Source organism: Crinia signifera, chromosome 2 (assembly GCF_055691185.1).
Source record: "Crinia signifera chromosome 2, ASM5569118v1, whole genome shotgun sequence".
NCBI lineage: Eukaryota > Metazoa > Chordata > Amphibia > Anura > Myobatrachidae > Crinia > Crinia signifera.
The window spans coordinates 139713249-139785337 of NC_139218.1; the positions used below are offsets into that span (position 1 = coordinate 139713249).

Sequence of the window (72089 nt, forward strand, 5' to 3'; positions counted from 1 at the left end):
TCTCTATCACACTGATGCCCTCCCTCACTCCACGTCCTGCGCTCTATCACACGGACGTCCTTGCTCACACGCAGCCTGTGCCCTATCACACTGACGCTCTCCCTCACCCAGTGTCCTGCACTCTATCACACTGATGCCCTCCTTCACCACACAGCCTGCGCTCTATTACACCGATGCCCCCCTCACCCACAGCCTGCGCTCTATCACACTAACACTTCTTCACCCCCTGTCCTGTGTTCTATCACACTGACATGATCCCTCACCCTACGCTACTCTTAAAGCCTAACCCTGATCCTTGTACCCTGCAGCCTTTAACTCTTACCGCACCCCTGTCCCCGGTAGTCTATCCCTAACAAACCCCACATATATACACACACTCTTACCTTAGAAATACCCACAGAGTGCAGTCTCACTGGCTAGGTGACCCTGCAGCAGCCTTCTCCCTCTTGCACTCAGGCTCAGCAGCCTCCGGAGTCCCCTGTAGCTCCCCCCTCCCCCTCGAGTCCCCTGTATCTCTGCCCCCAAGAGTCCCATGCATCTGAACGAGGCTTGGTATCTGAGCTAGTGCGGGTCTGAGCACTTAAATAGGGGGGTCTAACCTTGGGGCCCCTCAGAACATCGGCACCCGGGATGGCTGTCCCCTTGTCCTCCCTGTTGCCGGTCCTGATTAAAGTTGTTTTACACTATTGAGTTTGCACCATTTCTTATGACTGTACATGCTGGTGGAAGCTGGAGATCTTAAGTGAAGAATTAGTGGTTCTTGAAAACAAAAATACATTACTGTCTTCCCCTATGTGAATACTGTGTACTCCTTTTAGTACTATTTATAGTACAGGTTCATTTGTTATTAAAGTATGCAGATGTAATGATTTTCATTTGTCAGTATTACACTATTGTGTTTTCCCTTTTCCTTTCAGGAAAAAAACGTTCACATGGTTTCTGTGAACGAGAACTTCGATTTTGAGGACTTTTACTAATAAGCCCTTACTTAAGCACCCGAGGACCCATTGGTGTGGTTTGTGCCCCAGTTTGGTAGTTTCAGCTCATTAATGTATTACTACTGCTTGTCTTGACATCTATAAGGACTCCTGGAGTCCTATTGAGGGGATAATGCTATATAAATCCAATTACATAGATCAGTGGTTCCCAACCCTGGTCCTCAAGTACCCCCAACAGTGCACGTTTTCAAGGTCACCCGGCAGGTGCACACAGGGCCGGCGCCACCACTAGGCAGGTCTAGGCATTTATCTAGGGCGCTGGCCACTGGAGGGCGGCAGTTCGATCCTCGCACCCCGTGCAAAGGGGGTACCTGCTGCGCAGTCTGGGGAGCAGGCAGGGGGGTCCATGCCAGCTTCTGACAGGAGCCATCAGTGGTGTCTTTGTCGCGCGGATACCCGCTGCACTGCGTATAAAGCTGGCGGCGGGGTCCCTGCAGTGAATAAGAAATAACTAGCACTATCCGCCGGGCTATGCGGCAGCGCGGGACGCGCTGCTGGGTTTGAAAAAGATTCAGCCAATCAGCGTGCGGCCAGTGTTTTCAAAACAGAAGCGCTAGTTATTTCTTATTTACTGCATTTATACACAGCGCTACAGGTACCTGCGCGGCAAGGACACCACTGAAGGCTCCTGTCAGATGCCAGCATAGACCCCCCCTGCCCGCTCCCCAGATGGTGCAAAAGGTACCCCCCACCCGCTGGCACCGGGGCGCCCCCACCCCCTGGCACCGGGGCGCCCCCACCCCGACTCGCCTGGGGCGCTCCGGTACCTTGCACCGGCCCTGGGTGCACAGATTATTCAGGGTTGGGAACCACGGACATAGATTGACACAAGCAAAAGGACAACATGGAAATGGTTGACAGATGAAAGGTCGACATGACATCAAGTTTCATTTGTTGACTATATGCATGTCAACCTACTGACTGTGCACTCTGTCAGCCTTTTATCCAGATATCATTACGTATGCCAAATCACTATGATGCTGATATATTTTTATTTTGTATTAAGAAATTATTAATTATTATTATTTGTTTTAATTCACAGCCAAAGGTAAGAAATTGATTGCAGTTTTAATCCTGTAACTGCCTGCTTATATTCTGTTCTGTGACTGTATTGTCACTTCATTATGTACACAGTGCAGACAGTGCTTGTAACAGAGAGAGAATGAAGAAGCCCATAGGGATCATTGACAAGAAAGCAGTGGGGGAAGTGGGCGCATTTCCACAGCCAGGTGTACACAGAAGTGCCTGTGTGTTCCATGTCCTGCTCTCACGCTCTATTTATCATATTCAACAGAGCATAAGATACTTTTAGTTACAATGTGACACCTTGACATACATAGTGAACAAGTACCCATGAAAGTGAGACAAGCTTATATAGTTCAATATATTTTTTATAATGCATTCAGTATAAATCTTTAATAATTCATTTACAGAGAGCTATAATTATATAATCTCATACCTATCTTTATTTATATATTCAGAAAAAAAAATCTGATTATTATAATATTATTAATACATATAATGTTTATACAAGAAATAGACCACCCATCTATGTATAAAGGAGTAGCATTTGCCTATATATGATGTCTGATTGTCAGGGAAATGGAGATTGGGTGAAAGCCAAAGTGATCCGGTCTAAAGAACACCGAACCGGACTAGCTCCCTGCAGCGACCTTTGCAACTGTCAAGCTCCCTGTGCCCGTCTCTGTGTATGTGACAGCTGTCACCAAGCAAACAGTGCATGGAGATGTGCACGGATAGATTCACATCAGCCGAGGTCGCTGCAGGTAGCTGCTCCGGCCTGGCTTTCTGTAGTCTGGACCGCTCTGGCTTTCACCTAAACCCTGGGAAATGTACTAATTGAATGACATATAACATTGCATTGAGGTGGCCATACATCTACAGATCGATTGTCAGATTGGGCTGGTTGGAACACAAACCTGGTAATACCTGAATGACCGTTTTTGGCAGTTTTCCAGCATTTCAAAGCAAATGGTCAATGTTCATTTGCTCTCATCCATTACCAGGTTTTTGTTCCAACCAGCCCAATCTGACAATCGATCTGTAGATGTATGGCAGGCTTTAGTCTGACTCAACTAAAAGCGGATATCTTATTGGAAGTCATTGATCTTTGCACCACTGTAGTAAATAGAACACAAATGAGACTATGATTTAACCCAGGACTCCAAGAGAATTGCGTTTTTACTCTCCAGTGAGGCAAATTGTTTTACTGTAGTCTATTATGAGCATTTCATACATTCCTTAGAATTGGCTGCTACACTGCAAGAATAGTGTACGAAAGCTACAGCTCTTGGGAATCAAAAGGCACTGTATCAATATGTATTACAAAACTCCTCAAAATATAAAGAGAAGGGAAAAGTGATTCTCAGAACACTTAGTAATACTGAAACACACTGCAGGCGTCTTCCCGCATCTGTCAAACTGTGTAACAGAATTATCACTTCACTCAATACATATTTTTAGGGCTTGGATGAAAACTGACTCAGTCTCAAATGATTTAGCTGAATACTAATTGCAGACTGCAGTACTACGGAAACATAAAGCAAAGAAATATGGGATTTTGTTTTTCAACAAGACAATCTATTTCTTGTTTTGATCATTTTCTACATGAAAAAAAAATCAGCATCCTGTAATTGCATGAGTCACACTGGTATTTTTAGGCATGACTTGTCAATGAGCACCTGCTGATCCCATTGGTAGTTAGCTGGTCTACACTTTATGCCCTGTTTATTTGTGGGTCATCACATGAATGGATTAGGGTGACGGAATACAGCATTCACTCATGTGGCATAACTCTAGAATGGAATCATTTTCTGTGTGCTGACGTTTGTAGCATTGAATTAAAGCTATATTGGACATGTAGACATATTCTATTGTATTGGGTTCAAGACTTATGAAAGCGCTTTGGGCAAATTAGTCACCTTCACCCTTCTGTGGCACAGCACCCCCGATTCTTCTATGGTGCTGAGCAGCATCTTCTGTTTAGGAGAGTGTGGTGCTTGGTGGTGGCATTTTATCCAGCCACCACTCTCATAGAGCATTATAGACATGAAGGAGCAGCAACAGGTAGTTTCATAGTTAAGGAGAGGACAGTTGTTGCCAATTTATGTTAGAAGCCAGAATTTAAGTGAAGAAAGGCCACGAAGAGGAGCAGGCTAAGACAGGGTAAGTGGGGGTTGGAAGATCTTAGAGGTGGGGAAGCTGCTGGAGGGACACAGGGCATGGAACTGTTGAGGGACATGGGCAGTGAGGCAGTGAACTGCTGGAGTGACAGAGACAGATGTGTATAAGCAGCACAACTGTGTACATTATGTGTATAAGGGGCATTAATGTGTTCTTTAATATGAATCAAGGGCACTACATGTGGTGTAACGTGTATACGATTCTATACACATTTTAATGCCGTTGTAATTTTCATTTTTGATACTATTGTGTGACCACACCCCTTCCTTGTGAGAGCATTACACCTTCTTGCACTAATTCCCTGGCACTGGTCTAGGCTCTACCTAATGAGGATGTGTGTGTGTGTGTGTGTGTGTGTGTGTGGGGGCAATGTGATTCTTATCTGCTGTCAAATTTGATGTATTTGGCAATAAAAGAGTGACAATATGGAATTCGCTACTGCCATTTTCCAGTTAAAGAGCCATATATTACCCTTTATTTACATAAGACTTTACATATAGGTTATGTGTAACAATGTTCCATTGCTGTTCAACAGCAGAAATGTTAAACTTCCCTGAATTTGTGAGGAATAAAGTGTATGAGTCATATGGAAGGAACCCTAGTGTTTTAGCACCACCAAGCTATTGTAGTAGTGCTTACTGTACCTTAAAAATAGATGCAGATTGGTTTACTCTTGGAACACATATTAAATGAAAAAGATCCACCCTTTAATACACAGTTATTATTTCGTGCATATCATATCTATGAGAGTACATAGTGTGTTGTGACATTAGCAGCATTAGCTTAGCCTTCACATTAATATTGCTATGTTAACTGTAGTATCACTACAGAGAGCAGGTTCCTTGTAGACAATGCCACATGTACCCAGTATAACTGTGTGCGGCTCCGCCGTGCTAGTGTCCCGATTAGCGAGACACAGATGTTAAGAGGTGTGCCCAGGGATGGCAACAGAAATCTTGGGGCCCAATACACCAATATCGCTGGGGCCCCCTTAACCTTCTCTGACTCCCCCCATAAAAGAAAAACACCTGTTTTCCTTATGTCAAACCCCAACCCCCCCCCCCCCGCCCCGCCCCTTCATTGTCCATCCAACTTCAGTGCTCCCCAATACCTTCAAAGTCCCACTTCAGCACCCTTTCAATAAAAAAAACACCTTGCACCTTGACTGTAGCCTCTTCAGCCCCAGCAATACCCCCTACCCACAGCAAAATTACCTTTTCTACCTGTGGTGTGCTGTCACAATTGTGTTCATTGCTGTCTGCTCTGGCAGCTCTGCTGCAGCCCGAGGAGCTCTCATGGAGGTGGAGCTTCCGGGTTGCTCCCGATGGTGGCGGGTGGGAGCAGCCGCAGCATCTGCCGTTCTGTTCAGCTCCTGTCTTCCCATCCTGCCGCTTTTCTGTTTGCCTCCTGTACCGGCCCGCGCCACCGCGGGGACTCGGGAGGGGAGAAGAGAGGAGGCCTCCAACTGCAGTGGTGGAAGCTGCCTGGGGACGGCCTGTTGGGACACGCAGCTCCCCCGGCCGCCACTCACGCACACTCACTGACATGAGCAGGTGCTGCTGCGGCACTTATGTCAGTGTGTGTAAGCGGCCGCTGGGGGAGCTGCGTGTCCCAACAGGCTGTCCCCAGGCAGCTTCTGCCACTGCAGTTGGAGGCCTCCTCTCTTCTCCCCTCCCGAGTCCCAGTGGCGCCACGGCCGCAAAAATTATTGTTAGGGGGGGTTGTTTATGTGCCAGCCGCCCACAGCAAATGAAAGCCGGGCGGCTGACTGCGGGACAAGTGGCTGATTCTGGGGCCCCTCTGAATGCCGGGGCCCGGGTCAGCTGTCCCCTTTGACCCCCCCTGTCGCCGGGCCTGGGTGTGCCCTGTTTCCTCAAGTAATATGTTTCTTTTTGATATAAATATGTTTTCCCACCTAAATCTAGCTTACAGTGATTAGGTCCTGTGATACCAGTTTTAATGAATCATTCCAATAATGGATTCTTATTTGACCTCAGTAATCACATCTCATTGACACAAATATGCTTGGCTTTTTGTCTGCATGAGAATCGTTGAGCTCAGCCTTTAACATGACACTGGATATGTGTAATACCCATCTGCACAGTACTGTATAAGAGTTCTCCCAGCAAGTGATACCACCTTGCTTTCATCAGAGTTGGCTTGGTCAAAAAATGGGACAGTGCTTGAAAAAGGTGGAGCTGGAAATCCAGATGTGAGCATCTGCCCTGCACAGTATTGTTGGCATAAACCGGTGCATGGGAAGGGACGGGCCTTGAGAGTGTCCTGGCTACATAGAAGCAGCATCCCCTGCACCTCTTGTAACTACACCCATGACTATGTGCCCAATTCAGACCTGCTCGCTGGGATTTGGAGCTCAGCGAGCAGGCTAATGACTCCCGCTGAACGCATGACCCCCTGGCCCACCGTGCAGGGCTGCCAACGTATGTGTACGGGTATACATTGTGTACAGGTACACATCCCGCACAGAGAAGAAACCATTAGATGGTTATTTGCCATCAAATGATTTCTCCTTCTGTTTCTACTGCTCGCAGTTGCCGGGTACTCCCAACCTTTCACCCATCGTTTTTGTGGGCACACCCAGGAAATGCTGGGGGTCCACCCCGGCTTGCCCCCCTTAGCAAGGGTACTGCATATGAACATTACCAAAAATACACATGCGCATTAGGTGGACAGGGGCGAATTAGCTCCTGTGCATGCAGGTCTTACATCTCATTCAATATCCTTTCAACCACCCTATGCTCTACAATATGAATAATGAACAGGTCATAATGAATATTTGAACATTGCAGTGAATACCTCCATTGGTGGCTTGTATACTTGTTTAGAATAAAACTGCAAATATACATGTGAAATGGAATGGCATTTTTATTATGATCATGGAACCACAATGCGCCACATCACGGAACAGTGAAGAAAACACGGTACTTATATGTTAGTTGGGCGCCCACTAAGCGATTTGCTTAGTTTTCCGCATCCCCTCGCCACGCTTAGGGCACGGTGGCTCATTGCGCTCGCCACACTATATAAAATCAACTTCATGCCAACATGGATAGTGGGGGTATGAGCGTAGTAACTATAGTGGGCGCCCAACTAACATATAAGTACCGAAAACACACACACACAGTGTCGCAGAGGGGGCTACTATTTAACCGGTCTTGGGATGGAAATGCCTAGGTCGGTCATCTTCCCCACTGCCTTGCGCTGGTTGTGTGTGTATAGTAGTGCAGCAGAGAACCACATTGGGCAGTGAGAAAGAAGTGACTGCTGCTGCAGCAGTTACTCTCACTGCCTCATGTGCCACTGGGCTGCACTGCTATACAAGGGCAGTCAACAGCAGTGGGCAGAGATATACTGTAGTCATCCTCCTCTCCCCTGGAACCCCCGTGTTATCAGTGTGCCGTGGAGTTATCCGTCTTTTTCTTAAAAGGGAGCATGGCTACACTTCTCCAGATTTGGCCACACCCACATTCAGTACCTGGGCCTATCACAGCTCTTCATGGCCTTGCACATACACATAAAGTAAACATATAAAGTAAATGCACATATGAAAACAAAGGGTAGAGAAGTCCCCTGCTCACAATAGAGCTTACAGTCTAGTGGCAGAATGACCCAGTTGGGACAAGTGGAGTCAGTGTTTGCTCAGAGTGGAGATTGTAGTAGAACTAGAGCAGTGGTTACTAAACCTGGTCCCCAAGTACCCCCAACAGTGCATGTTTTCCAGGTCACCCAGAAGATGCAGAGATTATTCAGGCACATTTTAAAAGATACACAGATGGAGCTAATTATTTCACTTGTGATTCTGTGTAGAGACCTGGAAAACGTGCACTGTAGGGGGTACTTGAGGACCAGGGTTGGGAACCACTGAACTAGAGAATGTACAGTATTAGTAGAGATAGTATAAGTAGTGGAGGGTATACCTGTAGATGACACTCTTCCAGTGTTGGTGGGAGTGCTAGTAATGAGGAGTATACTAGTAGATGTGGCTGTACCATACTGGAGCATCTACGATTAGATGAAGGTATACCAGCAATGGAGAGTATACCAGTAGCTGAAGTTATACCACTACTACAGTTTTGGATATATTAGCAGTTGAGGATATACCAGTAATGGGGTGTATAACAGTAGTGTGGGGTATACCAGTATTAGGAGTATATACCAGTAGATGATGGTATACAAGCAAGTAGTGGGGGGTATACAAATAGATGAGGGTATAGCAGTAGTTGGGGGTATAGCAATAAATGAGGGCATGCCAATAGTGGAGAGGATACCAATTGGTTGAGGGAATACCAGTAGGTGAGGCTATACCAGTTGCGGAGAGTATACAGTAGATGAAGGCAGACAAGTAGAGGAATGTATACCAGTAGTGGGGGTATACTAGTAGAAAAGGGTACACCAGTAGATAAGGGTATACCAGTTGATGATGTTATACCAGTAGTAGGTAGGGGAATCCCATAAGATGAGGGTATACTAGTGGTGGATATGCCAGTAGTTGAGGGTATACCAGTAGGGGAGGGTATATCAACAGATGAAGCAGAGGCACTTTAAGAGAGGAGGGGGCATGTGCAGATTCACATCAGGCCCCCTCCTCTCACAAGACTTATTGGTATTGTGCCAGTCTACTGTGCAGGTCGCCGGGAACATGATGACCCCGCCACATTCCCAGGGGCCACCTCTATTGCGCATGCACAAATCACCAGCAAATTCCCGCGAATGCCATTCATTTTTGTGCTGTGCAGCCAGCACCAGGGACCGATGGAGAGGTGAATACAGTTAAATGGGTACAGGGTGTGTAGTATGTTGGCCCCTTAATGGCCTGTGTGCACCGAACACCTTATATCCATTTTAGATACACAAATGGGATGAAGGTATAGCACAGGCATTCCCAACCACGGTCCTCAATTCACATCAACAGTCCAGGTTTTAGTGATATCCAGGCTTCAGCACAGATGGTTTCATCAGAATCACTCAGATACTAATTAAGTCATAATAGGGTATTCCAGTAGTGGAGGGTATTCCAGTAATGAGAGTATACCTGTAGATGAGGGTATGCCAGTAGGTGGGAGTATACCTGTAGTGGATGGTATTCTAGTAGTGGTGTATGTGTGTGGGGGAGGTATACGGTATAACAGTAGACGAGGGTATAATGTAGTGGAGGGTATGCCAGTAGTTGAGAGTATGCCAGTAGTTGAGAGTATACCTGTACATGAGGGAATGCCTGTAGTGGATGGTATACCAGAAATGGAGGGTATAACAGTAGTTGAGGGTTTACAAGTAGTGGAGGATAGAACAGTAGAAGAGTGTATGCCAGTAGCAGAGGTTATACCAGTAAATGATAGTATACCCGTAGGTGAGGGTTGCCAGTAGTGGAGGCTTGTACCAGTAATGGGGAGTATACCTGCAGATAAGGGTATACTAGTAGTGGTATATATATATATATATATATATATATGTGTGTGTGTGTGTGTTATACGGTATAACAGTAGGTGAGTATACCAGTAGTAGGGGCATACCTTTAGATGACTGTATGCCAGTAGCAGAGGGTAGACCAGTAGATGAAGGAGAAAAACAGGTTATAGCATTGGAGGTGGAGGTAGGTGAGTGGTTCATCTACAAAGTATTGTGTGTCTATCTAAAACAAGACATAATGGGTGACATTTACTAAAGGAAATTTGTAAAAAATAGGTGTATTTGTATCCAGAAATACACCTATTTTTGACATTTACTATCCCGAAAATACGGCAATTCGTATTCGTATTGATAGCACATCAATACGACTACGAATTGCCGTATTTTCGTGATAGTAAATGTCAAAAATCAGTGTATTTCTGGATACAAATACACCTATTTTTTTACAAATTTCCTTTAGTAAATTTCCCCCTATATTTCTAAATCTCATATTAGCATCTATGGGCCTGATTCAGACACAGTTGCACTTTTGCGACATTTCGCAAAAGGACAACTGGTAGCGGTAGTCTGCTGGGTGGGCCGTCCAGCACAGGGCAAGGCCACCCTGCCCACCAGGTCCCTCTCTGCGATGTGCCTCCAAAAATCTACAGGTACTGTACATCACTAAAGCACTTGCACATGACTGGTCGCCCCCAACTGCGAAGCCAGACCTGTAATATTTAGGGTCAGAGCAGCTGTGTTTGACGTTACAGCCACCGCAGCCCTCCCCCGGTGTGGCCCAGACACACCTGGTGTTCTGGGCCTCTCCCAGAAAATATTCAGGCCCACCCCCAATGGGTCTGTCCCCACGCCCATCGAGTCATCACCCCCCCCCCCCCCCCAGGTCAGAACTTAAACTGCTAATGCACGGCAATGACAGTTTAAGTGTTCACGCTGGCGATCTGTGATTTTTGGAGATCTGCAACCAAGTCTTATTCAGACTATGTACAAAGGCAAATGTACAGTACATGAAACAATACATAGAGAACCCTAAATTGTGTATTGTTCATGTGTATATTTATTGTAAGGTGCCATGCATTTTATTATATTTAATATGTTAGTATGTAGTCAGCTATTTAAAACATTTAACACATGCACCCCTTAGCTATAATAGAATATAATATAGATGAGCTCTGATGTCTAAACTACAGTTTTGTTGAAAAACATGCATGTAATAGCATATTGCAAGTTAATATAAATAATTATTTCAACGTTCTCCTATAAAAAAGAAAAAAAAAAGCAAGACAATCCCAGTTCCTGTGTGGTACAGTACTGTAACTGAATGAGTAGGTTCTTTTTTTTTTTAAGAGTAAAAAATATAATTGAATACCTCTAACTGGCTTAACTAAGCAGCAGTCATTCGTTGCTTAGTGAGCCCTGAAACACCGCCCACCGCTAGGCTGAACGTCCGCCCCCCGCTGCTGAATCCCCTTGGTAACATGGGGATGTATGCAAACGCATCTCCTTGCCTGTGGCCAAAAGTGGAGAGAAATCCACCAAAGAGAGGTCTGCACTAAGCAACTGTGTGTCATATGTATTGTGGTGTGAATCCGGTGGCCGTGCGGGATGCCGGCTGATCTTGGAGGTTTGTTAAAGGGACAGACAGTTACACGGCAGAACCATGCCTTGTCAATGACTGCCTCTTTAAAAAAAACAAAAAACCTCTCAGTTCTGCAAGCATATCGCATGGCCTCCAGACTCTCAACGCATTATTGGGGTTATTCAGACCTGATAGCTGGGCTGCTAATGAGCAGAGCCCTGCGATCAGCTAATCACCGCCCTGTGCATGCCTGCAAATTGTTGTGCAAGCTTGTGAAAATATTGCAGCACTGTGATTCCTTCCATTCCACATCCACATCCATATGCAAGCAGCTCACGAATAATGATTTTTCCAGTGTGCGCCCTGGACTTATTTGGCAGGTGCAATAGAAACAGGCTGATCGGGGCCGGATCTGACGCCACACGACTCTCTCTCTCCCCTCCCCCCCCCCCCAAGCACCTGGACATATCTGTGTCTTCCCTGACACTCACAGGAAATGGGCCTGTAACCACCCTCAATTGTTGGCTTCATGTCAATCAACTTGCATATGGCCAGTGAGGAAAAAGTAGCAGGATTTTATCACAGGATGGCCTTGTGCACTAGGATCTGTATGAATGCACAGTCCTTCGATTATCGCCTCGGCCTGTGAATTCACACCCATGCGATCAGGTCTGAATAAACCCCCACATCTGGCTCTGTGTGCCTGTTACTTCTGGCTAGCTTTGTCTCCTCTCAAGACCCTAACACTCCAATGTTTCTCTATGCACCCATAGAAAGCAATGTCTATCTAAATGCCCAAATTAATGGGAGGAACAGATCTATCAATTTAAAAATAAAGGACAGACAACATATAGAAAACTATTCATTACATGTGTTTTAACGGTATTGCAGTTTACTTTGGCATTTTAAGACCTTTACATGTATGTTAATGGCTTGAGCTCCGTACTTATAACCTATTAAATTCTGATAGGCCTCTGAGGAAAAAAATATGGATTAGATATTTATGGTGGAAGGTTTGGATGTATCCTTTACATATGAGCAAAGATCCATCTGCACACGTTTCATCACTTGCATTTTGAGCAATTACCAAATGAACACACACCACATACAGTACAGCAAACTTACTTTGCTTTACAAGTGAGGATGATGCTGCTGCTGCCGCCTTCCAAGTTTAACATGGTGATGGTGTCAAAGTCTGTCTCTCTTATTGTTGTTGGATATACAAATTCAACTTGTGAAGGCACCTGGCAAAGATGTACCGTATATACTCGAGTATAAGTCGACCCGAATATAAGCCGAGGCACCTAATTTTACAACAAAAAACTGGGAAAACTTATTCAAGTAGGACCCTCACTCGAGTATAAGCCGAGGGGGGCTTTTTCAGCATAAAAAATGTTCTGAAAAAGTAGGCTTATACTCGAGTATATATGGTATTTCATTCTTAACCATTTGAGTGGCAAGTAAATTTGGTGTGAAATTTGCAAAGCAAACATTTTTTTTCATCATAATGACCTGTAATGTTTGCCTTACTGTATATAGGAAATATATATATTTTTTTTTACACAACATTTTTAATATAACAAAAGTGAGCGACGCTGGCATTTTAGCCAATATTTTGCATCTCTCACAGAGATGTTGCCATTTTTAGCAGATATTTTGCACATCTCTCACAGAGATGCTGGCACTCAAAGGGTTAAGGTGACATTCATTTGTTTTAAAGGGTGCTTTAAGAAATAGGTGACTGACATAGCTATTCAATTGTGGCTCTGATCGAGTGCAATTGCTGGGTGCAAAAATAAATATGGACACTCGCTGTTAAGCGCTCCTAAATAACATTAATTGAATTGCTCTGTTTAGTGCACCAAAAAAAAAAAAGACTGAATCTCCCCTGTTATCTGTGTGTGATAGAGATTATATATATATATATATATATATATATATATATATATATATGCCTTCTCAGGGCACATGCTGAGTTATGAGTATGCCGGTTCCTATTATAAGTTGAGAAAACTTGTAGTGCAATCATACCTTAATGCAATTGCAGAAAGGGGCAGACTTGTATGGGGGTGCAGTTATGTCTGTCATTTACTGTATTGATTGTGAGCTGAAGGATATTGTTCAGTGTGTATGCACCATATGCTGCTGGTACAATGCTGACTGCACCTTCAGATACATCCATCCCAGCTCTGGAGCTTACCGCCACTATTTTTACGAGCAGCTTTTTTGAGGTGAAAGTTTTGGTGACTGCATCAGGAATCTTATACTGTACACTAAAATATTATTCGTTTTATACAGACTTATTCATAGGTATAATAAATATGGCTAATAAACATTACTTTTCATAAAGCTAATATACATCATACCCAAATAACTGGGAAGTAGTTCTATGGAGCCATTTTTGTAGAGCCTAGCAATGTATGTACTATTAGTATGGGTTGAGGGACAATGGTATATAATAATAATAATAAAAAACATGCTGCCAGTTCTAGTAATGCAGATTATCATGAGCCTGACCATGCTGTACAGTATATCATTTTATAATGATTGTTGCTGTATAAGCTGCTTTAGTATAGGTATTTGTGTATGCCCATACAAGGATTTCCTTTCCCCATAAGAACATTGATTAGGAAAATTCTTATCAAGCTTCTTAATGTTATAACACATTCAAACTAATTAGCTTTGTTTGACAGTGTGTCTTATACGTGTGTATATCAAGGCCACTTAATGTGAAGAATTTGTGCTTTATAACTGAACTCACCCAGCGCCCTGTTCCTTTCTGACTCTATAATGAGCAGCGCCCTAGAATCAGACTTGCGCTATGTAACTGCTACAGGTTTCTCAGTCTTTCCTCATTAGCAATAAACAAGCCACATCTTCGTAACATTCCTGAAGTAACAAGCTAATTATCCATTAGCGTAGTAAATATGAGTGGGCCAGCTTTGCTGAAGCTGAGAAACTCTAATAATTTGCCATAAAGCTTCTGTGCTACTATAAATATCTTTGTCATTTAAGCAGTCTTACTAGGATGGTTATTTCACTTTACAAAATCAGCCACAGTGTCCGCAAAGGGCCTTGGTGACATCTCACCTTGGGCCAGATTCTTTAAGCTTCAAAAGTGATAAAATAAAGAGTGATCAACAGTCAGCCAATCAGCTCCTACCTGCCATGTCACAGGCTGTGTTTGAAAAATGTCACAGGAGCTGATTGGCTGGCTGTTTATCACTCTCTATTTTATCACTTTTGAAGCTTAGAGAAGGTGGCCCATTATCTGGTATCTAAAGAACAAACTGTATAAACTGTATTGTTCAGAAATAAAATGTGTAAGATTACATGAGGATTCCTCATGCTGGCTTTATCCTTCAGGTGGGACCTTATGGCAAATCAGGAGGATCCATATGGGGACAGTACAAGGTAGTGGTCACTTCATCTAGAATTTCCATCCCTAGGTTCAACACATTCAATCATCCGCCTTTTAGACTATGAGTTACCAATATGGCATCTCACAATGGCATAGGATACCCTCTGAATTCCCTTACACAGGAAACAGCACACTGGATGCCAGTAATGCATTGCTCTGCAACACATTGCAAGCTGTCCCAGCTGTGACATTGTAAGGGAAGTTCTTCTAGGCAATCTCCTACATGCCCTCTGGCATAAAGGCCACCCAGGTATTGTCATGGCTCTGTCCCTGAGAGGGAGGCATACTTTATGTCCCTCATACGGACGTCTCTTGTTCGACTTGCGGCTCATCTTTCTTTGGTTTCATTTTGCAGAACCCATGCAGACCGCAGAAACACGCAAAGGTAAACTGAGGCATGGAATGTTGGCACTGAGGTTGATGTCCGGGGTATACCTACAGTAGAAGAACAAAGTTAGACATTGTTTTACTCATAGTTCACGGTGTATGTTACTGTTACTGAGCTGCAATATCTGCTTATAAATGGAATTATCTATTGAAAGTATACTCTCGCCAAAATATCCCCACCCTCCCACCATAGAGATAGTTAGACCAGGAATCCCCCCACCCTCTGGGATCTGGGTTTTAACTTAAGGGATCTCCCTGCATCCCACCTAAAGATCTGTTCACCTGTTGGAGCTAATTTATACTCTTTACTTGAATGCAGAATAGCAATGATAATATGATATGGATGCATTTTAAAAGCTCATTAAAAAGAAACAAAATATTTCAAATTGGAAACAAAATTATACATTAGAAATAGTAGTTTGTTTAATGACATTACTACAAATTATGTGGGAGAGTTATTAAAGATAGGAGAAAGATAACTTATAGAGAGATAAAGGCCCTTATTCTGGTTGGTGCGGATATATCCGCGTGCGTTCGGGACGCCGATGTTTAGTGTCTGCGCATGTGCAGAGGCGTCTCTGCGCATGTGCGAGCGGGGCGTACGGCCAAATCCAGCATGATATGTGAACACTCCGAACAGGGGGTGGAGAGGGGCGTGAAGGGCTATTTGTGCTCATTACCATATGCATACGCCCCGCGTTTCATGGGCGTTCCCATGCAAACGCTGGGCGTACGTATGGTAATGCGGCCATGACGCACGTGTAGGGGGCGGACATATGACATCGCCGGATGTCAGCTGCCCACCCAGATCCCTGCTTTTGCACGGAAAAATGTCCGTGTGGTCTGAGGTTGCGGGAGCTGGTGGAGCACTCGGTCCTGCATTCGATGGTCTGCGACCATCGAATGATGGGGGAGGTTCCCTTAGATGAAGGAGGCGTATTCCGTGTAAAATACACGTGCGGTCCGTTCGGCCAGCTTCTTACCGCGTACGGACGGAGTTGGCGATCCGTATGGAAGGCGGGGTTTCGCACGCACGGTCCTGGCTGCATAATCGGATCCGGCCGCACCGGCCAGAATAAGGCCCAAAGTAACCACCAGTCAGGTCCTAACTGCCATGTTACAGACATTGGGGCAGATGTATAAAGCCTTAACAAAAGATAAATGCAAGGATGATAAAGAGAGATAAACGTCCAGCCAATCACCTGCTAACTGCCATGTTACAAAAAGTCAGGAAGGAGCAGATTGGCTGGACGTTTATCTCTCTTTATCACCTTTGCATTTATCTCTTGTTAAGGCTCCATTATTAAAAAATTAGAGCAGTTGATTGGTTGGCACTTTATCTTTCTCCAGGCTTTGATAAATCACTCCTAGGGATCTAAAAATCATGCGCTTTCCATTCATTTTTGTTGCGACTGTATATAGCTTTATGGTATTATACATAATCCTCATGAATCTACTTAGCTTGGTTTCTAAATGCAACTGTACATCATTAAATACATAATACAGGTTATTAATTGAAAGAATGGTTTTGGCTTTCTTCAATAAGCAGTGTTCAATGCAAAGTTGTCTCTGTATTCTGGAAGTCTTGTTAGCATGCTTGATAATATCAGGGAAATCCAAGCAAAGATTACACATTTCTGATCACATATCATATACACGTCTCATTAATTCTGGTAGATATAAACCTTGATGCAACTTATTATTTCATGTCATCCCAAGCATCCTGACGCTAAGGGCTTAAGGCCTAAACTTATCAAAGCTTGGAGAGAGCCAAAGTACCAACCAGAAACTAATTGTCCCTTTATAGACTGAGTTTGAGTTGATTAGTTGGCACTTTATCGCTCTCCAAGCTGTGAGAACCAAAGTTTTTGTCCTTCCTGATTGGAAATGGGCAACTGAAGCACAGATTGCAGCATAGTGTGTGTGTGTGTGTGTGTGTGTGTGTGTGTGTATAGAGGTTTTATAAAATAATAATTTAATGGTGGAAAGATTGATTTTTCCATAAACTGTAAATTCAAAAGGTCTAAAAAAAAGGTGTATACAGTAATAGAAATGTCTGTGCTCTTGTTAGGTCCAAGGGAGAGTATGGAGCTGTCAATTTACAGGGGAATGAGAACCAATCCAAAATTGTAATGAGAGCACTGTGGACTACCACATGGTGTTATGACATCACATGGACCTGCCCACACTTTGAAAGTCGTTTTCATATTCTTTGATAGGAAGAAAAAGGTTTGTAAAGTAAAATGGGCCGTCTGTTTACTTCAAAATGTGATAATGGTATTAGTTTCAGTGCGCCATTCGGCAAGAATGGGACGTGTGTGCGTATGATGTTTGTGCGCCCCATTGCCGGCAATGGGATGGAAAGCTATGGTGAGCCGACGGGATGAACAACGGTGGCTCCATCTGTAAAGCCTGATTCAGATTTGTTTGCAATGCTGATGTTCACTCATTTATTAGTAGACTGTGCACAAGACGCAATCAGCTGAAAAAATATAGCGCTATGGATTGTTGGAGGAAGAGGACCCAAAAACAGGTATCTTGCTTATAGACCCATGAGGAGTAAAGCTGCCTCTGGATCTACTGTATATACAGTACTTGTGTGACTATGTTAGTATGGACCGGGCTGCATGCATGGGCGTAGTTACAGTTTAGTGGGTGCACAGGGTGACATTGCTATGGGAACCAGAGGCTTTGCATGCCCTCCTCTGGGGTTATGGACCCGAGCACCCAGGTTGCCTTACCTAGAATTACCTGCTATTAGGTTTGGCGGTACTTGTTTCCTAGCACGGCGCCCACGATTTTAATCTTATGCCATTGTTTTGATCGCATCTCATGCGACCAGATCGCATGCGATGCGATCAAAGCGATGATTTAATTGTACATGCACCCTGACGGGTGATTAGTATATTATATGCACCCCCATTGTTAACGCCACTATTAATGCCAACCCAAAGCGTGGCAAGTGCAGCGAGGCCGCGAGGGGCGGCGGTACGCGTCCTCCGACCTTTTCATCGGTATACACGCGGAATACATGTGAAGTTGTCCGCGTGCGCTTGCCACGCTTCGGGCTTGGTGGCTCGCTGCGCTTGCCACACTATATAAAATCAACACCACGCCGACGTGGATAGTGGGGTATGAACAGGTCGGGAGGATGTGTACCGCCTCCGCTCGCCATGCTTCGGCCTGACTTGGATAGTGGGGGTGTGCAAGGATGGAATAGCATGCAAATCGGCAGGAAATCGCAGAAAATCGTCCGCTAAATCGCATCGCGGATCGAATCGGCCGCTAAATCGTATGCGATTTAGATGAAATCGGGTGCCGTGATAATACACAAGTACCGAAGCGAGTAATATGAAGAGAGAGGATGGGCAGACTATGAAGAGGAAGATACTGTATATGAATCTGAAAACATACTGTACATCTTAATACAAAGAGAATAGATAAATACAAAAGCGGTTGTAAGAAATAAAAAAATAATATAAACTGGGAATAGAACATGTACATGAACTGATATTACTTCCTAATACTGCGACTGCTAATGCATTTAATAACATTATTTTTCACCACTTGCACAGGGAGAGCTCTCAACTGTGGTCTGGGGCTATTTATATCTATAATGAGCTCAAATTCTTGTTTCTGAATTTTTCTTCACTAACAGTTAAATAAGCATTCAATAAGGTCAGGGTGTTAAGCACCTAGAGATATCGCAGCTCTTTATTGGTACATGTAATATTACTTTACCATCAATAAATGGAAATGGTAAATTATCTAATAAGATTTACGAGTATTGTGGTCTAATAAATTATAATGGTATATAAAATACATATAAATATAGTCATAAAGGATGCATATGTTAGATGTAATAAAAAATTTTAAATGTAATGAACGTCTACTTAAAATTTATATATATATATATATATATATATATATATACAGTATGTGCCTATGTACATCCTTGCTGGCGGGTCGCCAGAACGTACGCGCTGGCGACCCGCCAGCAGCCTCGCCAGCGAGGAGACTGAGACGCACGTGCGTCTCACGCGCACGCGCGTCTCAGTCTCCGTCGCTAGCGCGACGGAAACCCTGTCCGTCTCCGCCTCAGGGAGACGGACAGGGTTAGGGGGGGTTAGGGGGGGGTGCGGGCAGGCGGCGGGGACCCCGGGTTACCGCCGGCAAGCCGGCGGGGACCCGGGGAAACGTATGGAAGCGCCGTCGGAAGGGGACGCGCGCGCCTCTCGTGCGCGCGCGTCCCCTTCTCACGATCGCCATGGCGCTGGCGGGGGATGGCGGCTGGCGACGCCAGCGCCATCCCCTGCAAAGATGGGAAAAGACCCATCTGTATATATATATATATATATATATATATATATATATACACATACACACACACACACATATACATACAGTATGTGCCTATGTACATCCTTGCTGGCGGGTCGCCAGAACGTACGCGCTGGCGACCCGCCAGCAGCCTCGCCAGCGAGGAGACTGAGACGCACGTGCGTCTCACGCGCACGCGCGTCTCAGTCTCCGTCGCTAGCGCGACGGAAACCCTGTCCGTCTCCGCCTCAGGGAGACGGACAGGGTTAGGGGGGGTTAGGGGGGGGTGCGGGCAGGCGGCGGGGACCCCGGGTTACCAATGGATGGAAAATACCTTACACCTAAATATCTAGGCAGTTTATGCCTTCACTCAAAAGGTCTCAGAGATATTTATCTTATACAAGAAGCCTGTGATTTTCACACATACAAATTTAGAGATTGCACTGAGCAACAGGTCTGTTGTACAAAGCTACTCATATATATGGAGATTTTACACACACAGATATTTGTATAGCTTAGTGTACTATTTCTATTGCTGCTGTTCCAGCTCTTGTAGATCTTCTATTATTATAATATCAAAAGGTATCTACAGTGCCCAATTACAGAGTACATAAATAAGAAATAAGAAAACAGGAAACAGTGACTTAAGGTGCATACACTGGGCTGTTTATGCACAGTGTTTATGCTGAGCGATGATGCGAAAACTCTGGCTGATAAATCGCTCAGTGCATAGCATACACATATGCTCAGACGCTGCCCGGCTGTTCCCGAATCTCGACCCTGGCGTGCGGCCTGCGTAGCATGACAGAGGTCAAGCTGCGCAGGCCACACCGTCACCGCCCACTCTGATGCAGCCTCTGCTCCTGTGCCCGACCCCTTCCACTCTCCTCCACCCACCTGCCTCTTCTCCTCCGCCTGAGGCACCGTGCAACTTCAAACCCACACCCGGCCGCTAATGTAAGTAAATGTGCGGGTTGACCGGTGTGGGGATGTGTGGGGATATGCCAATACCGGGATTGAGCATTTTTCAATCCCAGATCCCGGCATCCCTAGGTGCAAGTCCATGCTGCATCAGTTTAGCTATGGAGAAGGTGTGCACCTTGTCAGGTGCGGCTTTGAAGTTAGCTGACAGACTGTCTGGACCCAAGACTGTGGCAGTACCTGTGGGGACCATTACAAATTAAACAGGCACCCCCTGGCCAGTCCTCACCGTCTCTCTGCAATTTCTCAAACAAAAAGCTTTCTAATAAAATGCACATATACTTGATACATTCCCTTCAGCATAAAAGGACCCTATATAAAGGACATATAGTATACAGGGTGTCCTTGTTTATTTAACTAGGATCTGGAACTTTAAATGGAGAAAAAAAAATGCTTACTCTGGGTGGGTACCACAACAACAGGCACTCTTCTCCTTGTCACCTCCCTTTCCGGGGCAGCAGCCAGAAGGAGCAGAGAAGAGGAGCAATAGCAGTAAAGATGTAATCTCCTCATTCTGTGGTGCGGGTGGAGTTTAGTGCATGAGTGCTGACTGATGACTAGACAGTGGGAACAAAGGGGAGGTGCACTATGCAAAGGCTGCTGTCTGCAAAACAGCCAGACGGTGATCATTAAGACACATTACTTGCCCCTCCCCTCACTCCATGGTCCATTAATCTCTGCCCCCACAGAGCTCCCAGTCCAGCGCAGCAGCCAATCCATAGAGAGAGAGGAATGAGGATAGGTCCAGACAATGCGTGCAGTAGAGTGACTGACAGTCACTCACAGCCGGGAGGCAGACTGGATCCTTACCGGCTTTCAGGTATATGCACTCACAGTGCAGCCACTGCCCCAGTGCTGCATAAAAGCCCCCACTGTCAGCGCCCATGCAGAACCCACTGCTGCTCACTCCTCCAAGCGGCAGCGGGGGCTGCCTTACACAAGTTACGCCAACAGATGGCGGTAGGCAGGGATGATGCGGGAGGATGTAGTGCATTTTGTGAGCAAGATGATCCAGGCTGCAGAATTGAGGAAACATTTAAGTGAAGAAAGGCATTTGTCTGAGATGCCAGATAGGAGGAGATTACTGTAGTCCAGCCCAGAGAAGACCAGTGATAGCATCCAGGGTGTGAAAGGGTCTGATCCTGAAAATATTTTTAGATTAAAATGGTAGTTTTTGAGAGGTGCTGAATGTGTGGTTTGAAGGAGATGGTGAAGTCAAGGATTACTCGAATACAGCCTACTTGTGGGCTAGAGTAAATAGTAGCGCCATCATTAGATTATGAGACTGTTTGAGGTAAGGTTGTGTGGGAGAGTGGGAAGATGGTCAGCTCAGTATTAGAAATGATAAGTTTAAGAAAGAGCTGGGGCATCCGAGAAGAGAAGGCTGAGAAACAGTTGGAGATACAGTACAATTGAGGGAAGCGGGGGAGAGGTCAGGGAGCAAAGGCAGATTTGAGAATTATAAGCATAGAGATGATATTGGAAGTCAAAAGAGCTAATGAGTTCAACTAAAGAGGATGTATAGAGAGATAGAAAAGGACAGAACCAAGAACAGAACCTTGAGGAACTCATTAAAGTAGACAGAGAATGAACCATTAGAGAGGGAGGAGGACAGTTAGTATCCCCTGGCAGTATACAGAGATCGGAGTAGTGAAGCATTTGCAGAATAGGGTTGTCTAAAGTTTCAAAAGGAGATGAGAGGTCAAGAAGAATAAGCATTTGGCAGCATGGATGTCACTGCAGACTTTTGTGAGGGCCATGGAGAAGACAGAAGACAGACTGGAATGGGTCAAGCAGTGATTTGGAGAAAAGAAAGTCAGTAGACAAAATGTTAAAGGAGTGTGGAGGCAAAAGGGAAGACATATATGGGTTAGATGTTGGAGAGTGTGTTTGGATCAAGGGTAGTTTTAAGAATGGGGGAGTTGAGTGCATGGTAGAAGGCAGATTGAGGAGGTGGACTAGATGTGAACAGGTAGAGGGTGAGAGGTAGCGGAGTAGGCAAGAGCGGATAGGATCAAATGGGGAGTGTGTGTGTGTGTTTGGGTTATGTCTATGACTTCCTCACCAGATACATGGAAGAAAGATGTCAGAGTTGGTAAGAGGGTTGAGGAGGGAAAAGAGATTGTTGATTGCTTGTGGTCTGGTGGGATGATGTGTCCTGACATATGGAGTCAATTTTGGATGTGAGTTAAGTGGCAAAGTCAAGAGCAGTGAATGAGGAGGATAGATGAGGTGGGCAGAGGATTTAGATGACCGTGGCAAAGAGCTGCTGGGTTGGAAGAGCAAAAGTTTGAAATTGAGGAAGTCTGCCTGTTATTTCCTCCACTGTTACTCGGCAGTATGTGAGCATTTTTACACATATTTGGTGTGCCAGGGTTGAGGAGTTAATCTGCATGGGTGAAAGTGGTTGATGAAGCTACATCTTTATAGATGCCAACTGTATTGTCTTTGTAGAACATGTTACATCAGGGTATAATGCATTGGGGAGAAATTGAGAAAGTAAATCTGGGAATCATTATTTTACACCTTGTTGCATGTACATTTAGTGGGATACTCTATGCTGTTCAGGGAGGTTGTGGATACATTAATGATAAAAGCTGGTGACACTGAATGGCGAGTGTCCCCTGTGCAGTACATGGCTTTCAGCCCTACGTGAGGTTGAAATGCAATCACATAGGAATAAAAAGCCATATACCACAGCAGGGAGATCTCTGAGTGTGAACAATAAATCATAAAGATACAATTTAAATATGTATTCAGCTGAATTTTCTTTCACCTCCTCCTAATACAGTATATAAATATCAGCACATATATCCCATGACTGTAATACAGTACATAAATACCAAGGACTTTATCCTAAAAAACGGTCATTAAATTCTTTTTATCATTTTATCCTAATACACATCACAAACTTACCACCTTATACCTCACACAAACAGCACATTCCTACCTTCCTACATTCCTGCCTCAAAATAAAATAAGTGCTTGTGCTCCACCCCCTCAAATGTCTACAAATGCAGCTGCAGGTCAGGAGTACCCAGGAAGAATAGTGGGGTAATATGGGAGGAGCTGGAACAGGGGAATATCCAGCGTTTTATGGGCATCCCCATAAATGCTGTCGGGGGCGTTCCCCTGGGACTGCAGGTGTGGTGTTATCTGCTTGTTGTAGGAGACTGATGTCACATGACGTCAGCGCCTGCCCTGTACTCGGCAATCAGGGGAAAAAGAAGTCAGTTTTGACTGAATTATTACCGAATGGGAGAAAAATCATTTGATGGTCAGCGGCCATCGAAGATTTTCACTCCCCTTCGGCTGTATGCAAGAGAATGTGTTAGAGTACACATCTCCTCACATGCTAGCGAAGAGGTTTGGTGGCGGAGGGTGGGCGTTGTCAGGGCGGAGCTCTCCTTACCTGTTTGCTACTCTGTGAGTATATGTAGCCTAGCAAACAGGTCTGAATCAGGTCCTAGGTTTATATCCTTTTATCTACCAGGCAGCAACAGTGGAACATGCTGTAGTTGTTCCGCTGGACTCCCATTAGCTATTACACTTAAATTAAATATGGTAGATGTGAGGGTACGAGTTCCTCAATCACTCAGACACCGAGCAGATGAAACCAGAAGAATGGTTTATTTTCCACAGCACGCACAAATAGACAATAAACAGTGGCAAAGGTAAATTGCAGAGTAGAAAGATATTCAGGTAGCAGGCCCAAACAGACAGTCCTTGTATAGTCACAGTCCCAGATCAGTTCCACAGGGCAAACTATCACTTATCCCACACCGCAGTGATAGCATATAAGTCCACACGATACCTAGACAGAGCATAACCTCTTAGTCCAGGACAGTCCATCAAATTCTCTCCTCCTGGCTAGTCTGCAAGTCATTTTAAAAACTTCTCAAATTCCCACGGTGATCGCATCATCTGTGGGGTTGCCCAAGTTCCTGATTGGTGGATTCAAGCATAAGGTATATCCCACCTTCAATCCACAGTTGTCCAACTGCTGCTCTCAACCCCTGCTGGGTCGGTTCCAGTAAGTCTGGAAGTGGCCAGGGATATGCAGAGCAAGATACAATACAACACAAGATTACGTTATGGGCTGATCACCCCCTGTGGTGCCGGGTTCCACTAAGTCTGGTATTGACACAAAGGAGCTGAAGGTAGAGACACAATCATAGTCGGATTACATTATGTCCTGATTACCCCCTGTGAACATTTCCTGTTGGTAGCAGGGGAATTGGATCACCCCCTGTGAAGATTGTCCCTCAGCTAACACCCTCCTGTGATAGCAGGAACAAAAGTATGGTAATGGGACATAACCTTTTGGTGAATTATTTCCTGGGTATTTCCTGGCAGACCATATTAGGGCAAGAGCGATCTGATCTGGAAATACACACAGATTTGGGGGATAGAAACATCTATGGAGAATAAGAGGGTACCGACGGACTAAAATAGTACATTAATTACTACACCTAATAAAATATAGTAATTACAGATTTACAGTGAGTATGATAACCTCACATTCCTTCCCCTACTATTGTAGTCCCGGTACCAAGCTGTTCTGGAACCAATAACAACCTGGAATAGCGGGATGCAGAGCAGAGAATCTGGGGTTTGGATTTACCACCTGAGTCCCACAGGGTGACATCATACCAAACCCATCTTGTAAAAGGCGGCTGGTTTGCAGAACCAGCAAGGGCATGATTACAGTCTAAGTCATACATTGGAACTAACAAGGGATGTAGCGATTCCTCTTCTTCGGATTCGGGGTACCCCCCCTCTGCAACATTGTAACCTACTAATACTTTTGCCTCGGGCACAATGGGGCAGGGACCACTTTCCACCTCCCCCTCTTGCCCAAGAAACAGGGGCCAAACAGCAGGCCAATATAGGGGCTCTGGCCCTGGCACTTCCACCACCCCGTCCTGTCCTTCCTCCCCCAAACCCAAACTAGGGGCATGGCAAATTTCAGTCCAGCATTTGGTCTCAATGTCCAGGGCTGAGGAGGGACCCTCCATCACAAACAATTCCGCTGGTGGCTGCAGGACAGGCTGTGTCAGCTCTGTCCCCTTAAAAGCCAGATGCTCACCTGCAGCTACTTCTGCGCACACCTCCTTCTCCGCGATAGCCTCCTTCCCCAGCTGAGTATGCTGGGCAGCCCGAAACACTACATCATCTGCGACTGGTATGCTTGTGGCCTGGATGTTGTTGGATACTCCTCTAACCACGGTGATCTCCTCCTGGGCGCAGTCCTCATAGATCCCCTGGCAGCAGGTTAATAATTCTGCATCTCCCACCTCAGCAAAAGGGAAGCAGTAGTGCAGCTCCTCCCGGGGTGCCTGGCTCAGAGGCCTCACTTCCTTCACGTTGGGGATAACCTTCCCCTGTATAGAACACTGAGCAGCTTCTCCCCTAGGCTGTGGGAGAAGCTGTTGCAGGCGGTGCCTTTCATCACGCCCCCTGCGACACTGATCTTGCCATGCTGGGGTATCCAGGAGCCCGCGATCAATCGCCTCTTCCTCTGCCACAATAAAGCACTCCTCCAGACACTCCAATTGTTCCCACACACTCAGCTGTGCACCGAAATAAAGGATACATGCCCGATAATCGGTAAATGCTTTTGTAGGATCTCCCTGATCGCGAAGGATCTGCTGAAGGATTTCCCCGCGAGTGCAGGATTGGATGGGTATACCTCGCAGCTGACATTCTGCTATCAGCTCCTCCATACTCATTTCTTCAAGGGCAGTTAGGGGCCCCCCTGACAACGACCCTTCTCTTGCGGTAACAATTAATTCCGTGGCAGACCCCTCGGTTGTCTGCCCAGATTGCAGTAGCCCCCTTCTAGACCCTTCCTCTGGTTCTATCTGGGGCATCAATTTATTCTGGACTTGTCCTTCAGCCTCAGAATATTGTCCTCTTTGTAGCATCTGGGTAACTGTAGCAATCACTTCCTCTGTGAATTCTACAAACTCTGGCTCCCCCAGCAGATTCCACGAGGTGGCCTGACCTTTACAGTGCAGGAATGCATCCCCCAGGTAACACAACTTGTCCTGTATGCTGGATACTCTCCACCCGCTGACCATCTGCTGAGCTTCTTCCCAGTACTCCCAGATATACTGCATTTTCCTGACAATAAATAACAGATCCGGCTTCCCAGCCTGCCGATACACTGAAGAACCTCCGTCCCTGAGCTCCTCCGCTCCAGGGGTCTTGAGGCATCGATTTTCTTTCCTTGGAAACATTTTTCCCTTTCCACAGGAATGACACCTGCTCACTTGCTGAACATCACCTTATTGCATTTTCCGTTTCCTTACATATGGTCTGATCCTCTGTTCTCTGTGCTTTCTGTGCTCGATGGTTGGTGTCTGAATGATCCCACTGTCGCTGCCGCCAAATGTGAGGGTACGAGTTCCTCAATCACTCAGACACCGAGCAGATGAAACCAGAAGAATGGTTTATTTTCCACAGCACGCACAAATAGACAATAAACAGTGGCAAAGGTAAATTGCAGAGTAGAAAGATATTCAGGTAGCAGGCCCAAACAGACAGTCCTTGTATAGTCACAGTCCCAGATCAGTTCCACAGGGCAAACTATCACTTATCCCACACCGCAGTGATAGCATATAAGTCCACACGATACCTAGACAGAGCATAACCTCTTAGTCCAGGACAGTCCATCAAATTCTCTCCTCCTGGCTAGTCTGCAAGTCATTTTAAAAACTTCTCAAATTCCCACGGTGATCGCATCATCTGTGGGGTTGCCCAAGTTCCTGATTGGTGGATTCAAGCATAAGGTATATCCCACCTTCAATCCACAGTTGTCCAACTGCTGCTCTCAACCCCTGCTGGGTCGGTTCCAGTAAGTCTGGAAGTGGCCAGGGATATGCAGAGCAAGATACAATACAACACAAGATTACGTTATGGGCTGATCACCCCCTGTGGTGCCGGGTTCCACTAAGTCTGGTATTGACACAAAGGAGCTGAAGGTAGAGACACAATCATAGTCGGATTACATTATGTCCTGATTACCCCCTGTGAACATTTCCTGTTGGTAGCAGGGGAATTGGATCACCCCCTGTGAAGATTGTCCCTCAGCTAACACCCTCCTGTGATAGCAGGAACAAAAGTATGGTAATGGGACATAACCTTTTGGTGAATTATTTCCTGGGTATTTCCTGGCAGACCATATTAGGGCAAGAGCGATCTGATCTGGAAATACACACAGATTTGGGGGATAGAAACATCTATGGAGAATAAGAGGGTACCGACGGACTAAAATAGTACATTAATTACTACACCTAATAAAATATAGTAATTACAGATTTACAGTGAGTATGATAACCTCACAGTAGATCTCATCTCCAGTCACCAACAGACACTAAGGTCATGTTTTGAGGATTTCAGGCACAGGTAGGGTTGCCACCTGAGGCATCTTCGATACCTGGAGATTCTCCCAATCCCCCCCCCCCCCCCACACACACACCTTCATCATGTATTGAAGTCCCTATTTTTACATTTAAGAACACATTTCCCCTACTGACAACTCCTACACAGAGATACCTCATACATCCTCCCCTCACCCTGACAGCAGTGACAACCACTTCACAGCAACCTCCCCCACCACCTCACTTCTCTAACATGCATATCTGCCCCAAACACTGACCGTCCACACACACACACACAAATCCCCCCTCCACAATGGCCTCACCATACACAGTAGCAGCCGGCTTATCTCCTCTCTGAGGCTCAGTTTGGGAGGAAGCGCTGCTGCAGCATCCTAAGCTGTTAGCTGCACAGTGCTCCTCCGTCCTCTCCCGCAGCCCAGTTTAAATATTTCTGGAGGTAGAGGGAGATGTGGGACAGGCAGCAACTCACAAGTGCTGGAGATACACTCTGCATTCCCTGTGGCTTTTCTGGCGCTCCACCAGAACCACCCTCCCTACGCCCCTGACAGTGTGCACACTCAGTTGGGAAGCTGTGGAGGCTTTCAAAGTCACCCAGATTCCGGGAGAATCCCAGAATCCGGGAGCCTGCAAAAACGTCCTGTAGGGTTGCCACCAATTCAGGGAGAATCCAGGAAAGTCAGGAGAGGTGGCAACCTTAGGCACAGGTGAGTAAATCTATTTAGCTGGGGTTGTAATTATCCCACCTGCTTCCAAAGACACAGATTGATGCGTGATGGTTGACTGAGAAAAACTGTTTATATAATTACAAATATTTTTTTTTTATATAAATATATATATCCTTTTTTAATTATCTCACAATTGGATGGAACTGACGTTATAAAGGCAGAGCTTCAAGTTTCAATGCAAGTTGGGTAATGAAACATATCTAGACTGTCTTGAAAGACTAGGCTACTTTTATTGCTGCCAGACAGTGGTTCTTATTCAGATCTGATCGCAGTACAAATTTGTTCTCAAAATGGGCAAATCCATGTACACTGCAGGTGGGGCAGATGTAACATGTGCAGAGAGAGTTAGATTTGTGTGAGTTATTTTGTTTCTGTGCAGGGTAAATACTGGCTGCATTAATTTTACACTGCAATTTAGATTTCAGTTTCAACACACCCCACCCAATTATAACTCTCTCTGCACAGGTTACACCTGCCCCACCTGCAGTGCAGATGGTTTTGCCCATTTTGAGAACAAATTTGTACTGCGATCAGATCTGAATAAGGGCCAGTATGTGCAGGCTTGCTATCATAACTTGTGGGACCCATTACAGACAGAAACCCCCTGTCTATTAGTCACCACAATCAGCAATATAAATGTTATTTAAAAAAAACCTGTAATCAAATATCAGATTCAGAGGTGGGAGGAAGGAGGCTGTCGCTACCTGTGTCCATAGAGACCACCTGCCACTCCCAGCTGGGTCACAATACCTGCAAAATAGATCTGGCAGGTATCACTAATAGGGCATATGCATAACTGGCGGTCGGGACTGTGCATGGGCAAGACTCCTGCTTCTATGGACAGCAGCAGTCCATAGAAGCTGGCTAGGGCCGACAATGAGACAGAAAGGCAGAAAACAGCTCCCAATGGGACTGCCTCTTTGGTGGGTTACTGGCAAGTAGGACTTCCAATAGGTGGCAGATTTTACTAGGGGTGCTGCAGTCCGTATGTAAACCTGCCATTGGTCAGATAACAGAAGGATTGATTACTAGGCAGCTCAAGCTCCTATTGCCATATCCACTTTGATATGATGGCCTTGAGAGAGGATACTGATGATAAAACTGTATTGTCAAGAACAAAGGATATTCAAGATGTATACTGAAGTATCACATATTTGCTAACATTTTATTCACACACTTAACTAGGCCCCGGTACTTTTGGTTGTGTGTGGTATATTAGAAAGAAAAGGGGGGGGGGGTGAGCCCCTTAGCCTGGGGCAAATCCAGGGGTTGAAGGTTATCACTATGATCACTTCCTACTCTCCTACGGAGACTTCCTGTCCTACTGCATCCCAGCTCACAGAGAGGCTGCTGCTGACAGGTGGAGGGCGATGGCAGAATCCGGGCCCGTCCATCAAGCCAGATAATTAGTAGTCCCACTCGGTGGCACCTGCACAATTATACCTGTAAGTAATTGGGACTCACCGTAGTAACTATTCTAATTGTTATTATGAGCACAATAAAGGGCTAATTGTATGAAAAGTGATTTAAGTCCTTTCTCAGCATTGCTATTCATTAACACAAAAAAGCGTTACATTGAAAATACCATTGAATTTCACCTCAATGTTCACACATACAGTCTTCAATCTACAGTCTCAGAATTGGAGTAAGATAAATGCTTTCAAATCAATCTTAGAAATGGGTAAAGAGTCTATTTGTCAGCAAAAATGTAATATTCTCCCACTATAATATTACACAGAGATTAATCATGTTCAGATATACAGTCCTGGTCAGTATACAGACAACCTGCAGGGCAAAATGTAGAATGTCATTAGTTCTCTCAAATCTAAGCCAGGTAGAGATGGGATAGAAATACAATACTTATCTTACAGAGGTGACACATAACCCATCTCCATGTTATACATACAGTATACGTTAGTTTCTGTCTAGTAGAGTAGTATGGGAGAAAGATAACTACCTGGTCCTTAATCCTTCTATGCAAACACCTATCACATGTGAGTATGCAGACATCAAATACCATTTGCTTAGTCCTAAAGGTGCCCATACACGGGGTTAGATGTATTAAGCCTTAACAAGAGATAAATCCAAGGGTGATAAGGAGAGATAAACGTCCAGCCAATCAGCTCCTACCTGACTTTTTTTCAAACACAGCCTGTAACATGGCAGTTAGCAGGTGATTGGCTGGACGTTTATCTCTCCTTATCACCCTTGGGTTTATCTCTTGTTAAAGCTTAATATATCTGCCCCACTGTGCGATGATTGCACCCGTTATGGGCTGGATCGAATTCGCAACGCATGGTGAAAACGCACCGTGTATGGGCACCTTAACACCTAGGTACCATATGCATACTGCCTCTTACAGAATACACATACAAACCCCATCATCACATATATTTAATTATGTATATTCTTCATACATAATATTCCAATACCTCTTCCTAATAGAAGGGCATCACATGCTGAAGGCTTGCCCTTTTAATTAGTTAACAATATTCAAGTACACTCCAAAACTTGCATATCATTCATACAGTATACACCAGAAACATGTATAACACGCCAATGCACACACCCCCCTACATAACATGAAGCACAGAACCTTTCAGGCCAGAAAATAGCAACTAGAAACATCTGGAATCCTTTCAACTGGCTCTAAGCCAGAGACCTCCCCATCACTCAAGGCAGCCCCACATCTCTGAGGAGTGGACCCCAACAGCTTTGTCTATGAAATCTCCCCGTCATTGTAGCGTTACCTGTTTCTGCATTCTTCCTCACTTATCAGGCTAAACACAAACCTCATGCTTTCCCCTCATGCGTATGTTTGGTGTAGTATATTGTTACTCTGTCTCTTGCAGTCACATTTCTGTGTCCATGGCTGATTTTTCCTTTTTCATATGTGTGCGCTTTCTTTCCTCCTATTCTCCCATCAGGCCTGCATGAACACTTCAGATGTATGAAGGAGGGAGTATGGAGGGGTGAAGTGGGTGAGATTGGAGGGGGGAGTAAAGGGTTTGGGAGGCAGAGCTAGTGGGAAGGGGGGTCAGGTATTTTGCCTTTTCTATTCCTAAAGGAGCCAGTTAACAAAGGCTCCATTCAGCCGTTTCTGGTCTGTGAAACACAAAATGCAACAGGCTATTATGTGAGCCCCATTGCTACACCTCCCAATCAGACCACGGAACAGCTTCTAACTAAACTATGCACCTGCTTTCATCCTCTACGCACACTCAGGTCTCCACTCTGCAGGTGCCCACTACCTATGCAAAGTTTCCTCTTATAAACATTTTTTGAGGTTGAACAAAAGACGTTAGTCCACCGAGTTCAAACTATCTTTAAAACAAATACCTTTACAAAAATAAAGTATGGGACAGACTGAACAGTAACAATGTGCACACAAAAATGGTTACTAGTGGATGACATATTTGGTGCCAGATGTACTAAGCTTCAAAAGTGATAAAATGGATAGTGATAAACAACCAATCAGCTCCTGCCTGACATTTTTTCAAACACAGTCTGTGACATGGCAGGTAGGAGCCGATTGGCTGGTTGTTTATCACTCTTTTCATCACTTTTCAAGCTTAGTACATCTGGCCCTTGTTTTAGTTTATATTTTAAATATGATTGAAAATTAGCAATAGTGTTAATGTTACAGGAATAGAGCGGAGAGTAATAATAGCTAATTATATACTGTAATAATGTTTACTTTATGTGTCCAAGATAATCCGTGTGTGTATGTACCATCGGTGACACTCCACTCCCCCATCGGCAGCATTCTGCTTACACTGACCCGTCTAACTGGAAAACTAGATATTGCATAGTAAAATGGATTAGTTTACTGCCTGTGACTCAATGCACTGAGTAGGGGACTTCCTAATGCTTGAGCACTTGACACTTCTGATATTAAATCCTAGCAAGCTGTCTCTCATACAAAATTCCCCACACAACTAAGGAATATTAAATGGTGTTGCTGCCAACATGCTGGGAATTCCACTGGTATTTAGCTCTTGAAACCTACACAAACATGTACACATACACACAATTCTGCAGCTTTTGGAGCAAAGCTAAAAGGGAATCCATTGAAGTGTACAGTACTTTAAATAAAACAAATATAAAATGCCACCATAGGCTTTGATATTAACTCCTATATGCATTACACACAGCATATCCAACTGTATCCATAATACATGCTGTATTATCATAATATTAAAAGTCTGATTCATATTTTGAGTTCGATTTCTAATATTAATTAAATGTCATATTTGTTTTCTTTGAAGATAATTCCTGTTTCAGTGGGAAGAATGCCCCAGGGCATCGGAGTCCAAATGGAGCGTATGCAATAAAGTTATATACTAAATCTATGCCAAATAGGATTAGACAGAAAGCATTAGTACTGTCGGAGAGCAATCTCATACATGACCACATGTGATCATTGTACAGAACATCTGTATACTGTACAGTATATCAGAACATATACTGTACAGCATAGTTTGCATGCTTAAAAGAAAAAAATACTGACAATTGTGAGAAAGACATACATTAACCCAGTGGTTCCCTAACTTTTTGAATCACGGCACCCTAGAGCACCCCTAGGCCAAATGTTTCTTATTGAGAAATTTAGAAAATAAATATTACATTAAGTACATTGTGTGTATACTGTATGTCACAGTTATCTGGTGAGGGACAGGATTTGTTCCTGTTTGTCCACATATATTATGATTGGCAGCCACCAGCACTAGTTTTGTCTGTTACATTGGGCCTTATTCTAGTTCACTCTTTCTGACAAAATCCTTCTTAATGGACAAAACCATGTGCACTGCAGGGGGGCAGATGTAAAATGTGCAGAGAGAATTAGATTTGGGTGAGTTATTTTGTTTCTGTGCAGGGTAAATACTGGCTGCTTTATTTTTACACTGCAATATAGATCTCACTTTGAAGTAAAACCCCACCCAAATCTTATTCTCTCTGCACAAGTAACATCTTCCCCCCTGCAGTGCACATGGTTTTGTCCATCTAAGAAGGATTTTGTCAGAAAGAGTGAACTAGAATAAGGCCCATTGACCATTAATAATATGAATTGATCCTGGTCCACCAACCCAAGGCACTCCTGCAAGTGTCCGGAGGCACCCCAGTGAGCCTAGGCACACAGTTTGGGAACCACTGCATTAACCCTTTGAGTGCCAACATCTCTGTGAGAGATGTTGAAAATATCCACTAGAAATGCCAGCGTCGCTCACATATATAAATTTAAATGAAAAATGTTGTGTAAAAAATATATAATTTCCTATATAAAGGTATACATTACAGGTCATTATGATGAATAAAAATGTTTGGCAATTTTCACACTTTTTTTGACAAAGTCAATTGGCACTCAAAGGGTTAAAAGAAAGGCCGTCAAATTTTGTTCTTATGGATGACATTTTGTTTGGTGTTCTACCTGGTTTGTGGTTTCTCCTGTTAGCTCAGCTCTGCTCCGTGCTGCCAGGCAGTTATGTGTAGTCTGAGCATTGCAGACTGATTGCAGCACCTGAGTGAGACATGCTCAGCTCTCACTGATTGAGGCATCTGTGAGACTCCAGTCATTAGCTCCCTATTTTACCCCGTTCTCACTGCTAGGCAAATTCCTGGGTCTAGCATGTCAACCCAGTAATTTGCCTTTTAACACAGGTTTTTTTCAGTGCGAGCTAGGGTGACCAACTCATCCCTTTAATCCAGGACACATATTAATTACACAGGTTCTGTGGCTGGCTTTCACCTGGTTTTAAACTGCCACACCTCAAGACTCCATTTCACCTGGTTTTAAACTGCCACAGAACCTGTGTAATTAATATGTGTCCCGGATTAAAGGGATGAGTTGGTCACCCTAGTGTGTGCGGTTCAACCCATGTCGAAATTCCCAGGTCTCCAACACTTGCTTTTTTCCCGGGTTGGAGACCTGAGTATGCACACGGGTTGACCCATTCACACTGTAAAAACTGTGTTAAAAGGCAAATTACCGGGTAGAACTGCCTCACCCTGGAATTTGCCTTAACAAAGCCGTGTTGTTCGCACTGGCAGTGTGAACATGGCATAAAAGGCAGTCTCTGACAGTCAGTCCCCATACCTCCCACATGACCCTCTCCAGGAGGGACACAATGCTATGCTCCAGAACATTCCTCTTAATGTATGATTGCCATCACCTGTGTTGAACAAGGTAATTGATAACAAAGGTGCTTAAACACAGGTGATGGGAATCATACATCAAGAGGGAAGTGCAGGAGCAGAGCAATGTGTCTCTCCTGGAAAGGGTCATGTTGGGAGGTATGAATCCCTGCCAGAGTATAGGTTCACTAACCTGCTCCAGCATTCCCAGTGCTTTTTCTGCTTCCAATGTACGATCCCAGCTATCCTAGAGACCATCCTCCTGTCTGCTCCCAGTGTACTGCATCCGTGGTTTCCAGTGTATGCTCCACCATTACCACCACCACCAGTACCCATTGAAGCAGTCTTTGGAGACATTAAGGATTCTCCAATTGATAATGCAGCAGTTGCAGGAGCTACTGACTAAAGTGTTTTCAGTGATTACCATCCTACTAGGCAGTCCTTTTAGCGGCAAGGTACCTTCCACTCTGGGTTCGGTGTCTGCAAGACCCTCTGACGCCATTCTGGGCACTCTATTGGCATCTGCATATGTGCCCTGTAAAAACAGGTACCTGAGCCGTCCTCATCCTCAGTTATCTAATGAGGAGCGCCAGCGGCATAGGTCCCTCAACCTATGCATTTATTGTGGAGCCTGAGATCACGTCATCTGTGATCTGTTCCCGATGTGGGACCTAAAATAGAGTGATTACAGGACAAATTTTTGAGTCTGAGTATCCAGACCCAAAAGAGGAGTTCGAGTATTATGCCCCAAAAGGGGGGTCAGGTTGTCCAGCCCAAGGAGAGGCTTCCGTGTATTGTGCTCCAGCACGGTCTTCCTAGTGTCTGGCTCCAGAGAGGGTCTCAGAGTACTGTACCCCATGAAGGGTCTCAGAGTATGGTACTCTGGGAGGGGTCTCAGAGTGTCATACCTCAGGATGGGTCTTTGTGTGTCGTGCTCCAAGAGGGGTCTCTGAGTATCATGCCACAGGAGGGATCTCTGAGTGTCATACCCCAGAAAGAGTCTCTGGATTTTGAACCCCAGGAGGGGTCTCTAAGCATTGTATCCCAGAAGAGGTCTCTGAGTGTCGTACCCCAGGAGGGGTCTCTGAGCATTGTGCAAGAGTAGCTTCTAGTGTCTTGCCTCAGGAGGGGCTTCCTAGTGTCTTGCCCCTGAAGGGGCTTCTTAGTGTCTTGCACCAGGAGGGGCATCAAAGTACTGTACCCCCAAGAGGAATCTCACAGTGTTGAGTTCTGAGAGGGGTATCAGAGTGTTGTAACCCAGGATGGGTTTCAAAGGTTCACACCCCATAAGGGGTCTCAGACTGTCAGGGTCCAAGCAGAATCTCAGAGTGTCACACCCCAGGAGGGGTTCCTGAGCACCGTCTCCCAGGAGGGGGGCTATGAACGTGGTACCCCTAAAAAGGACTTGGAGTATTGTACCCCAGAAGGGATCTCTGAGTATTACACCCCAGAAAGGAAGGGTTCTCTGGTAGTCACACCCCAGGAGGGGCCTCCGAGAGTGGTTCCCCAAGAAGGGCCAATGAGCGCTTTACCCCAAGACAGGCTTCTGTTACCCCAGAAGGGGGGTCCAAAGTTTTTGCCTCAGTAGGGGATTCCAGTTTTGTTACCCCAGAAGGGGGATCCAAGTCCATCACTCCTGGAGATTGACCCAAGTCTCTTGCTCCAGGTGGAGTTAACAAGTCCATCACCCCAGGAGTGGGTTCCAAGTCCGTTACCCCATTAGGGGATTCCAAGTCCATCACCCCAGGAGGGTGTTACAAGTCTCTCGCTCCAGGTGGGGTTTCCAAGTCTCTTGCTCTAGGTAGGGTTTCCAAGTCCATCACTCCAGGAAGAGGTTCATCTACCCTTGCCTCCAGGCATGAGGATCAGTCTTCCCTTGCCTTTGGGCCTGTGTCTGTGGCCTGCAGGCCTGTCTCTGTGTCCTCTGGGTATGTCTTTGTCACCTCTGGGTATGTCTTTGTCACCTCTGGGTATGTCTCTGTCGCCTCTGGGTCTGTCTCTGTGGCCTCGGGTCTGTCTCCGTAGCCTCCGGGTCTGTCTCCGTGGCCTCCGGGTCTGCCTCCATGGTCTTCAGGACTAAAATTGAATGGATCCATGGCTCATATTTGAGCATGAAGAGTAGAACAGGTCTTCGGGCCTGTCTCAGTTGCCTCCGTGGCCTCCGGGCCTGCATCCGGGTCTGCTTCCATGCCCTACAGGCCTGCCTCCGTGGTCTCCAGACCTGAATCTGTTGTCTCCTTTGCTTTTAAGGGTCTACTTTTATAAATTGCATTTGTACAACATATTGTATTGCTTCAATACAGAATGCAAAGTGCTGGGGTCATTGGCCACAAACAGCTAATTACATTGGTAACAACTTCTAATGGCTAGTGGCATGTTCCATATCATAGCCTCGCACAACATACCCTGTAAATGCATGCTGTGCATCATGGGAGATGATGTCATGCTGAGGGGACTAACTTCCTGTTTGTCTCCTGTTAGGCTCACTTTGTGTCTGGCTCGTGCTGAGTAAAGACCTGCATTACATTCATGCTCCATGTGTCATCCTGATTTGTTGCAACATATCTACATGGTGTCAGAAGAGGGTTTCCATGGCACACGGTCTGAGAAGAATAGATGCGCTGATAGTTTATGAAAACGTGGCTGACCATTGGCAAGTGTACTCCATAGCAGGCATTTCAGACAAATCAAAAAGATAGGGACTGGGTTTGAGAGTTTTAGAAGCCATCATTAAGAGGGGCTTGTTACTAGTACCTATACAACAGGTGTCAATACTCCTAGCGCTTCCAGAAATAAACTTACACTATATATAGGGTAAATGTTCTCAATAGTGTCCTCAATAATTGTAGAGGTAGTTCATTAATTGGACCAACCGAGGGCAAATCAACAGGAAGGATCCAAAATTTCCAATAAGTGATAGATGGTGGAGGTTTTTAATTTCTGTATATTCTAAAACAGAAAGAAGAATAGTGCAACACCTTTTTTCTGAAAGGGGATAACAATTTATTATGCACGCACAATTTCCTGGTTAAAACAAGCATATAGTCACCAGCTGGTGACAACATGTGGGAGGTTACACCCAGACCTTTCTTCACCGATCTTCAGTGAAGGGTGGGTGGGTGGGGGGGGGGGCTGGTGTTTGGCTTCTTGGATACCGCGACTGCAAGCCACATATAAGTTTTCTGTCTCTATGGCTATGGGTGCATGGTCAGCTCTGTGGAAGCTGCTGGCCCTGCCCCTTGCCCCTTTGCTTCACAGAATGGACACGTGCGCATGCGGGACAGTCCCCCCAAAAACCTGACTGTCCCGTGGCAATCGGGACAGTTGGGAGGTATGGGAGCAGTTCAAACCTTGAAGAATGATATAGTGGAGAGAGATAAAGTACTGGCCAATAGTACAGGTTGTGTTTGAAAAATTACAGGAACTGATTGGTTGGTAATTTATTTTTCTCCACTTTATCCCTCTTCAAGGATTGACACATCTCTTTAGCTTAACTTGTATCAGACCCCACCAGGACACTAGGGGCCAGATGTATAAAGCTTCAAAAAGTGATAAAATGGAGAGTGATAAACAGCCAGCCAATCAGCTCCTCGCCCTTACCCATAGCAACCTATCAGATTCTGATACAAAATAATGTGATACACTAAGAGAGGAAACACATAATTTAAACTTTAAGCCAGAGGTTCCCAAACTCAGTCCTCAAGGTACCCTAACAGTCCAGGTATTAATAACAACCTTGCTTGAGCACAGGTGATTAAATTAGTATGACTAAATGGAGTATTTAGGTTCTGTGTGGACCGAGTTTGGAAACCAGTGCTTTAAGCTATCAATTAAATAACATTTGTTGGGAAAATTAAGAAAACAACTGAGCAGAAAAGAAAAATGCAGACATACTTGTTCACTATTATATGTACATAAGGTACAGATTTATTTATTTATTACCAGTTTATATAGCGCACACATATTCCACAGCACTTTACAGAGAATATCTGAACATTCACATCAGTCCCTTCCCCAGTGGAGCTTACAATCTATAACATGTACACGCAAACACATTCACACTAGGGTTAATTTTGATGAAAGCCAATTGACCAGTATATTTTTGGAGTGTGGGAGGAAACCGGAGTACCCGGAGGAAACCCACACAAGCACAGGGAGAATATATAAACTCCACACAGTTATAGCCATGGTGGAATCGAACCCATGACCTCAGTGCTGTGAGGCAGTGATGCTATCCATTACACCGTCCGTACTGCCAAGTTTCCGGTTTCAGCTCATAGAGTGTCAGAGATTGAAGGGCCCTCCAGGAGAATACAGTGGTAGGGAACCAAGTTTAGGGCTGTAGCCAGCCATTATAGAAGCTTGGCTACCAATTAGAGGGTGCATGGTCTGGGCATCTTTATACAGTGAATACTGATGGGCATGCATGCTAATGTTCCAAATTAATAACAGCAATGCACTGTAGAAAATACACCATAGTCCTGTGCAGTATAATGCAACATACTGTATGTACAATGTATAATTCTAGTGCACAGTCTGGAGGAGGGGGTGGAGCCCATGGTGAATTGCCCCTGTGGGCCAGTCTGGCTCTGGGCACATACTTCGCTACTGAAATGTCCTCAAATTCAACATCTTCAGTCTGTTTTATTTATTACAGTGGAGGCAAGGAATGTGTTTTATATTTGTGCAGGGTGGGCCAATACAGGTTGAGTATCCCGTATCCGAGTATCCGTTATCCGAATTATTCCGAAAACCATACATTCCAGAAAGTGAAAAAAAAAATTTTTTTTTGCTAAAAACTCACTGGGGACATTTGTAACAGCACTACTGGTGACATGATATGTAACTGGCACTATATATGTGCAAGAAAATGATTGCTTGGCATTCAAATTCAATATCTGAGATAGTACACAAATTTTGTTTCATGTTTTGAAACCTTGTTTTTTGAACAAATAAAATATATTTGTGTGTATTTTATGTTGTAATAAAATATATTTGTGTGTATTTTATGTGTTTATACAGCATACATGCAAGATACTTCAAAATACATAATTGAAATATTAAAATATTCCGAAATACGGAATAATCCGTTATCCAAAATTCTCCTGGTCCCGAGCATTTTGGATACGGGATACTCAACCTGTATGTGAGGAATTTTATTTTTTGTTCCTGTGGGGGCTAATGTTGTTTTTTTCTGTTTTGAGTTCTAACATTTAGGACATCTAGCATAGGATGCAAGCAAAGCTGGGACCAGTCCTACACATTTTTATAAAAACAGGAAGGGGTCCTATTTATCAATTAAATTCTTTTGAAAAAATAAATAAATCTGTTTTACACTATTATTAGGGGTTTAATTTATCACCATTTGCATCCTCATCTTTTGTGATAATATCCGCCCACATTGCATGGATGTATCAATTGTCACACCCAGATACAGAATCCTCTCCGCAGCCAAATTGGCTATTTTTCATGGCAAAAACCCTGATTCTTATCTGTGCATGCGCCACCAAGTTTGCTGCCACTACCCCCCCCCCACACACACACACACGTGCATGCATCCGTGCTGCAACCCCCTGACTGCTGATTATACTTGCCAGCAGCAATCTGTAGGGTTCAGGGCTCCCTGCTATTTAAGCTACTTTGACCTCAGGTGCTGTAAAGTGAGCTGCCATTTGCAGCATCACTTTACTGCACCGGGGATCATACTGACCTTGTCCCCACACTGATTTCTCTGCCTAGCTGCATGCTGGCATGCCACCTTGTAGGCGTATTTATTTACTAATAGGTCTGGACCTGCCTCATCCTCCACCCTCTTGGCACCCTGCCCTGATATTCCACTCCTTTATTATTTCTGTGACAAGCAGAACATCAATCTACATGGTGATTCAAAAGTCACTTCAAAAACTGTGTAGGAAATGGAAAACTGAAAATTCCAGTAAGGTATCATGGTGAGGTGGGCTATATTTTAGGGTATGTACCGAACATGGGTGTTATCTTGAATCTAAGTCCGTTTTCCCCTTGCAGTTTTTGAAACAAAAGGGTGTACTGAGGCTTTTGAATCACCCTGTACATTGGCTGTTTTACACAAAATACTGAAGATACAGTATAAGGGTAACAATCAAGCTGTTTTCTTTTATCTAATGAAAATCTCCTGCAAATATTTGTTTATGACAATGACATTTATTAGAAAAATCATTTGCAGAATAAATTTTAGAGCAATTATTGACAACAGTTGACATTTTATTTATATATATATATCAGGTACAATGCAATAAGAAAGAGGTTATTTTATGCCAACTCATATCTTTTCCCTCCTGCACAGTGGTAATTCAATACTAGCGTGAGCCAGGGAATCTTTCTTCAGAGTATCAGTAAATACCTCTTGTGTAATACAATATATCATTTTCATACATCTGAAATGTATAACCTTTGATTATATAGATTTCTAGCCTCCCTGAAAACTAGCTGTAAGAATGTATACTCAATACTCCTTACTTAGCTTCTTTTTATAAATATCTATAATCAGAGAATTTTGAAACATTCTGCAAGTCTGCTAAGATGTTATGGTCATTTTTGTATCTATTGTAGATGCAAGGGGTGCCATTGCTAAGGGGATCGAAGACCTAGGGGCCCCCAGACACAGAACAAATAGGTCATATAGTGATTTACCAAGTTTCCAGTAATGCCTGCTAATGGCCTTGATGGGGTGACATTCCATTACTAGTGAATTATATTGTATGTGTATTGGATGTTATAATGGTAAGGGGGAGGGGGGGGGACTGTAATGTGGTACAATATGCGCTGGAAGCACTATAGTATGGCATGATATGAATAGGAGCACTATGATGTGGCACAATATAAATTAAGGGTTTTGAAATACTGCAATGTATGAACTGTGGGCACTACAGTGTAAAAGTGTTTAAGAGACGATATGATTAACATATTCAAATACATCAAGGGACAATACAATGAACTTTCAGTTGATCTAATTACTATGAGGTCTATCCAAAAGATATGCGGGCACCACCCGTGGGGAACTAAGGAAAGGATTTTTTTTACAGTCAGGGCAGTTAGGATTTGGAATACTTTTCCAAAAAAGTTGTAATAACAAACTCAATTGAAACATTTAAAAAAGGGTAAGACAATTTTTTGGTGGATAAAATATGGGATATGACCATTAAAATTAACCCACATAGGATGAAATTGATGGACTGAAATGTTTCTTTCAACATCATAATCTATTTTACTATGTTACTATAATTAGAAGTAGTGACACTAAAATGTGGCATAAACTTAACTGGGGTCACTTAATTGTGGCATATTGTGAACTGGGGCCACTACAGTGTGAAATAGTATAAACTGAGGACTTTTCAATGACATCATGTGAACTGGAAGTACCGTGTTGCATAATGTGTACTGGCAACACTACAATGTAACTTGTTGTTAACAATGACACTACTATGAAACAAAAAAATGAATATTAAGATACTACCACAGGGAACAAAACTAGGGCATTACTATGGGGCATAACATGAACAACAGAAAGGTGTCTTTCTAATAGCTTTAAGGTTAGGGTACTTCAAAAGGTTGCACTGGGTCACACAAAGTTCTAGCTATGCCCCATATTGACAGAAAGTGATGGCACCGCTGGTGAAATAGTCACTTCTTTGCCAAATCTTACAGAATTTCTAGGAGCCTATGAATTTTGTGAAGCACTCCTGGATTCTTAAAGGGTAAGCCAGCTACCCAAATGTGCCCACTATCAGAGAAGTAGGTGCTTTGGTAGTTTAGCAAGGCCATCTGTGGTGAATAGTCTAATTTTGCCCACCTTCCCTCCTACACAGTGCAAGGCACAACGACAAGAACCACCAACCGCCCCTTCCATCAGGTCTTTGTCACACAGTTATTGCTAAGGGCATTTTTGTCACATAATATCTGTGCAAATATTTAGTATCATACACATGTATTAAGGAAGGATCACAGCACATATCTCCCACTGCAGCCACAACCCCCATAGGTAGATTTTTGGCCCAAGTAGCTCACGCATCCGAAGATAGTGTTAGCCACTGTAGCCTATGGGCTGCACAAAATTTACTAGGAGGGGGTTCCTGCAAAACCATCCCCGGCAATACTTGATGCACATTAGCGGGCCACACATATGCAGTAGCTCACCATAGGTCCCAATACAGTGGTTTAGTGACAGCTAATACGATCACTTCACACCGAATATATCACAGGTTCAGGCTCTGTCCCTGCTGGTGAATATATTGATACATTTGGGCAGTATTTATTTTCTTTTTGCTGTCAATCCTGTGATATTAGTTCTAAAATCTAATTTGTATAATTGTCAGTGATTCCTGAAGCTGCGTGTTTTTGTGTCCCCATATTGTTATCAAAAATGTTTCAATACTAATGTCATACAGTACATCTTATAATGCTGCAAGTTATGCAGTAACACCCCTCAGGTACTGTCAGTGTTGTGCACTATGCCATAGTTATATGCGTTTGTTAATAAGCCATATTACATTACTGTGATTTGATTATTGACTGGTTGTGGCTCCTAATATATGTTTGTGTCTCTCAACCTGTCAGTCATCCTTACATTGTGTAACTGGAGGCATCTAGTTAGAATAGGCAGACAGGTCCAGGTTCTTTTAGCCAAATCGTACCATCAGTTTCTTGTATAATTGAAGAAGCTGAAACTGATTGCTCACTGGCAGGCACCTCTATGGGAGAGGCTTGGCTAGCTATAGGCAGTAACATTAGTAGGCTCTGAGACAGGTGGCTGATCGGATCTCTTGGCTTACTCTACCTATACATAATGCGTCTTTCATCATATAAAAGGAAACAAATATTTATGGAGATACTTTGCATGTCCTGAGCATATATTGAACTATCCATGCAACCATATATCCATTTTTCAGATGTCAGGGCTATTGTTACGGATCTCTTGTCCCAGGATGCATTCCCTTCTCCCCGTGTGCCTTATGGTCCCATTTTCCCACTCCCACAATGACCATGAATGTACTGTTAGTTGTCTAAGAAATGGTGTCAAGTGCCTGAAGCATTGCTGTCCACCGAGCACTTGCTGTCCTACACTGACTTGTTTTTACTATTGTTCATTTTTTCAAACCCAATAAAAATAAACTGTTTTGCTGCAAAGCTTTTGGCTGCTAGTTATACAATCAATGTAGTGCAAATATTCACTAACATACTGTAGTTCCAGTTGTTGATCCCTGTGACTGAGGAAACCCATGGACACTATATAGACTAACATTTATCTATTGGCCACTGGGCATTACAAAAACAAATACAGAACCATGTAACCACTGCCCCATGATTACTTCTCCACCTCTGTCCCAGCACAGTCCTAGTTTTTGCTTTTGAACATACAAACACCTCACTCGCTACCCTGTCCTTGCTCCATTTCTGTCTCCCTCCATTTGTGTTTCCCCTCTGTTAGGAGACGGCAGGATGGTCTGCGCATTTCACTCTGAGAGCTACTGCTTCACCCTTTCACTGCCACAAGAACCAACAATACAGTGAGAACTCTGCCAATTGTCCTTTCTCAGTGGTACATAGCAGCTGTTTCTATCTTATTCAGTCCTGATTCCCTCCCCATCTCTTCCTCCCAGTGCAGTGATGTCTTAAATATGATACTTACAGTGTTCTGTATTCAAGATGTGCCAGCTCTGTCTCTGTCCCCCTCTCTCTCTTTGTCCCTCTCTTGCTGGCTGCAGAATATGTTGTGCTGTGCTCTCCTCCGCCTGAGCCGCTCTTACAAACACAGAGGTCCCCCCTGTTTTAAAAGGAGGGGCTGTAAAGGACAGGCTAGATAAGGTGGGAACCTAAATGGATGACAAAAACATGTCACAAGTACCTCCAAGAAACATTCTGGTGACTTATCGACCGCATTCCTAAATGAAAATTGGCTAAACACCTCACACCATTTAGATGCTCTTGCAAATTGGATCATGGGGAGGGCTGTCTTATTTTTTAAATGGAAACAATAGTGACTGTAGGTGATGCAGTATAGGAGTGAAGGCTCAGCAGTGAGGTGTGTGCTATATGAGGAAAGACATTTACGCTACTTCACACAATGTGGGTTTGTTGTGGCAATCAGAGGTGACTCCTGCTACTAGAGAATCTACTTAGATTTTTATTGGGCGATGGCTCATACACTTATGCAGCTCAGTAAATAAACATTTGCCTATTTTACACATAAGTATTATTAACGCAGACTTGTGTAGCAAGGGACAACATTAGAACTTACCTCATAAAAACTATGACATTCTAGCAGAAATAACAGGTCATAAAGACAGAATATTTAAGGTCAGGCTAATTAATCACAAAGTGTAATTTTATGAAAGAGGTTTACTTATAGTTCAGTAAAAGACACACGTATGCATATGTACCTACCCAGCTAAACCATGTACATAAATTGTGTACTATATATATGTGTAAGGAAACACAGACATATACTGTATAAACAGAACGTCAGGTATACAGCTTTCCCAGACATACAAACACACATTCATAAGCTCTAATACACACACTTTACCACAGACACGGAGATACCTAGTAACCTACCTTCCTAATGCTCTCTGCAGATTCCCAGCTTTATGTCACAGCTCTGGGATCCCTCACTGAGGAAAACCCACATACAGTGGATGGAGAACAGAGAGGGGGTGGTCAGAGCAGTGTAAATAACCAGGGGAAGGTAATGGGGATGATGAGTAAGGGGGGAATCCAGGAGGCAGGTGAGAAGCGGGTGGGATTTCTTTTGCACAAAAAGGGATTGAGGGGGCAGTGGAGGTAATAGGAGAAGGGGGAGTGAGAGACTGTGAATAGTCTATGTCACAGTACATCCCAGTGGAGAAGCCTCAGAAAGATGCTACTAACCCATTCAGCACTGGTCTCTGTACAGGTTATTTCCCCATCACACTCACTGCATGGATGCTTTGCAGAGTATCTCACAGAAAGCCACACAAAGGTAAACCACATAAAATCCAAACAATCTGCTCAGTAATAAAATCCTTAAACCAGTGGCTCCCAAACTATGTACCGTGGCACCCACAGGACACTTGCAGGGATGCCCATGGTTGGTGGCCCAGGACCAATTCAAATTATTTATATGATTAATGTAACAGGAAAAACTGTTGCTTTTAGCTGCTAATCCTAATGTATGTGGGAGGACAAACAGAAGTGAATCCTGTCCCTTGCCTCATAAAATTGACCCTAAGGATGACATATAAAACAATTTACTTCATTTAATATTTTTTTCTGAATTTCTCAATAATAAACACTTGGCCTTGGGGGTGCCATGAAAATGTTTTGATGCTCTAGGGCCTTGTGATTCACAAAAGTTTGGGAACCACTGAACCCCATCTGCCTGTTCATCTCATTAATGCATGCATTACAGCTTTTACATCTACACTTATTCATAGAAGCCTGCTATCTGAGAGATCTCCCCTGGCTGTCCTTGTCATTGTTATAGCACTTTCCGATTGCTGAAACAGTACAGCAGTGTGACAAATACCAGTGTCCTGTAGTGTCCGACTACAGTATATCAGATGTTACAGAGACCATTATTAATCACACATACATGAATTAATCATTGCTTTCTAAGGGGTCTGCTTATGAAGTATTGATACTCCAATGGTCATGGGAAATGCCGGAGAACGGTAGAATCACAATTTAACAAGAGATTAACCATAGATAAATCAATTAATTCTTGTGGTGCCTCACTTTCTGCCACTTACCTCAAGTCCCATGCAGTGATACACTATGAAGGTTACCACCATCCCATTGCCACCATTGCTAAAACAGTCCCCATTTATGACTTAACATTGACAATACAGTATGACTCTTCAGTAAAGGGAAAAACAGAAGTGCTACTGTGCATGGACATTTCATAGATTGCGGCTCCTGATTGGGTATTTACTTCGAGGATAGTCCCGAGATCATGATTGGAGATCACTGGTTGAGAGAAAAGAAGAAGCAATAAGATATGAGAGAAGGAAAGGGGAGAGGTATGCTCCTCCTATACTCCAGCCAGACCGCAGAGAAGCAAAGAGCAGCAGTGGACGTAGATTAGTATAAACCCTTTAGGTATTTTATGTATATTATTGAGTTATTGTCATATTTTAATAAATATAAATTTATTAGCATAAAATACTGGCTATATGTTTTCTCCAAAGTACAGTAAGCCTACCATTCAGTAGTTTTCAAAATGAGTAGGGATGATGTCAGATGCTGCAGAAGAAGCTGATCAAAGTGCAGTCCTTTACATTTCCATTTCAATGTCCCTAATACCCCTTACACACAGAAAATCAAATTACCGGTTCAAGCATTTCCACCCAATAATTTGACGTTCAAAATGGGTCCTTTTTTTGTGTCAAAGGATCAACCCGGGTTGAAATTCCAGGTATTTACCTGGTTCAAAGACCTGGGAATTTTGACCCAGGTTGACCCTTTCACACAAAAGAAATACCCAGGTTAATCAGCAAATGACCTGGTACATATGTTATTCTGTGTGAAAGGGGGGGTCAGACTGGGACTTGCAAAACAATCCAGCACGCAATTACCAAGCAAAGGCCAGGATTTAGGGGCTATGCTTCCTGAAAGTGGTATAATAAATGCTCACGCATTACATGAAAACACGATAGTCAAGATCAGCTGTGAGTCAGTTGAGAAAAACAGCATATAATGAGGCAATTTAATCAATGCTTCATTACATCTTTGTCTGCAAACATGGGAAGCAGAAGCCAAGGAAGTACTGGAGTGTTAGCTAGCAGTGCTTTTGTGGAGCACAGATCTCCCCAAATGATTATACTGGCATGTTAGCATTGCATGAAGATAACTTAATATCTAGTTACAACGGTCACTGATAGGTAATGGATGTCACTTCAGATGCAAATAAAGGTAGTGCTGAGAGCATTGTTTCGTATGCTGTAGCCTTGAATGGGAAGGCAATAGTTTGCTCCTTATTGCACAGTTGCTCATTAAAATAGCCAATGTCTGCCAGTTCACTTCATTTGGGGTATATTTATGAAGCTTATAAAAGCCTGTGTTTTCTTTTCACCAGATAACGGGATTTTCTCATCTTCTCTCAAGTAATCAGAAGATTAACACCTGAGAAAAGCAGAGATTTGCACTACTTGCCATATTCCTATGCATATCTTTGGGGATGGATTCTTAAGGGGATTGCAAACGGTGAGATTTTAACAATTTTCACCGATTTTTGTGTACTTCTGGGTACGTGTGATATGTTTTAGACACACATCCCCTTTGGCACAAAAAAATAGGAAAGAAACATTAATCGGTGGCACAAAATAGCTCAATTAATAATGCCAATTAATAAGTGTCACCTGCAGCTCCCAATGAGGACATCTCTGTCACTCATTGTCAAGATAAACCAGAAATGGACAATTTAAACAGTTTGTTTAGAGAGCGCACATATGACACTATTTAAACATAAAAATACTATTTATTTATTAACAACTTACATGTAAGTTTTAACAATAATAATTAAAACTTCAATTGCAAGAATTATTAAAAAATCCGTGGGGAAAGACATCTGCCCCTTTTATCACAAAGCAATCAAAATCCTGATGTTAATTTGATTTGTAGTGATGTAGTAAGTCACAAAACAGTGGAAACTTAAATAAGTAGACATATTGAGTACCACATAGAGAGTCTTTGATAATGGTAGGTAATACCTGTATGGCTGTTGACTCCAATAGTATCTTAGAAAGCTTTGCATGTTTTAAATATACTTGATGCTCCGGGCACTGGTGGTAGGTGAATGGTGGAGCTGTGGATCAGTGTGAGACAAACTCACTCCAACACTGCGTCTTCGACTAGACCGCACGCTCCCAGCCGGGGGCAATAACTTTCAAGCAGGTAATGCCAGCTGATTCCAGATATCGCTTAGCCTCCACAGAGATGACCAAACAATCCTGTATAGCAGGGATGATATGAGCCCGGGGCCGTTGCAGAGAAATTAGGAAATAAGCTGCATTTGTTCCCACTTTAGATTTAAAATGGCAATGCATAAAAGAGAGGTCTCTTGACGCGTTTCTCCGTCATTTTGTGTGACGGTTTCTTCAGGAGATGACCTCTGATAACACAGGGCTCATTTTTAAAGGTCTATCAGCCAATCAAAAGGTCTTAATTATAAAAGCACCTATTATATACATCAAAGTATAAATATTCAAATACATTATCTGCTGGTGTTGAATGCAAGCTTTACATTTTATGAACAGACAAATAAATCATAATATATTTAGTGATTCTAGCATAAGAGCGAAAGAAAAAAAATATATGTTGTGGAATTTGAAATTGCACCTCTATGGTATTAATGTATTGCGAATGCCCTCTACGCCAGTTAACTACACTATTTGCGTAGACCTAGTTTAAGTCAAAATAATCTTAAATTGATCGAGGACGGACGTGATGCATTAATATCTAATCATTGTGGTACTCCCAACATATGCACATTATGTATTCCCCAAAGTATTGGAAAATGATCGTCCATACTTTATTGTTTAGTATTGTTGAAACAACCGTCACAGACGCAAGTTCATTAAACTAATAGCAATGTGAATAGATACACAAATCCAGAGATATATGTATGTATAGAAGTGTAAGTGTATAGAGACATGTGCAAAGAGCTCCAACCAAGGAACAACGGGTTGTAAATCTAGCTGGTTTAAACCAGCTATACCTCATGGCTAGGAAGAACTCCAGATGGACATCTGAAACCGAAGTAAGGAATAACCAATGAGAAGATGCCTGGTCTTCTTATCTTACCCAATGATCATCAAGACTGACCCTCCAGCCCCTTGCCTATAAGGGAACTTCACAGCGCCCCGACACATATGTGATCTTACAGAGCACATTCCTGGGATCCTGGGGGGAGAGCGCGTTCAATCGCATCTCTGCATCTGTGATGGTAATTGATATCTTTATATGTGTGTTTGTTGCACTCTGTTAGCTGTACTTGCATTTTTTAGTCACTGTGTTTGTTTAAATAATTTATGTAATACCTATTCATTGTATATTTTGTATTGTAGAATTGTTCCTGAATATTGATTGTTACCCTCTTATAACCTTTGTCCATTAGGGACTTAAATATACTAGGACATGGGGTTAGATCCGTGTTCCCACCGTAACCGATTGTCTGTGCGTATCAATTCTTTTATAAGTACAGGTATATAGCGTATGAGACGCTTTAAAAGGTTTTCTTATTCTTGGTGAGGATAAGAGTAAATGTAAAGTATTATTCAAAGGTTATCTGAAAGGGTAAACCTGATAAACCACAGAGACAATGGTGTGTGTTTGAACCTATACTGCAGCTTTACCAACACCTTTGATAAAGCTGCAGTTGGCAGGTAAACACGTTAGTTGGACCTCCCATTATCATGCCCAGGATCTACCAGTGTGGACTTTTTGGCCATTGTGGACACATTGCTAACAGGTACCCCCTGTTCAAACCACTACACTGTGGCGGACACTGCTCCTCGAACTCTCCAGCGGCATACTACCATCCAGCCAGCACTGTGGGAGGACATTATCTCCTGTGAGCAGAAGCCCTTTTTCTACAGATCTCACTTTACCCATTAGGCGGACACTGCATCCTGGACCACCATTGGTGGATAAGGCCCTACACAGACCAGAAAGCAACATACCAGCTATTGTGGAAGCCTAGGATTCTCCTTCCTCCAACGGTAATTACAAGCACCATAACAACTAGTGAGGATTACATTCATTTCTAATAAAGTGGATCTCAGTGGACTCAAAAGTCACCTACCAAAAATCGATAAAGTGCACTTACCTGTGACCAATTGTACCCCCTATTTCTCTGATTCTTGGGCTATTTCCACACCTATCCTTCATCCTGTGGCGTGATTTTTATTGACTTATCATTGTATTTTATTGTGCATCTATATTTTATTTGTTTCTCTATATGCTTTTAACTATTGTCACAATTTATTAGCGCTGCTCACATGCCTTGTGCATGATTGGTGTTGTGCATTTTTCTCTTTACTTTGAATCACAAACAAATTGTTGTGTGGTGCGCTATCAAACAGCAGCTGGCACATGGGTTTGTTTAGGAAAAAGAAAGAGGGTGTGTGCCAGCGCTGGCTGTAATAAATCTATAATACACGGTTCTCAAAAGTATATAACAATTTATTGAATATAATAATATAAATAAAAATAAAAACAAATAATTTTAAAATGATGAATCACTCTAAAAACAAACCGTCCATAGCACACAATCATGAAAGACTATCTCAGGGGATAATTGATCTTGGTTTTTTGAGCTGTTTGGGAAATAGTAAATGAAAAGGCTGTATATTACCATCCCATTTGTGCCTGGTCGGTTTTGGAAGCCAGGATCTGTGACGGAATGTCCCTAGGTTTGTCCTATAATTTCAAGGACTCAGGATGTTCCAATGAGTATGTCCTCTTGAATAGACTGGATGATTAGGAATAAAGCTGTATCCCATACGATTTTTGAATCCAGAAATTTTGGAGGATCATCTGTGGGAGGGTGGACACGTCACTTGACAGGTGAGGGATGGAAGGGTTTCACAGCAGCATTAGTCACTTGTGCTCAACGCGTTTCCCCGGATTTCCCGGTTTCATCAGGAGCAGGTATGTGTGTTTGTGAGCTCTTGGGCATGGTTTTTATACCTGATGGTTGATTGCTTAGGTGATTCACCTGTGTGCTCATTAGTATCTAAAAACTTTTTTTATGTATGAGAACCGTGTAAAACATTAAACCACTTATCTACTTTTCTATATAGGAGGCAATCACTTATATTACAATATGGTTTATCATCAATAAAATAAAGAAAATAGAGAAAAACAAGGTAAATAAATTTGAACCCCGTTCGTATAGGTCACATGACCAGGAAGTAATATTTATGCCGTTGGGTAGATGTGAATTTGCAGGCATATGCACATATATAGCATCTACATTGATTGGGAACCAAGTAACACGTCAGCAGTATTGGGCGCGTCCTGCCGTCAAAGGCCGATTGCCGGTATCAGCAGCATCGACGGCGGATGCGTCCCGGGCCGCGAACATGTATCTGACGCGTTGCCGGGCAACAGACGCGGTCACGTGATATTACGTGACTCGCATCGTGTCCGGCAACAGAGCGGGCGTCTCCCATGCAGTCCAGACGCTGGAGACAGACGTAATCACGTCTTCATGTCACGTAACACGTGACAGACTCCGGCGAATCAGACACCATAGGGAAGCGTCCGCTGTGTTGTCATGCCAACATCCGATAGCCCGTTCTCCCTATTGGGAGATCAGAACAAGGTCCCGTATTTATTTGTTTTATGGAAGGACAAGGATAAGACCATAATCAAACATTATAATGAACTCAGAAACTTGGATGTCTGATATATTTTGAGTATATACATAGATAATCTTAATATTTAGATAATAAATGTTACATATAAAAAATAATTTTATATAGTGATACAATGCAACATCGTTGTCATTTGTTGTATTCTTACATATACATCTCAAGGGGCAGAAATAATACATGAATGGAAACACAATAAAAATAAAAAACACAAGGGCTAAGATAAATATAAAAGGTTACAGTACTGTATTGAGTTCTATTGTCTCATTTAAGCCGTCTGGATGTAATGAGTTAAATTTCAGAGTCCAGTATATTTCTCTCTTACAAAGTAAATTGAATCTGTCTCCACCTTGTGTGGTACATGAGACATGTTCCAAACCTGTTATAGACAAACATGCTGGATTTGAGTTGTGCTGAACTTTGTAGTGTCTGGAAACACTATGCTTTTCAAAACCTTTTAATATGTTACGTCTATGCTCCATAAATCTAGTTCGTAGAGATCTAGTTTTTCTCCCGATGTAGGGGAGGTTGCAGCCACATTTTAAGAGATAGATTATATATGTGGATTCACAATTTATAAAAGTTTTTGGTATGTAGGGGAGTTGTTCTGAAGATGTTATTATAGGATTTTGTTTTTTGATATGTGTACACATTGTGCATTTGGTTTTCCCACATTTGAAAAACCTTTAGGTTTTTCTGGAAGCCATGAAAGATGGTCTTTAATTTTTTGGGGGGTCTTTTGTATCATATCTTTTTTTAGATGACTAGGTGCTAGAATAGTTTTGAGAGTCCTATTCTTTTTATATATAATTCTTGGTTTTTCTGGAATGATATTAGTTAGAATTGTGTCCTGATGTAATACTATGTAGTTTCTTGTGACTATGTTTCTTATATCACTGGCACAGTTGTTGAATTTACTGATAAATGCAAGATCTTTATTTGACTCTAGATCCGTTCTATTCTTGTTTTTATTTTTGTTTGAAATGTTTTTTTTCAGTAAATCTTTTCTATCTATTTTAAGTGTTTCATGTAATGCTTCCTTTAGTAAATGATCCGGATATTCTCTTTCTCGAAAAGATTCGGACATAATATTGGCCTGTATTAAAAATTGTTCAGTTTCGGTGCAGTTACGCCTAAGGCGCATGAATTGGCCCTTTGGGATATTAGTTTTCCATGGCATGTAATGCGCACTTTTAAAATGAACGTAGGAGTTGGTATTTACAGGTTTTACATAGTTTGATGTTATAATTTTATTATCTTTAATCTCAAGAGTCACGTCCAAGAAGTTAACAAATGACTCACTAAAGGTATGGGTGAAGGTTAAATTATATCTATTTTGATTGAGTGAGTGAACAAATTGGGTGGCAGAAAGTGAATCCCCATCCCAAATTATAAAGAGGTCATCAATATAACGGCCATAGTAGACCTGGCTCTGCGCCCAGCTGCTACCCTACACATGGGTCTCCTCCACCTCCCCCATGTATAGGTTCGCATAACTGGGCGCGAACCTGGTCCCCATGGCCGTCCCCATTACCTGTAAAAAATATTCTCCGTGAAATGTGAAATAATTGTGTGAGAGGATAAACGAAATACTGTCTAAAATAAAATCCCTATGTTCCGACTCCAGGTTCTCATACATTATCAATCGTCTCTGTATCACCTCACATCCCAATTTATGTGGGATGTGGGTGTACAAAGCGTTTACATCTAAGGTAAGGAATGCATAACTGCTTTTCCAACTGATGTCTTGAATTTTAATGAGCAGATCTCGAGTGTCTTTGATGTATGACCTAAGAGTCGGAACACAGGGTTGTAAAAAGAAATCAACATAATGTGACAAATTGGCTGTGATAGAACTAATACCAGATACTATGGGGCGCCCAGGAGGTGAGGAAAGGGATTTATGAATTTTGGGTAAAAAATAAAAGGTGGGTGTGATGGGATGTGAGGGTAGAAGAAATTTGTATTCTTCCTTGGATGTGACTCCTGATATAAGTGCCCGATCAAGTAATATTTTTAGTTCACTCAAAAAGATATGAGTGGGATCCTTTGTGAGTAAAGAGTAAAATTTTGTGTCATACAGTTGTCTATAAGATTCATCAAGGTAATATTGTCTATTCATAATAACACCCCCCCCCCCCCCTTATCTGCTTCTTTGATAATTAATTGTTTATCCTGTTGGAGATTTTTTAGAGCATTTTTTTCTTTTTTATTTAAGTTAGAAGTTTTGAAAGGTTTGGCATTTTCTTTGAGACAAAGTTCTTTAAAGTCTTCTAAGGTGATTTTATAGAACGATTCTATGCTAGAACTCTTTGCGCTAATAGGAAAAAATTCCGATTTATTGTGAAATTTGGGTGGATTTGATCTTTGAAGGTCAAAGATTTGTTGTGTGGTGGGTTCTATATGATTCTGTTCCCATAATTCTTCCAAATACAGTAACGGGGTTTCATCTGTCTCATCTAAGATAATTGGAATTGAGTCATCTCTCTTGGTGTTTAATATTTTTTTGCGAAGTAGCGTTTCCTACATAAAGTGCGTATGAACCTATTCAATTCAACAAATAAGTCAAAAATATTCGGTGGACTGGTAGGACTAAATTTAAGTCCTTTCTGTAGAACAGACAAATGACTCTCATCCAAAATCTTATCAGACAGATTGAATACACATTGTATTTTAGGTGGTTTTAAACATGTTTCAGATTTCTTTTGGAGGCGTTTGCCTCCTCTGTTTCCCCTAAACTTTCATCTCTTCGTCTCTTTAGGGAGTCCCTGGCATGTGATGGTTGGTTTAGATCCCATCTGGATGTTTTTGGACGGGCTCCCAAAAAAGACGCTAACTCTTGGTATTCCCTTCGTTCCTGAAATGATTCTACCCCCTGTGATTTCTTATAATAGGATGTATCTCTAGATGCACAAGAGAAAGGGGATGGTAGGATGCGCTAAATAGATGATATAACAGTAATTATGTATAAAAAGAATTCTGGTCAGGTGTGAGAAAAGGGAATACACAATTTATTAAACAACACAATAAAAAAAAACCACAGTGTGGTACATAATATTTAAAATGGTTTAGGACAGAAGGTTAATAGTCACCCATTCAGATATCCTTGTGCCAGTCCTTGCGAGGAAAAACCCCAGAGGGTATCGCTTGTGTATTTATCCTAGGAAACAAAATTTGTAATCCAATTGATAGATACTCTTGGGAGTAAAGAGGATATTTGGGAGATTCCACACCAAGATGCCGGGCCTTTTAGGAGGTGGTGTACCTCCAGAAGATTTTCGTATGCCTCGGATGGTGATGGTATGACAAGTGGGAGTATTCCGGTGTCTTCCACAACAAAGTTCCGGGTCTTAAGGAGGTGACGTGCCTCCAGGAGATTCTATGTGCCACGGATAGAGGTGGTGTGACCAGTCCACTTTGTTATCCCAATAATTTAGTGATGAGCCACTTACGAGTGGGGTTCTTTGGATTTTTATGGGTATGAACGCTGGCAAGGATAGTAGCTGGCAAGGGTGAAGATAGCCAAGGGTCCTATTTAGGGTAATCACCAACGCGTTTCGCTGGCTACAGCAGCTTTTTCAAGACCTTGAAAAAGCTGCTGTAGCCAGCGAAACGCGTTGGTGATTACCCTAAATAGGACCCTTGGCTATCTTCACCCTTGCCAGCGTTCATACCCATAAAAATCCAAAGAACCCCACTCGTAAGTGGCTCATCACTAAATTATTGGGATAACAAAGTGGACTGGTCACACCCCCTCTATCCGTGGCACATAGAATCTCCTGGAGGCACGCCACCTCCTTAAGACCCGGAACTTTGTTGTGGAAGACACCGGAATACTCCCACTTGTCATACCATCACCATCCGAGGCATACGAAAATCTTCTGGAGGTACACCACCTCCTAAAAGGCCCGGCATCTTGGTGTGGAATCTCCCAAATATCCTCTTTACTCCCAAGAGTATCTATCAATTGGATTTCAAATTTTGTTTCCTAGGATAAATACACAAGCGATACCCTCTGGGGTTTTTCCTCGCAAGGACTGGCACAAGGATATCTGAATGGGTGACTATTAACCTTCTGTCCTAAACCATTTTAAATATTATGTACCACACTGTGGTTTTTTTTATTGTGTTGTTTAATAAATTGTGTATTCCCTTTTCTCACACCTGACCAGAATTCTTTTTATACATAATTACTGTTATATCATCTATTTAGCGCATCCTACCATCCCCTTTCTCTTGTGCATACTGTATCGGAGGTGACTCCTCCTTTTTCCTGGATTGCTGCTTCTGGCCAAGCACACCCATATCAAGCGCCTTTTTTAATATAGTCTATCTATATTTACTTCTTTTTTGTATCTCTAGATGGCCCATCTACCGGACGGGAATCTCTATTAGTGTATTTATTTTGGGTTCTATATACGGTCTTTGGTGAGTCATAATTTTCTTGTGGTTTATTGTATTTTTTGTAATTTTGAGTATAGTTTCTCCCCCTGTCATCTGATCCTAATTGGTTGCGAGGTTCTATTTGTCTCCTAAAGGATCTTACTTTTTTATTTTGGTAATCCCAAAGGTCCCGTTTGAACTTTTTTTGTTTAGTAAGGACCAAATCCTTTTCAAATTTAAGTATTCGATCATTTATCTGCTTATCCTTCTCAATAAAATATTCGTCTGTCTTGTATTTATCAAGGGACTTTTTCAGTTCTTCTATTTCCTTCTCTAATGTGTTGACTTTATTCATTCTATATTTAGTCAATAATCTCATTAGAGAAAGAGAGCAAGAGTCCAGGAGCTGGTCCCATTCCTATTGGAATTCTGGGTCATTCTGAAAAATAGAGTTTTTAAAAAGCCTAAGGCCTCTTGGAATCATTTTTTTCTCAAGGTAATGCTCCAGGTTGGTTGCATCTAACCAGTTTCTGGACTCTGCTTTCATTAGATCCTCCATTTTATACAAATCTTTGTACCATTCATTACTTCCTTTTTCTGGTGGAACAAGATTAATATTACAATCTGACCACTGTGACATGTATGATTGCCTCCTATCTCTACGATCAGAATAGTTTGTAAAACAGCTCATGATTGCAGCACCACACTGACAGTATATCTAGTATATCTGTTTGTTTTTACAGTGATTCATCATTTTAAAATGATTTGTTTTTATTTTTATTTATATTATTATATTCAATAAATTGTTATATACTTTTGAGAACCATGTATTATAGATGTATTACAGCCAGCGCTGGCACACACCCTCTTACTTTGAATCACAGCTGCTGTCATAGCGCCTGATCTCTTCCCCTTGTGGAAATTTTCCTTGACTGTCCAGCCTGCCCACCCCCTGCCCACCCTGCGCTGCCCGGACTTCAGGGACGCGCTGCCCGGACCCTGCTGCCTGACATCCACCCACCACCCACCTGGAGTGTGGGGGCCCTTGATATGTGGGGGCCCCGGGGCGACCACTCCTAGTCGCCCCTTGGTGGATCCGCCACTGGCATCACGCATGATGTATTGACCACACTCACCCAACTCTGCAGCGCTGACCTTCCAATGCCACATCGCTGCCCCCTCACTGGCACTTAGACTTTGGTCACATTTTTGTATTTATATAACAAATGTGAGCGACGCTGGCCTTTTTTAGCAGATATTTTGCACATCTCTCACAGAAATGTTGGTACTCGAAGAGTTAAGCATAAGCAGAATTTGGTTGCTCCCAAAAGGCAACTTTGATTTGCCTAAGAGACAAATAACATAACATAATAAACACAATCACAAAAGAGAGCACATTCACAGAATCAATATACAAAACAGTTCAGATGAATTTAATAATACATTTCAGCAACATATATAAAAACATTAAAATATATCAAGAGTTGGACAGTCTCCTTAGAAGACAAACTCATATAAATATAATTATCAGACAATTGTACTCAAATCAAAAAGGGATGGGGGTTATTCAGTCCTGATCATTTCTCTGCTAAATTGCAGAACCCAGCCATCAGGTATACAATGCCCCACCAGACTGCAATTAAGCTCCCTGCAAGTCTGCAAATTGCTTAGCACGGCTTGCTAAAAAATAGCTGGATCAGTGATACGCTTCTGGACGGAAACATCTGGGAACATCTGACAGTTCCAGAAAATGGCAGGTTACCACCCACAAACACAGGCTTTCTGTCAATCAACTTGCATATGGCCACTAATAAAAAAAAGGGTACTTATGTATTATAGCGGCGCCCCCAATGTTGGTCGTGCGATGTTTTTATTGCATCGCATCGTATGCCATACAACCGATGGCATACGATGCGGTGCAACGCGATTTTACACGACTATTCGATTAAAAATTGTACAAGCACCCTAATGGGTGATTTTAAGCACCCTAATGGGTGCTTACAATGTAAAATGCACCCCCACGCCACCCCCCCACTATAAACGTGAACCCAAAGCGTGGCGAGGGCAGCGAGCCCACGAGGGGCGGCGGTACGCGTCCTACGACCTTTTCATACCCCCACTGTCCACGTCGGCGTGGAGTTGATTTTATATAGTGTGGCGAGTGCAGCGAGCCCCCGAGCCCGAAGCGCGGCGAGCGGACGCGTATACCTGTGAAGTTATGCGCGTCCCTTCGCGGGGCGCGATGCGCTCGCCACGCTTCGGGCTCGGTGGCTCGCCACACTATATAGAATCAACTCCACGCCGACGTGGATAGTGGGGGTATGAAAAGGTCGTAGGACGTGTACCGCCCCCCCTCGCGGGCTCGCTACGCTCACCACGCTTCGGGTTCACGTTTATAGTGGGGGGTGGCGTGGGGGTGCATTTAACATTGTAAGCACCCATTAGGGTGCATTTAACATTGTAAGCACCCATTAGGGTGCATTTAACATTGTAAGCACCCTATACAATTTATAATCGCATCCCATCGCATTGTATGGCATTCTATGCCATATACAATGTCATACAATTTTAAAATTGTATGCCATTGTACAGCATCGCATCGCATACCATCGTATGCCTTATGGTATACGATGCGATGGGCGCCGTTATAATACACAAGTACCAAAAAAAGTAGCAGGATTTTATCGCAGATTGGCTTCGCACATGCACGCTACGATCACCTGGCCTGCAAGTTTGCAGCCGTGCAATGGGGGGGGGGGGTACATATCTAGGGCGCGGGGCACCCCAAAGCGAAGCTGCTGAGTGAACCCAGGGCAACACAAAAGTGAAAAAATATGTAGTAAAAAAAGTTAAGATAGGTTAGTGAGAGAGGCTGCTGAAAATAGCAGGGGTAAAGTAATGAAGTGAACGAGGTGAGAGATAAAGTAGTGAGAGGTAAAGTAGTGAGAAGTGAAGGTGGGAAATGAGTTACATTGAAACAAAACACATGATAGGGATGGAAGTAAATATGAAAATAAGTGTTAATCTTTGTTGCTCCTGAGGCCAAACAGCCAGAGCAGTCCAGGGGATCCACAACCGAGAAATCCAACCCCCCATCTGATAATTCCATATACATTTGTGCAGGACTCACCTTGCTCTGCATGCAGTCAAGAGTTTATACTTGACACAGCTTTTAATAACAGTGAATCAGGATCCGATGTTATTGTGAATAGAAGTTAAGCAGTTTGTAATTCCAGTAAAGTGACTTTCAATAGTGTGAGCCTGATAATGAAGTCAAACTGTATTTCAGACCACTGTGGCTCTTTGATTGTGTAATCTGCTTGTTACAGGTATATCCCTTTTCCACTGCCACACAATAACCTGGGTTATTGACAGGTTTACCTAGGTCACAGCTTGGTTTAAAAGGGTCCTTGAAGCCAGTTAGATTGACCTGAAAATCCGACCCAGGGTGGTATGTAGGTAACATGCAGTACAAATAGCTGAACTGGGGTTATCTGACCGAGGATATTTTTAAAATCTGCTGACTGGCCATGTATGTAAAGGTCCGCCTTAAGTGTCTGTGAGTGCCAGACCTGGGTTCTGTGTAGGGGTCTGACCTGGGTTGGAACTATGGGGCTCATTTGGGTTGGAACGCAGAAGCGGTATCTTTTAGTTCTGCATGTGCGCAGGATGTTTTCAGTGATCGCAGTGCAGGACAGCGAACAATTTTGCTTAATTTACAGGCAGTAGCATTTGCAGCGAGGTACGCAGCGGCCGTGAAACGCAGATACCTTGGCCTAAAAAGCCAGGATGTGACTGCAAGCCTGAGGAAGATTAACCTATGAAGGCTACGATGATCCGCTAAACTGAATTTGCATTGTTTAAGAATGACATATGCTAAGCTGCTGTGGGCAGCTTAGCATATCCGATCCAAGCTGAACCAGGCCTCATGTCCAGAAAGATTTGGGGTAAAAGTGGTATTAGAAAATTAAAGTTTAATTAAATGTTATTTGCTGTTCTAACATGTAACACAGCTTTGTAGTGCATTGATGTTGAGAAGTACGCCAAAATAGTCCCTTTGATCCTTTTATAGTGCACTTCTGTTACTTGCCTCAGTGTTGGCACACTGTTGTCTGTTTTTGACCTTTCCTCTCGTCATTTTTCAGATCATTTCAAAGCTGGAAATCTCAGTGCAGTGCATCTGATTAAATGAGTTCTGTCAGACCACTGCAGAGTAAACAGTTACTGAGAATGCTGTGAAAATCTACTCATATATTTGAATATAATTAGACTGTTCTGCTAGGTAAAGTTTAAAAATAATAATAATAACAACAACATTAAAATGGTTTTAACCCCTGTGAAAGTTGGTTGTAGATTATTAGATAGACAGTGTTTAGGTCAGGGTTGCCTACCCTTCCGGAATGGTGGGGAGGCTCACAAAATTCGGGTCACCCTCCCGGCCCCTGGAAAAGTTGTCAACCCTCCCAGATCTCCCTGGTGGCAGCGTAAAATTACCACGATTTGCGGCTTTTCAGAGGCAGGCGTTTGTGTTTTATCTTGTTCTTTTCAGTCTTTTAAACTGCTCTCTATCTTGTTCTTTTCAGTCTTTTAAACTGCTCTCAAGAGCTGTTTTCTCAATTTTAATGAACATTTGACTTGGAGATAGTCTTTTCTCTCCAAATGGGATCAGCCAAGGGAGACTAACATTAATACAGATGGTGTACAACTTAAGGAGGATTTTTATCTTTTGGAGGATCTTCTGAAAATTGAGACCAATCATTGGCTTGATGGCACCAATTAGATGAAATACCTAGAGAAAAATGATCCCCAGAGGCCTGAGGTTATTTAAACCTTCAGTTTTTAATGGTGATTTAGATTTAAAAAATAAATGAGATTCAATCCTTCATAAATGCTCTTTTATGCTGCTTGAGTTGGTTATAGAGTATAGGATGCAGAAAACTAAAATTGACTGGGTTATAGATGGAGGCATTAGAAACAAAGTTAGAAACTTTTAACCAAACAAGGGAATATAAGGAAAGGGATACACAAATTATAGAAAGTATTAACAAGTTTGAACAGAACTTTATTGTAAAAAATGGGGGACATCAGGTCCTATTGCACTAAGAATAGGGCACCAACTCATTTGAGAACCAATAATAACAAATACCCCACATACTGTAGGAAACAATCAGACAAGATCCGAGACCAAAGAAAGGATCTATGATCTAGATCAGTGATTTTCAACCTTTTTACCTTGTGGCACACTAAATAAGATTAAAAAATTGCCAAGGCACGCCATGAGATCGCGACAGGGCAAAACACATTGGCTCCCACAGGAAAAAAACAAACCTATTGGCCTCCATATATAAAAACACTGGTCCCCACAGGTAACAAAAAAAAAATACATTGGCCCTTCACATGAAAAGAAGAGACCAGTAATTAACAGTTGAACTAGTGGTGGCAGTAAACTGGTTTGGGCATCTCTAGATCTGGGGGCACACTTGTGAACAGCTCAAGGCACACTAGTGTGCCATGGCACAGTGGTTGAAAAACACTGATCTAGATACTCATACCTCCAGAGTGATAAAGCCAGGTCCTTTTTCAAGACATCAAGATACTGAGTTCATATACACTATCAGTCAATTAATAATGCTGTTACAGCTGTGATAAGTAACAAGTCACACAACAGAAGTAGTGTAACCAGGTCTCTCTCTCAATAAAGCAAGAGGAAAGTGCCAGTTTATTAGTTCCAAACAATCATCATAGCATATTAATTAGCATAGAATACACCTATTTAAGCAAGCTAAATTCTTATAGGTTGATTATCATGACTGTTCTTTGTCTCTCATATACAGAATACCCTGATTGTTCTTAAACAATAGCTGTTATTGACATTTCTACAGATACATTTGTGGACACATTCCCAAACTAGAAACATCTTGTCCCTTGTCTTGTGGCCTTTCTCACATGATCCCGTCTTCTAATCGGCTCATTAAAACTTATTTAACACAGGAATGTTAAGGCCATCTCTTGTACGTGGAGTTTTGAACAACAGTCTTCACTAAAGTCATACCATCAGAAGTTAACCCCTTCACGACATTTGACGTATATATACGTCATGGTCGGGAAGTACTTCCCGACCGTTGACGTATATATACGTCATGACTTCTAACTGTCACTGCGTCTAGAGACGCAGTGACAGTTAGGTGATGTCTGCTGTCCCTGACAGCAGACATCCCCCCTCGTCGCCCAGGGGGGGCAGGGGTGCCCCCCCCGGTCGGCGATCGCTGTGATTGGCTGTTCAAATCTGAACAGTCAATCACAGCGTTTCCTGTGTTACCGGCGGCTAAGCCGCTCGGTAACACAGAAAACGGTGGTGATCGGTGCAGCACCGATCACCACCGATGTGCAGCCCCCCCCCCTCCCACCCGCCGGGCACTCACCCGGCGGCAGCAGCAGCAGCAGCTCCCCCGGTGCGCACGCAGCGCTGCCCTCCTCCCCCCTCCCTCCCGCAGCAGCATCATGCTGCTAGAAAAGTTAAAATAAAAAATAAGTATTGCAAATGTGTATATATGTATATATATATATATATATATATATATATATATATATATATATATATATACATACACATACACACATATATATATATATATATATATATATATATATATATATATATATATATATGTGTGTGTGTGTGTATGTATATATATGTATATATACAGATGGGGTGCTGCCCTCGGTCGCCCGGTGCCCACACCGGGCGCCCGCACCCCCCCACAGCCTCCTCGGGTCCCCCCAGCCCCCCTCGAGCGGGAGGCGGACAGTATTGTGTCCGCCTCGCCGCCCGGCCGCCCGGATACTGAGACGCGCGTGCGTGGGGGACGCACGCGCGTCTCAGTCAGATGGCGCGCCGTGTTGCTGGCGGATCGCCAGCAGCATGCTGCTGGCGATTCGCCAGCAAGCATAAGGCCTGCGCTATCTGTATATATATATATATATATATATATATATATATATATATATATATATATGTATATATATGTGTGTGTGTGTGTGTGTGTGTGTGTGTGTGTGTGTGTGTGTGTGTGTGTGTGTGTGTGTGTGTGTGTGTGTGTGTGTGTGTGTGTGTGTGTGTGTGTGTGTGTGTATACCGCACCGATCACCAACGATCGCCAGCCCCCCCCCCCCCTCCCACCCGGCAGCCCCCCTCCCTCCCACCCACCCGGCTGCCGCAGCGCCAGCACCCCTCCCACCCCCCCGCCAGCCGCAGCGCCAGCCCCCCTCCCAAAGCTGGTGACCAAATTGGGGTCACTTGTGGGGGGGGTTCCACTGTATTGGTGCTTCGGGGGTCTTGCTAATGCGACATAGCACCCACCATTCATTCCACCACCAAAAATCACTCCTTCCCTTCTGAGTCCTGCCATGCACCCAACTGGTAATTTTTGGTCACATGTGAGGCATTGCCGTACTCGGGAGAAATTGGGGCACAGATTTTGGGGTGCTTTGTCTCCTTCATTCCTTGTGAAAATTAAAAATTTTGAGCCAGAACTGCATTTTTGTGTAAAAAATTAAATTTTTTTACACAAAAATGCAGATCTGGCTCAAAATTTTTCATTTTCACAAGGAATGAAGGAGACAAAGCACCCCAAAATCTGTGCCCCAATTTCTCCCGGGTACGGCAATGCCTCACATGTGACCAAAAAATACCAGTTGGGTGCATGGCAGGACTCAGAAGGGAAGGAGTGATTTTTGGATTTTGCAGCACAGATTCTGGTTGAATGACCCCCGAAACACCCATACAGTGGAACCCCCCCACAAGTGACCCCATTTTGCAAACTACACCCTTCAGGGAATTCATCTAGGGGTATAGAGTACATTTCAAACCCCCCGAGGTTTCACCAATTTTGATACAACTGAGCTGTGAAAATGAAAAATAATTTTTTTTCATTTTCACTGCCCAGTTGTACCACAATTGGTGAAACCCCTGGGGGTTTGAAATGTACTCTATACCCCTAGATGAATTCCCTGAGGGGTGTAGTTTGCAAAATGGGGTCACTTGTGGGGGGGTTCCTAACTTTTAGCATCTTATGGTGCCTAGAAACCTACATGGTGCCTAAAAAATAATCTCATAAAAAGGAGGCTCCAAAATCAAGTAGGTGCTCCTTCTATTATGAAGCCTGTGGTTTGGTCACCGTGCACACTAGGGCCACATATAGGATATTTATGAAAACCAAAGAATTGGGGGAATCAATTTTTAGTCACATTTCTCTAGTAAAATGTACTGTGTTCCTTAGAAAAATGTATTAAAATTGCAAATCTGCAAAAAAAAAAGAAATTTTGAAATTTCACCTACACTTTGTTTTAATTCCTGTGAAACACCTAAAGGGTTAACAAACTTCCAAAATGCTGTTTTGAATACTGTGAGGGGTGCAGTTTTTGAAATGGCATCATTTATGGGGGTGTCTCACATACAAGTCCCTCAAAGTCACATCAAAACTGACCTGGTCCCTAAAAAAATCAGAGTTTGAAATTTTCTTGAAAATTTGAGAATTTGCTATTCATATTTTAAGCCTCCTAGTGTCCAAAAAAATGAAAAGGAGGTTGAAATAATGATGGCAACATAAAGTATACATATGGTCTATGTTAGTTATTAACTATTTTGAGTGGTAAGATTATTTGTCTCACAAGCAGAAAATTTAACATTTTGAAAATTGCTAAATTTTCCATTTTTTTACGATATTTTGGTATTTTTCAAAAAAAACACAGACTGTATCGACCAAAATTTACCACTAACTTGAAGTACAATGTGTCACGAGAAAACAATCTCAAAATCACTGGGATAAGTAAAAGCAAAAAAAAGTTATCCCCACTTAAGTGAGACATGTCAGATTTGAAAAAAAGGGCTCTGTCATGAAGGCACAAACTGGCTCTGTCATGAAGGGGTTAAAATGGAGTCCCTTAAACAAAATGGAGTTATCTTTAACATTTCCCCCTTTTTGTTCACAACTCTATTTCTATTCTATCCTTCCTTTACCAAGCCATTGGCTCCAGAAGAGGCCACTACATTCAAAGCATACACCCTACTGGCATGGGATGCTACATCCATTGGTGCCCTCTACTCAGATAACAATGTTCCCTATGCCAGTCCCTTATTCTAGGTTCCTACAATTGAGAGTTCATGTAATGCACAGACGGCGAGAGTATCTCCCATAGGCGGCTCCACCACCTTACATCTTCTCTGTCTTGTAGTTCCCGGAATCATCTCATCTCAAGCTCTTGATAAGGTATCACAGTTAATCAGTGTAACAATAGGGACAACTCTGTGTTTCTGATGATCTTCTATGGCATTTCTCACAGTAGGAAGATGTGATGTTGCTCTTTGGAATCGTAGCAAGGAGCTCAAGATATACTGGTTGAGGTGTGTCAGTCTCTGTATCCCTTTTTGTAAAAGAAGAACATTTCAGTGTCAGTATCTTTTGTCCACAGCATATAGCAAATCTTATAGCAATATAATCAATAGTAATACAAGCCCTTTTGCAATGATTGACCATATGCCTGAAATCCAACCTCCTATACCTTGAAACTAATTAGCTGGATTTAACCATGAGACCCAGGAGAACCATGAGTCAGGCAGTACACTGGTATGGTTTTGTTCTTTAGCCAATTGATTTTTTAAATCTATTATTTCATTCATTTTGTCATTAATAACATCTTCTGAGTTAGTGTCATTAGTCAAATAAGTAGAACATTTTACTCCATATATGGTCTGCAGAGTGACACAGTAGCCTCCAGCCACTGCAGAAAGTTAATCAATACTTAATCGATGTTGAACTAATTCTATTTTTATTATTTGCAATTCATGTCCTACATATCTAAATGTGCTATCTTATATATCAGTAATATTATCATGTATATCTCCCAAAAAGCCTGAATCATTTTCTGGTTAGCTGTAGTTCCCCAGGTACCAAATGTAATGATATTTACAAATGCTAAACCAACCTTGTAGCCAGTACTTAATGTAATAAGATGTTTATATTTCTTGTTTACTATTCTAATTTCACGTCTAGTTAAAGTATGACCGGAGGGTTCAGTTTTTAGACCAAACTCTTCTTTCATATCCTCGTGACTTAATGTGACTACGTCTGGGATAAGTGTTCCTACAAAGCATATTCCAAATGACTTATGCGATAACCATATATAGGCCTGCTGGCCACAAATAAAATAAAATCCCTCAGGTAAAGTATAGTATTATTGCCTCATACAAGGGATCACACACTACTTTTCCTGGCACTGGTGTCCAATTACTGTGACATGAAGTAATACATGAATCATTCAGACCCATAACCTTTCTTAAAATCTTTGAGTGTCATGATGTAATATGTGTGAACATCCTTTTGTAACTCCAAGGAATTTAATTCCTAGGTAGTCCTAGGTACAAAACCCACATTACTCTGTCCTCTTGGTACATGGCTACACATCCAACAGTCCTGCAACTCTGCACTCCTCCACAGTAATGAATGGTACATATCAAGTGGATAAGAGTTCACAATATGTGATGGATCTCCCTTGCGCCATTTCTTACAACCCTCTCCTGGATATGGTTCACAATATCTACAGATGCATTCAGCTATTGGTGTCAACTGTTTACATTTATCTAGATTACCAATTAATGATCTACATAGGGGGAGGGGCCCTAAACTGCACACCCTGGACATATGAGGTGCTACCTGCTGAGACTTGTAGTGCAGCAAGCAGGAGGAGGAGTTTGCAGGTGCACACTAAATATATATGCTAGACCTTTTAATATCTTGCTATATTGCATTTGAGGTTATTAGCATAGTAATGGCCATTAGTATCGGCTTGTCCACCGCGTCCAGGTTACCTCATTAGGACAAGTCCCTAACACTACTCTGGGACAGGTCCAGGGCACAGGGCCCCCCAGGCCTGCCCAGCAGAACCACCCCATGGCATCACATTAGTGTAAAATTAAAGTGATAGTAAAGGGGATAGGGGAAATTATATGTGATAGGACTTACCAAGGTAAGAAGTAATAATAAATGTGAAGGGTGCTACATATATATTAAACAAACTAAAGGGGTGATTGAAAGTATACGATATGATGCCATGGAGCAGCCCAGCAACAGCAGCCAAAGAGCCCTGAGCCCCAAACACGGTCCCACAGACTAACACTCAGCATATATGTATAGTAGGACTTACCCTCATAGTGCCAAGCTGAGGTGTGCAGTCTTGAATGTTGGGACTCCAACCTAATTAAAATCAATTTGGGACAGGTGGGTGGGGTGCAAGTTTAGGAGGAAGGCGTCTCTAGTTCCTTCCAGTGTGTATGAATACACAATATATAGTACATAGGGGGAGGGGCCCTAAACTGCACACCCTGGACATATGAGGTGCTACCTGCTGAGACTTGTAGTGCAGCAAGCAGGAGGAGGAGTTTGCAGGTGCACACTAAATATATATGCTAGACCTTTTAATATCTTGCTATATTGCATTTGAGGTTATTAGCATAGTAATGGCCATTAGTATCGGCTTGTCCACCGCGTCCAGGTTACCTCATTAGGACAAGTCCCTAACACTACTCTGGGACAGGTCCAGGGCACAGGGCCCCCCAGGCCTGCCCAGCAGAACCACCCCATGGCATCACATTAGTGTAAAATTAAAGTGATAGTAAAAGGGATAGGGGAAATTATATGTGATAGGACTTACCAAGGTAAGAAGTAATAATAAATGTGAAGGGTGCTACATATATATTAAACAAACTAAAGGGGTGATTGAAAGTATACGATATGATGCCATGGAGCAACCCAGCAACAGCAGCCCAAAGAGCCCTGAGCCCCAAACACGGTCCCACAGACTAACACTCAGCATATATGTATAGTAGGACTTACCCTCATAGTGCCAAGCTGAGGTGTGCAGTCTTGAATGTTGGGACTCCAACCTAATTAAAATCAATTTGGGACAGGTGGGTGGGGTGCAAGTTTAGGAGGAAGGCGTCTCTAGTTCCTTCCAGTGTGTATGAATACACAATATATAGTACATAGGGGGAGGGGCCCTAAACTGCACACCCTGGACATATGAGGTGCTACCTGCTGAGACTTGTAGTGCAGCAAGCAGGAGGATGAGTTTGCAGGTGCACACTAAATATATATGCTAGACCTTTTAATATCTTGCTATATTGCATTTGAGGTTATTAGCATAGTAATGGCCATTAGTATCGGCTTGTCCACCGCGTCCAGGTTACCTCATTAGGACAAGTCCCTAACACTACTCTGGGACAGGTCCAGGGCACAGGGCCCCCCAGGCCTGCCCAGCAGAACCACCCCATGGCATCACATTAGTGTAAAATTAAAGTGATAGTAAAAGGGATAGGGGAAATTATATGTGATAGGACTTACCAAGGTAAGAAGTAATAATAAATGTGAAGGGTGCTACATATATATTAAACAAACTAAAGGGGTGATTGAAAGTATACGATATGATGCCATGGAGCAGCCCAGCAACAGCAGCCCAAAGAGCCCTGAGCCCCAAACACGGTCCCACAGACTAACACTCAGCATATATGTGTAGTAGGACTTACCCTCATAGTGCCAAGCTGAGGTGTGCAGTCTTGAATGTTGGGACTCCAGCCTAATTAAAATCAATTTGGGACAGGTGGGTGGGGTGCAAGTTTAGGAGGAAGGCGTCTCTAGTTCCTTCCAGTGTGTATGAATACACAATATATAGTACATAGGGGGAGGGGCCCTAAACTGCACACCCTGGACATATGAGGTGCTACCTGCTGAGACTTGTAGTGCAGCAAGCAGGAGGAGGAGTTTGCAGGTGCACACTAAATATATATGCTAGACCTTTTAATATCTTGCTATATTGCATTTGAGGTTATTAGCATAGTAATGGCCATTAGTATCGGCTTGTCCACCGCGTCCAGGTTACCTCATTAGGACAAGTCCCTAACACTACTCTGGGACAGGTCCAGGGCACAGGGCCCCCCAGGCCTGCCCAGCAGAACCACCCCATGGCATCACATTAGTGTAAAATTAAAGTGATAGTAAAAGGGATAGGGGAAATTATATGTGATAGGACTTACCAAGGTAAGAAGTAATAATAAATGTGAAGGGTGCTACATATATATTAAACAAACTAAAGGGGTGATTGAAAGTATACGATATGATGCCATGAAGCAGCCCAGCAACAGCAGCCCAAAGAGCCCTGAGCCCCAAACACGGTCCCACAGACTAACACTCAGCATATATGTATAGTAGGACTTACCCTCATAGTGCCAAGCTGAGGTGTGCAGTCTTGAATGTTGGGACTCCAACCTAATTAAAATCAATTTGGGACAGGTGGGTGGGGTGCAAGTTTAGGAGGAAGGCGTCTCTAGTTCCTTCCAGTGTGTATGAATACACAATATATAGTACATAGGGGGAGGGGCCCTAAACTGCACACCCTGGACATATGAGGTGCTACCTGCTGAGACTTGTAGTGCAGCAAGCAGGAGGAGGAGTTTGCAGGTGCACACTAAATATATATGCTAGACCTTTTAATATCTTGCTATATTGCATTTGAGGTTATTAGCATAGTAATGGCCATTAGTATCGGCTTGTCCACCGCGTCCAGGTTACCTCATTAGGACAAGTCCCTAACACTACTCTGGGACAGGTCCAGGGCACAGGGCCCCCCAGGCCTGCCCAGCAGAACCACCCCATGGCATCACATTAGTGTAAAATTAAAGTGATAGTAAAAGGGATAGGGGAAATTATATGTGATAGGACTTACCAAGGTAAGAAGTAATAATAAATGTGAAGGGTGCTACATATATATTAAACAAACTAAAGGGGTGATTGAAAGTATACGATATGATGCCATGAAGCAGCCCAGCAACAGCAGCCCAAAGAGCCCTGAGCCCCAAACACGGTCCCACAGACTAACACTCAGCATATATGTATAGTAGGACTTACCCTCATAGTGCCAAGCTGAGGTGTGCAGTCTTGAATGTTGGGACTCCAACCTAATTAAAATCAATTTGGGACAGGTGGGTGGGGTGCAAGTTTAGGAGGAAGGCGTCTCTAGTTCCTTCCAGTGTGTATGAATACACAATATATAGTACATAGGGGGAGGGGCCCTAAACTGCACACCCTGGACATATGAGGTGCTACCTGCTGAGACTTGTAGTGCAGCAAGCAGGAGGAGGAGTTTGCAGGTGCACACTAAATATATATGCTAGACCTTTTAATATCTTGCTATATTGCATTTGAGGTTATTAGCATAGTAATGGCCATTAGTATCGGCTTGTCCACCGCGTCCAGGTTACCTCATTAGGACAAGTCCCTAACACTACTCTGGGACAGGTCCAGGGCACAGGGCCCCCCAGGCCTGCCCAGCAGAACCACCCCATGGCATCACATTAGTGTAAAATTAAAGTGATAGTAAAAGGGATAGGGGAAATTATATGTGATAGGACTTACCAAGGTAAGAAGTAATAATAAATGTGAAGGGTGCTACATATATATTAAACAAACTAAAGGGGTGATTGAAAGTATACGATATGATGCCATGAAGCAGCCCAGCAACAGCAGCCCAAAGAGCCCTGAGCCCCAAACACGGTCCCACAGACTAACACTCAGCATATATGTATAGTAGGACTTACCCTCATAGTGCCAAGCTGAGGTGTGCAGTCTTGAATGTTGGGACTCCAACCTAATTAAAATCAATTTGGGACAGGTGGGTGGGGTGCAAGTTTAGGAGGAAGGCGTCTCTAGTTCCTTCCAGTGTGTATGAATACACAATATATAGTACATAGGGGGAGGGGCCCTAAACTGCACACCCTGGACATATGAGGTGCTACCTGCTGAGACTTGTAGTGCAGCAAGCAGGAGGAGGAGTTTGCAGGTGCACACTAAATATATATGCTAGACCTTTTAATATCTTGCTATATTGCATTTGAGGTTATTAGCATAGTAATGGCCATTAGTATCGGCTTGTCCACCGCGTCCAGGTTACCTCATTAGGACAAGTCCCTAACACTACTCTGGGACAGGTCCAGGGCACAGGGCCCCCCAGGCCTGCCCAGCAGAACCACCCCATGGCATCACATTAGTGTAAAATTAAAGTGATAGTAAAAGGGATAGGGGAAATTATATGTGATAGGACTTACCAAGGTAAGAAGTAATAATAAATGTGAAGGGTGCTACATATATATTAAACAAACTAAAGGGGTGATTGAAAGTATACGATATGATGCCATGGAGCAGCCCAGCAACAGCAGCCCAAAAAGCCCTGAGCCCCAAACACGGTCCCACAGACTAACACTCAGCATATATGTATAGTAGGACTTACCCTCATAGTGCCAAGCTGAGGTGTGCAGTCTTGAATGTTGGGACTCCAACCTAATTAAAATCAATTTGGGACAGGTGGGTGGGGTGCAAGTTTAGGAGGAAGGCGTCTCTAGTTCCTTCCAGTGTGTATGAATACACAATATATAGTACATAGGGGGAGGGGCCCTAAACTGCACACCCTGGACATATGAGGTGCTACCTGCTGAGACTTGTAGTGCAGCAAGCAGGAGGAGGAGTTTGCAGGTGCACACTAAATATATATGCTAGACCTTTTAATATCTTGCTATATTGCATTTGAGGTTATTAGCATAGTAATGGCCATTAGTATCGGCTTGTCCACCGCGTCCAGGTTACCTCATTAGGACAAGTCCCTAACACTACTCTGGGACAGGTCCAGGGCACAG

At 43.2% G+C, this 72089-nt stretch overlaps 1 protein-coding gene across 1 annotated transcript; it reads right to left on the reverse strand.

Annotated features, from left to right (window-relative positions):
* Window positions 1–11644: 11644 nt before the first annotated feature.
* On the reverse strand, window positions 11645–45433 carry BLACAT1 (BLACAT1 overlapping LEMD1 locus). The gene is made up of 3 exons (XM_083173014.1): window positions 45171–45433; window positions 44245–44428; window positions 11645–15064 (listed from the first exon to the last, which is right to left on the reverse strand). Exon 3 carries the CDS (start codon window positions 15026–15028, stop codon window positions 14927–14929), a length of 102 nt encoding a protein of 33 aa, XP_083029140.1. The 5' UTR covers window positions 15029–15064; window positions 44245–44428; window positions 45171–45433; the 3' UTR covers window positions 11645–14926.
* Between the last annotated feature and the right edge of the window lie 26656 nt (window positions 45434–72089).

Coding starts and splice junctions, on each gene's coding strand:
- BLACAT1 (XM_083173014.1), bottom strand. CDS start 15,028: ATGCCTCAGTTTACCTTTGCGTGTTTCTGCGGTCTGCATGGGTTCTGC.